Source organism: Oncorhynchus clarkii, chromosome 12, assembly GCF_045791955.1.
Source record: "Oncorhynchus clarkii lewisi isolate Uvic-CL-2024 chromosome 12, UVic_Ocla_1.0, whole genome shotgun sequence".
In the NCBI taxonomy this organism is placed as follows: domain Eukaryota; kingdom Metazoa; phylum Chordata; class Actinopteri; order Salmoniformes; family Salmonidae; genus Oncorhynchus; species Oncorhynchus clarkii.
The window spans coordinates 36,455,806-36,527,894 of NC_092158.1; the positions used below are offsets into that span (position 1 = coordinate 36,455,806).

The 72,089-nt window shown below is 43.2% G+C and overlaps 2 protein-coding genes and 2 pseudogenes across 3 annotated transcripts; 3 read left to right on the top strand and 1 right to left on the bottom strand.

Moving 5' to 3' along the window:
* The first annotated feature begins 4,261 nt into the window (after window positions 1-4,261).
* LOC139423121 (protein FAM114A2-like) lies at window positions 4,262-15,642 on the top strand. Its single transcript, XM_071174789.1, has 14 exons — window positions 4,262-4,396; window positions 4,891-5,171; window positions 5,333-5,432; window positions 5,580-5,681; window positions 6,865-6,968; window positions 7,071-7,205; window positions 7,309-7,467; window positions 7,738-7,861; window positions 8,073-8,158; window positions 8,452-8,547; window positions 8,656-8,795; window positions 13,087-13,159; window positions 14,645-14,698; window positions 14,820-15,642. The coding sequence occupies exons 2-14, from the start codon at window positions 4,908-4,910 to the stop codon at window positions 14,919-14,921; spliced, it is 1,539 nt and encodes a 512-aa protein (XP_071030890.1). The 5' UTR covers window positions 4,262-4,396; window positions 4,891-4,907; the 3' UTR covers window positions 14,922-15,642.
* A 201-nt stretch (window positions 15,643-15,843) lies between these two features.
* Window positions 15,844-19,540, top strand: LOC139423122 (CCR4-NOT transcription complex subunit 8). Of its 2 annotated transcripts, none has more exons than XM_071174790.1 (7): window positions 15,844-15,983; window positions 16,773-16,975; window positions 17,092-17,285; window positions 17,450-17,611; window positions 17,764-17,908; window positions 18,268-18,378; window positions 18,615-19,540. In XM_071174790.1, the coding sequence occupies exons 2-7, from the start codon at window positions 16,859-16,861 to the stop codon at window positions 18,741-18,743; spliced, it is 858 nt and encodes a 285-aa protein (XP_071030891.1). In that variant the 5' UTR covers window positions 15,844-15,983; window positions 16,773-16,858; the 3' UTR covers window positions 18,744-19,540. The 2 variants fall into 2 exon arrangements, with proteins under 2 accessions (XP_071030891.1, XP_071030892.1); XM_071174791.1 differs by having other exon boundaries at window positions 15,895-15,983; window positions 16,811-16,975.
* LOC139422456 (intelectin-like) lies at window positions 19,277-27,565 on the top strand (annotated as a pseudogene).
* A 15,690-nt stretch (window positions 27,566-43,255) lies between these two features.
* On the bottom strand, window positions 43,256-58,435 carry LOC139422457 (gem-associated protein 5-like; annotated as a pseudogene).
* Between the last annotated feature and the right edge of the window lie 13,654 nt (window positions 58,436-72,089).

Sequence of the window (72,089 nt, forward strand, 5' to 3'; positions counted from 1 at the left end):
AGGGAGCTGAAGACAGGAGGAGAAATTTAAGTGAATGAGGGTGAAGTATCTGAGGTGGTAGATATGGTGAAGTTTTCGGAGACTGAGGTATGCACTGTGAGAATCAGAAAGAATATGAGTTTGTGACAGTAGGAGTGAAGTTTATGGAAAAAGTGGACTCTTGCCTTTTGTCTGATCCATTTGTGGTTTCACGTGGGTGTAAAAAGAGTTGGGTAATGTGGAATCGGTGAGGGTAACCAGAAGTGGTCTAGTGATAATTGTTTGTGTTTCTGTTGGTCAGAGGCAGAATGCGCTAGGGGAAGTAAAACGAATGGGGGTCGCACTCAAGAAAAGGCCACCAATGAAAGGAGTGATTACTGGGGTAGCAGTAAATATAAAAGTTGACCAGCTGAGGTGAAAGATTTGCGGTGTATGTGATGGTCGTCGTTTGATGCGACACAGACAGGGTGGCGAGAGTGGGGAGTTTTGATGTTGAGTCTGCCAGACAAAGTGAAGTTAGAATATATAAATTGGGCCTCCCAGGTGGCGCAGTGGTCTAAGGCACTGCATTGCTGTGCCACCAGAGACTCTGGGTTCACGCCCAGGCTCTGTCGCAGCCAGCCGCGACTGGGAGGTCCATGGGGCGACGCACAATTGGCCTAGCGTCGTCCGGGTTAGGCAGGGTTTGGCCGGTAGGGATGTCCTTGTCTTATCGCGCACCAGTGACTCCTGTGGCGGGCTAACCCAGGTCGCCAGGTGCACGGTGTTTCCTCCGACACATTGAGTTCCGGGTTGGATGAGCGCTGTGTTAAGAAGCAGTGCGGCTTGGTTGGGTTGTGTTTCGGAGGACGCATGACTTTCGATCTTCGTCTCTCCGAGCCCGTACGGGAGATGTAGCGATGAGACAAAACTACTAATAATTGGGGAGAAAAAGGGGGGTCAAAATTCAAAAAAATATATAAATAAATAAATAAATAAAAAATAATATATAAGTTATCCTGTACGAGCTTATGTGCCGAATACGCCAGCTTATGGGCGTGTGGCAGCAGGAGGAAGGGTCCAAGGTGTGAGAAATGTGCAGAAGGGCAAAAGAAAAAGGAATGTGTAGTATTGGGGAAAGTAGTGGAATGTGTTAATTGTAGGGGTGCCAATGGAGCTGGGGATCAGAAATGCCCCGTGAGAGAGAGGCAGGTTGAAATTTCCAGGGTTAGAATAGTGCAGAAGTTGTCAAAAGTTGAGGCAGTGAAGAAAGTAGAGGAAGATGGGTTGAGGGGGAGGAGTAGTGAGAGTACTAGAGACTTTTTTTGAAACAGCACCTAGCAACAAATTTAGCTTCTTTTAAACATGTATTTGGAACTTTTAGCAACTTTTGAAAAGTGACTCAAACGCAAAAATGCATTTTCCCTCTATATGACACAAACCGATTTTCTCTGCCACACACTCAGTCACAACACAGGTGTCTGGCTGCAAAAGTGCATTGTGAGTGAAGTCAGCAGCAGGCGCTCAGCTCGTGCACAGGCAGCAGCAGGCCAGCAGCAATTTCAGCAAATTGCAAGTCATTGTTGGTTGACTGCAGCAGCAGTAGTATGTGTTTGAGGAGACAAACAAATGTTTGATCTTGAACAGAACTTACAACATCAATCAACATGTCTCAATCAAAATTGTAAAGCCAGAAGTACAGAAAAGAGTGTGAGTCTGTACCTGGATTTAAAGGGTGGCTGAAGCCAGTAATTGGGGATGATTGTCGTGCATACTGTGTGTACTGCAAATCAGATATGCTTGCAAAAATGTATGACATCTGTTAAGGGTTGCGTCAATTGAATCTGGTATCAGGATAAGTATGACACTGAGTCAACGATTGTATACTATGTACTTTTTATTAGCTAAGCAATAAGTGGTAAATGCGGATTTCGTATATACGGGCTCTCTGTCACACCTCGCAGGGCAAACAGAGAACTGACTTGTTCCTGACAAAGTTATTATAATATACTCTGACAGAAGTATTTCCTGCTTCCGAGCCGGCCTTTCAGAGTAGGGACTGGGCGTGGTTTAAACTCACTCTGCCTATCATTGATTGTTGGCGCCCGAGCTGGTCCCAGCCCCCTAGGTGCTTCAGCGGTCAGTCGTTGTAGTTATGTAGAATATAGTTATCACACACCTGGCTCCTGTTATCTAACAAAAGACCGTTTGTTCCCTACCCTACGTTCTGTATGTGCCCCTAACAATTCGTGATAGCTGCCTACACCCAAGGCCAAACATTGTGCTACAGCAAAGCATATAAATAAATAAAAACCGTACTACCCCACAACGCAGTCTACATTACCACAGTTGGTTAAGAAAGTTGATAACTGCAAAAGCGCAGAAGCTACTGTGGCAATGGCCATTGCAGAGCATTGTTCGCTGCTAGCATGCAACCATTTAGGTATGGCTTGCAAAGCTGCCTTTTCAGATTCTGTCGCAGCAACTCACTTCCAAGTCTGACTTACAAGTTGCAGTGAAGTCATTTGAGGGAGAGCAAACAGATCCTGTCAAGCTTTTGGACAATCTGGTACACCTCTTAATATCAATTTTCAGCAGAGTAGTCAACCCTATGGCAAAAATTGATGTCCTGAAGGATGCCATTGATGGACATCTCAGTCCATCACCATACCTTGTGTACCTTTTCGAGAGCAAGGTGTACCAACTCAGTCTTGCGCCAGAGGACAAAAAGGTCATTTGGAGATGGTGCATCAACTACATTGTTGCTTAAAGCAAGGCTCCCAGACAACCTTGAAGCCTTGCGAAACATGGCCTTGTTCAGTGTTAAGGAAACGCTAAAGAACAATAAAGGCACCAGTGAAATTATTAAAGTAGCTGAGCTACTGGTATACCAACCTCAAACAATTGATAAAATTGTTTCCCAATGGAGAAACATCCATCTGTTTTGGCTGGGACTCAACTGAAAAAACAGTTGAGTTTTGGAGTGAAGTCAATAACTACACGGACTCTTCCGGGTCAAATTCATTTGAAGAACTGTGCAAAGCTGCACTCGCTGCCCTCTCCTTGTACACTCAAATACGGAGGTTGAACGGCTGTTCAGCCAAATCAGTGTGGTCATGTCAAAGTTAAGAGATAGAATGTCACTGCACACTCTCAGCTGGCTGGTGATACCTGTTACCAGCATAAACTACCAAGTGAAGTTCTGCAGCTGTTTGGCACCACAGCAGCATACAGCTTTAAGGCCACTCCATCCTCTACTGCTGGTTCCAGCTCCGTGACAAAGCAGTTGGACAGTGAAGATGAAGAGGATTTCCTTGCCAATCTATGATTCATCATATTTACAGTACGTATACAAGGAGTGAACTTTCTGGAACTGGTGGAGACACAGCTGATGGTGGCAGTGTGCACTGCAGTGTGTGCGAGAACAGTGGCAATATCTGGAGGAAACCATTGAGCAGCTAACCAGCCAAGCAGCACAACAATCTGGAGAGAGATGGAAAGAGATGCCTAGTGCACACATCATTATTTGAGTTAAGTTGCTTGTTCAATAAGATAGCATATATACCTTGTTATTAGCTTGTACCTATAATTGTTGATCAGTTAGGTAGCATGTTAACTACCAATACACTGCTTAAAACTATAATTGTTCAGAATGTGTAGGTTTACTAGTTAAAAATAAAATAAATAAAATGTAATTGTTCAATAATGTGTAATTGTTTAATAATTCAATGTGTTGTGTTTAAAAATAAAAATATCTGATTATATAAAATGTGTAGGGTTAATATTACTTTTACAAATAAAAATATATGATAATAAATGAACAAATCTAAACTAACCATTGTCAAATCATATTTTTCGCAGAGATGGCCAGTCAATTTGAGTAACGTTATTGTGTATTCTACGTAACGATGCAGTTTTACGTTATTACGTAATGACGCCATCACGCAATGACGGCACAACGTCATTTAGCAACAAATCGACCTGCCTCTAGCAAACTTCATGTGCTTTATGTATTGATTTGTTGTTAATAAAAATAAAAAATAAAATAAAAAGACCTGCCTCTAGCAACTTCCCCAGAAAATTCGTTGGAAAAACTGCGCCTTCCCGCTTACGTTCTATATGGAACACGATCTACTAACGATATCCCTGTCAGGCCGACTTCGGCGAGATGAACGGTATGAGTGAGTAGTAGAACTACTCCCCAACAATGGTTTTGAAAAGCAACTGGGAGCTAATGCTTGTGTAATGTTCCCTCCAGGCCAGCAGTTGGCGTTGTGTACTGTTTTGAACACTATAAGTACGTGTTTATGCAGTAGAGGAAGAGATCCCTCACCATAACAAATTATCGTGTGACGTGGCTAATAGGGGGTTTTGTAGCTAGACCTTGCAAGATAACGAAGAAAATCAAGACGATCACACGAAATCTGGGATAAAATGTGTTAGTAACGTACATAGATGGCATTCTTGATCAAAACCATGTGGCTTCTTTCTTAGACATTTGTCTATCACCTAGAAGACTTGGGAGCAATGACTTTAGCATAGAAAGCTAACAGCTAGTTAAGGGAAAGTACAACAATGTCTAGCCATTGATGTGCTGTCACTGATGTTTTTTTGGACACAGTTACGTTTGGCTCAAACGTAACTGTTATCTTAGCTAAACAATAACTATAAAAGTCTGAGTATCAGTCTCTATTCTCTGTAATTTAGTTTATCTATGTAGCTAGATTTAATCTGCAAGAATAGCCTGTCACTGGACTTCTCTTGCCCCAGGTTGTGACTGGACTCAATTTGAGTAACGCCTGGGGCAATGTGAACTTCTACTGTACATCCCACTTGTTTTGACTTATTGATTGGATATAAATTATTTTAAAAACTATGGTTTCAATGAAACATTACACAAATTCTTATTGTCTTTTCATCCAATAACAACAGGTATGTGTTAAGTTAAGATGTCAGACAGCGAAGCCCCTGGTGACCCTGTTGGGTGTTCAGAGGTCGCAGAGACAGAGGCCCCACCACTGCAGACCTCCACTGTGACGCCACCAGACAGTGCTCCACAGACACTACCTGGAGAGAGCACCACACATGACTCCACAGATGTTCCCCCAACCAGGAACGGAAGGAAAACCAGGAAGAGACCAGATCCAAAACCTCCAGTTGAAGTCCACAAGACTCAGGAGGAGAAACCTAAAGTAGATGGAGAGCCAGCCAAGGTAAGACATGCATGGATACAGCAGAATGAAAGATTCAACAAGGTTAGCTTCTAACCTTGGGGCCTGGATATGGTTTAGTTTTTTTTTTTTTATAGCTGTATAGGGTACAAACGATAGCCAGGTACAAATGTTTTCTCCCTCCATCTCTCTCTCTCCTCCAGACATCCAGTGAGTCAACAGTAGTCCAGGGAGGATGGGGCTACTGGGGGAGCTGGGGAAAGTCCATCATGTCAACGGCCTCGGCCACTGTGGCCACTGTAGGTGAGGAGAACCAAAAATGGTGTTTTCTGCTTGTGGCCATTTTGTGTTCTCATTATGATGTTAAACAATATGTTTGCCCTTTCAGTGAGCATATGTAAACTTAACAATTTCTAAAAATACATTTTATTATGTTTGTTTCATTCTAAGGTCAAGGAATCACCCAGGCTATTGAGAAGGCAGAGACTTCTCTGGGAATCCCCAGCCCCACAGAGCTGTCTGCACAGATTGGAGAGGAGGACAAACAAGAGGGTAATGATGGCATACACTGGTCATCAACATGATCAACACATGAGTCATCACTCTAGATTTAACATCAGCCGTGATAAGCCTTAGTATATTTAGGATGCGTTTGTTGTGGAGATGTAAAGTGCTTCACTGTTCTAGCTATGCACGTTAGGTTGATGTCTGAGATCTACAGTGCGGTCTGAAATTATTGACACCCTTGATTTAAGATAAGCAAATATTACTATAAAATATTTTATAGCTATTATGTATGCTACATTTTTTTTGTAAATATAGATTTGTATACTAATACAATTTCTCAAAGAGATTTTGACCTCTAACAAAGTTAGAGCCTTTTTTTTTTTATGTTTCATGAATTGTAGAACGCATTGGGGGATCTTTGACCATTCCTCCATATAGAATCCTTTTAGACCCTTGATATCCTTTGACTGCGCTTAAGCTCTGCCCTCTTCAATTCAATCCACAGGGTTTCAAGTCTGGAGACTGAGATGGCCATTGCAAAATGTAGATTTTTGTGGCCAATTAACAATGTCTTTGTGGATTTTGGTATGCTTAGGGTTATTGTCTTGCTGGAAGATCCACTTGCGACCCAAGTTTCAGCCTCATTGCAGAGGCAACCAGGACATTTTAGCCAAGACAATAACCCCAAGCACACATCAAAATCCAAAAATAAATGATTATTTGGCCAGAAAATCAACATTTGCACTGTCCGTCTCTGTCTCTGGACTTGAAACCCATTGAGAACCTGTGGTTTGAACTGAAGAATGTAGTCCATAAGCACAGACAAAAGATATCAGGGATCTGGAAGGATTCTGTATGTAGGAATGATCTAAGATCCCTTCCAATGTGTTCTCCAACTCATTTTAGAAAAAGGCTCAGTGCCGTTACTCTCGAAAGATGAGGTATTGAAAACAGGAGTGTCAATAATTTTGACCCATAACTTTTTGAGAAGAAAAAAAGCATTACTTCTTAAACATAATCTCTTCCTCTGAGCAATTGTATTAGTAAATAAATATAATAATAATAAATCAAATAATATAATAATAAATAAATCAAATAATATAATTTAAGCAACAAAAAAATTGCAAAGAGTATAGCTGAGTATTTTAATTATTTACTTTATACAGATTTTTTGCTCATCTTTATTAAGGTTGTCAATTATTTTGGACCTACTGTATTTTACTTCTAGGTGAACCCAGTAATGAGACTGATAAAGGGGAAGGAGATGGCGCATTGGCTATGGGAAGTGCCATTGGAATGTTCTCATCCCTCAGCAGTGTTGTTCAAAGCACTGTAAGAAACAATGCTTCTTTGCTTTTTTTGGCGATTATCACCATATGTTGTTTATGGGCAAAAGTGACTTGGTTACTGACTAAATGTATATCTATATTTCAGGGGAAAACGGTCCTAACAGGGGGTTTAGATGCCTTGGAGTTCATAGGCAAGAAGACCATGGATGTCATAGCAGAGGGAGATCCAGGGTACAAGAAAACAAAGGGTCTGATGAACAGGACTAACACTCTTTCTCGGGTGAATATTGATGAATGGATGTCAGAGAAGCCACCCCCAGTGTTGGGCTTACACCTTATTGGTGTTGGAAAAATTTAATTCAAGGTTTTTGTTTTGGCTGAAGGTCTTACGGGAGGCCAAGGAGAGAGAGGAGCAGGAAACAGCCAAGGAGATGTCCTCCGACACAGAAAATAAGGCCCATTACGGAATGCTGTTTGATGAATTCCAGGGCCTATCCCACCTGGAAGCTCTGGAGATTCTCTCCAGGGAGAGTGAGTCAAAGGTGATAATGAGCAAGTTCCACATTTTACTTTGTACAAAGAAACAAGTAAACAGCCTCTCAAAATATGATTGATTGTACACTGTGCACAGCCTACCATTGAAATCAGTACAACCTTTTGCTAGCAATACTTTGCACACTTGTAAAGAGAGCACCTACAACCATTGCAACCTCTTGAGATATAAAAATGGATCCATGCAACTTTAAAATCCTCCTGGCTCCTTTTAGTAGATGTTATCTATGACTGAATCAGTTGTCTGTTGTGTGGTGTAGGTAAAGTCTGTTCTAACCACTCTGTCTGGAGAGGAGCTGGACCAACTTAAAGAGGACCTGGAGCTCATAAAGGAACCCTTCTCTCTGGTGGAGTTTGAGGAGGAGGAGGTGAACGAAAAGAAAGGTAGCCTATCGTCACAGAACTGCCACACAGTCTACTATCACAATGTTACATTTACATTATTTTAGTACTACTAATAAACAAAATACTTTTGGTGTATGCTTTTCTTCTGTGGGTGATAAGCCAACTTAAAAACATCCAATGTGTTATCTTGTTTCTGTGATAATACAATGAACAAAATCAATACATTTTGTTTATTCATATTTATTTTCAGATGAAGATGGCGCTGAGTTTCTGAGGGAATTAACAGGGGCCCTGGATGGACTACACATATCCACAACATCTGACAAACTTCGCAAGGTTGGCACAATACATTTCTCTCTTGATTTCATTTAAAGCCAGATATTTTTCCATCTTATGCTAGTGGTCCAATATTGTAGCAGTGTTTGTTGCTATCTTCTGAAGAGTTTTGGTAGAACTGAGTTTTAAATGGACTGAGTTCACTACTCGTCTTTGCGTATTTGTGCCTGCAGCAATTTTTAGATTCTATATGTTTCTGGATTCTCCATTCATTGCATTTCAGGCAGCACCTCTTCTCCAGTTGATAGATCACTGATCTCTAACCTATTTTCTCTCTGCATACCCCTTATCAGGTGAGTAAGAATGCATGTGACCAGATTGCCCAAATGACCAAACTCATAAAGGAAGAAGGGAATGAAGAGGAAGTGGCAAAAACCTATACTGTTGAGGTATGAAAAAAAAAAAGATCAAAGTCATTATCTGACTGTGACTATTGAAATGGAGCTTTACTCCTTTCTGTTGTAACTACTGATGTGAGAGTTGTTGATTCCTCTCAGGATGTCCACTCGTTGGCCATCAGAAACCTGGCTGAGCTCACAGCCAGATCCATAGAGCAGTTCCACAAAGTGGCCGAGACGATTCTGTTCTGTACCAGCCAGGAGCTCACCACTCTGGAGCAGGCCAAAATCCTCTCGCAGTAAGTTCCTACACACCATCAGCCATCTACAGTGTTATATTACGAGTCATAGATACAGCCTTCAAAGTATTCACACGCCTAGACTTTTTCAGACTGAATTTAAAATGGATTAAATTGAGATGTTGTCACTGGCCTACACACAGTATCCCATAATGTGAAATTATGTTTTTAGAAATGTTTACAAATTAATTAAACATTATCATCTGAAATGTCTTGTGTCAATAAGGATTCAACCATTTTTTTTATGGAAAGCCTAAATAAGTTAAAATTGTGCTTAACCAGTCACATAATAAGTTGCATGGACTCACTCGGTGTACAATAATAGTGTTTAACATGATTTTTAAATGACTACCTTATCTCTTTACCCCACACATACAATTATCTGTCAGGTCACTCAGTTGAGCAGTGAATTTCAAACAGATTCAACCACAAAGACAGAGCGGTTTCCATTGCCTCGCAAAGAAGGGAACCTATTGGTAGATGGGTAAAAATAAAACAAAGCAGACATTGAATATCCCTTTGAGTATCAATTACATTTTGGATGGTGTGTCAATACACCCAGTCACTACAAAGATAAAGTCATCCTTCCTAACTCAGTTGCCGGAGAGGAAGGAAACCGCTCAGGGATTTCACCATGAGGCCAATGGTAACTTTAAAACAGTTAAGGAAATAATTGCTATGATGGGAGAAAGTTACTCCACAATACTGACCTAAATGACCGAGTGAAAAGAAGGAAGCCTGTACAGAATAAAAATATTACAATAAAAGCATCTCGTTTGCAATGAGGCACTAAAGTAATACTGGGAAACAAACGTGGCAAAGAAAGTAACTTTGTCCTGAATACACCGCCTTATGTTTGGGGCAAATCCAACGCATCACTGAGAACCACTCTAAATATATTCAAACATGGTGGTGGCTGCATCATGTTATGGGTATGCTTGTCATTGGCAAGGACTAGGGAGTTTATTTATTTTTGAATGAAAGAATAGAACTCAACACAGGCAAAATCCTAATGGAAAACCTTGTTCAGTCTGCTTTCCAATAGACACTGGAAGACAAATTCACCCTTCAACAGGACAATGGCCAAAAATACACTTTAGTTGCTTATCAAGATGACATTGAATGTTCCAGTTGCCTAGTTTTGACTTAAATCTGCTTAAATCTATGGCAAGACTTGCTGTCTAGCAATGTTCAACAACCAACTTGACAGAAATGAATAATATAATACAGTGGGGCAAAAAAGTATTTCGTCAGCCACCAATTGTGCAAGTTCTCCCACTTAAAAAGATGAGGCCTGTAATTTTCATCATAGGTACACTTCAACTATGACAGACAAAATGAGAAAAAAAATCCAGAAAATCACATTGTAGGATTTTTAATGAATTTATTTGCAAATTATGGTGGAAAATAAGTATTTGGTCACCTACAATTGGTGGCTGACTAAGTACTTTTTTGCCCCACTGTGTGTGTGTGTGTGTGTGTGTGTGTGTGTGTGTGTGTGTGTGTGTGTGTGTGTGTGTGTGTGTGTGTGTGTGTGTGTGTGTGTGTGTGTGTGTGTGTGTGTGTGTGTGTGTGTGTGTGTGTGTGTGTGTGTGTGTGTGTGTGTGTGTGTGTGTGTATGTGTATATATATATATATATATATATATATATATATATATATTTTTTTAAGAATAATGTGCAAATGTTGTACAATCCATGTGTGCAAGGCTCTTAGTCTTACCCAGAAAGATTTACAGCTGTAATCACTGCCAAAGGGGATTCTAACATGATTCTAACATAGATTTCTGTATTTCATTTTCAATACATTTTTCAAAATTTTCTAAAAACATGTTTTCACTTTGTCATTATGAGGTATTGTAAGGAGATGGGTGAGGGAAAAAAAAACTAGTATCCCGGAGTCGCCTCTTCACCGTTGACGTTGAGACTGGTGTTTTGCGGGTACTATTTACTGAAGCTTCCAGTTGAGGACTTCTGAGGCATCTGTTTCTCAAACTAGACACTCTAATGTACTTGTCCTCTTGTTTAGTTGTGCATCGGGGCCTCCCACTTCTCTTTCTATTCTGGTTACAGCCCGTTTGCGCTGTTCTGTGAAGGGAGTTGTACACAGCGTTGTACGAGATCTTGAATTTCTTGGCAATTTCTCGCATGGAATAGCCTTCATTTCTCAGAACAAGAATGGACTGACGAGTTTCAGAAGACAGTACTTTGTTTTCTAATGATCAATTAGCCTTTTTAAAATGATAAACTTGGATTAGCTAACACAACGTGCCATTGAAACACATGAGTGATGATTGCTGATAATGGGCCTATGTAGATATTCCATAAATAATCAGCCGTTTCCAGCTACGATAGTCATTTACAGGATTAACAATGTCTACACTGTATTTCTGATCAATTTTGTTATTTTAATGGAAATCATTTTGCTTTTCTTTCAAACACAAGGACATTTCTAAGTGACCCCAAACTTTTGAAAGGTTGTGTGTGTGTGTGTGTTATATAACACAGTTGAAGTCGGAAGTTTACATACACTAAGGTTGGAGTCATTAAAACAACTCGTTTTTCAACCACTCCACAAATGTTTTGTTAACAAACTATAGTTTTGGCAAGTCTGTTAGGACATCTACTTTGCATGACACAAGTCATTTTTCCAACAATTGTTTACAGACAGATTATTTCACTTATAATTCACTGTATCACAATTCCAGTGGGTCAGAAGTTTACATGCACTAAGTTGACTGTGCCTTTTAAACAGCTTGGAAAATTCCAGAAAATTATGTCATGGCTTTAGAAGCTTCTGATAGGCTAATTGACTTCATTTGGGTCAATTGGAGGTGTGGCCGTATTTCAAGGCTTACCTTCAAACTCAGTTCCTCAAAAGAAATCAGCCAAGACCTCAGAAAATAATTGTAGACCTCCACAATCTCGTTCATCCTTGGGAGCAATTTCCAAACGCTTGCAGGTACCATGTTCATCTATACAAACAATAGTATGCAAGTATAAACACCATGGTACCACGCACCCTGCCGTTATACCGCTCAGGAAGGAGACGCGTTCTGTCTTCTAGAGATGAACGTACTTTGGTGCGAAAAGTGCAAATCAATCCCAGAACAACAGCAAAATGACCTTGTGAAGATGCTGGAGGAAATGGGTACAAAAGTATCTATATCCACAGTAAAACAAGTCCTATCTCGACATAACTTGAAAGGTCGCTCAGCAAGGAAGAAGCCACTGCTCCAAAACCGCCATAAAAAAGCCAGACTACGGTTTGCAACTGCACACGGGGACAAAGATCATACTTTTTGGAGAAATGTCCTCTGGTCTGATGAATCAAAAATATAACTGTTTGGCCATAATGACCATCGTTATGTTTGGAGGAGAAAAGGGGAAGCTTGCAAGCCGAAGAAAACCATCCCAACCGTGAAGCACGGGGTTGGCAGCATGTTGTGGGGGTGCTTTGCTGCAGGAGGGACTGGTGCACTTCACAAAATAGATGGCGTCACGAGGAAGGAAAATTATGTGGACATATTGAAGCAACATCTAAAGACATCAGTCAGGAAGTTAAAGCTTGGTCGCAAATGGGTCTTCCAAATGGACAATGCCCCAAGCATACTTCCAAAGTTGTGGCAAAATGGCTTAAGGACAACAAAGTTAAGGTATTGGAGTGGCCATCACAAAGCCCTGACCTCCAATCCTATGGAAAATTTGTGGGCAGAACTGAAAGTGTGTGTGAGCAAGGAGGCCTAGAAACCTGACTCAGTTACACCAGCTCTATCAGGAGGAATGGGCCAAAATTCACCCAACTTATTGTGGGAAGCTTGTGGAAGGCTACCTGAAACGTTTGACCCAAGTTAAACCATTTAAAGGCAATGCTACCAAATACTAATTGAGTGTAAACTTCTGGCCCACTGGGAGTGTGTTGAAAGAAATAAAAGCTGAAATAAATAATTATCTCTCTTATTCTGACATTTCACATTCTTAAAATAAAGTGGTTATCCTAACTAACCTAAGACTGGGAATCTTTACTAGGATTTAATGTCAGGAATTGTGGAAAAACTGAGTTCAAATGTATTTGGTTAAGGTGTATGTAAACAATATATATATATATATATGTGTGTATATATGTTGTTTTATCCCAAGCTCCCGTCCCCGCAGGAGGCCTTTTGGTAGGCTGTTATTGTAAATAAGAATTTGTTCTTAACTGACTTGCCTAGTTAAATAAAGATTTTCAAAATATAAATATCATAGTATGTGATTGTTCTCTAACTCAACATTTTGTTCTCCCCTTACAGAATAACAATTGTTTTGTGTAAAGAGATATCATTACTTTCCAAGAAGTTCACCTCCTGTTTAACTACAATAGGGGTAAGATGGTAATTCTTTACGAACCTATATCACAAAGTATATTTAGCCTAGCTTACACTCTTCGAAGCTACATTCACAGAACTCTGCTTCAGATGTTTATATTCAAGGTCTTGCACAGCAACTTTTCATCATGGAACTTGTGTACTTCATCACTATGACAACTAATAAATGGTATTTTGTGTTTCACAAAGTAATCATCCTTACTTTAAAGCAGTGGTATTCAAAGTCGTGGTCATGACCCCTATTGCGTCGCGGGGGAATTGGAGTGTGGTCCCCAAAACAAAAATAAATTAAGAGAAAAGATTTGTATCGGACAATATACAAATGTGTTTGGGAAAGAAGTTGATTAATGAGATAAATGTAATTATTTAAAGGTTGCTGGTTGATTAAAAAATATATATAACTGTTTTTAAGGTTGTCCTCGGATTTGGGGAGGGGTGTATGTGTCTTTCGGAGGGGTTGGGTAAAACGTGGAAATTTCAGCTGAACCTTGTGAGCAATTGGCCAATAGAGTGATCTTAAACAAATAATATGGTGGTGGATCTTGATTTTATGGGGCTATTTTGCTTCCACTGGTCTTGGGGCCCTTAAGGTCAATGGCATCATGAACTTGACCCAGTACCAGGACATTTTATCCAAGACAATAACGCCAAGCACACATCAAAATCCACAAAGAAATGGTTAATTGCCAACAAAAATCAACATTTTGCAATGGCCATCTCATTCTCTGGATTTGAAACTCATTGAAAACTTGTTGGTTAAATTGAAGAGGGCAGAGCATAAGCACAGACTAAGGATATCAAGGATCTGGAAGAATTATGTATGGAGAAATGGTCTAAGATCCCTCCCAATGTGTTCTCCAAATCATAAAACATTTTAGAAAAAGGCTCAGTGCTGTTATCCTCGCAAGGTGCGGTATTGAAAACGAGTGTCAATTTTGACCATTACCTTTTTTTTTTCTTCACTGTGCCTGTGGAAATGTTTATCTGACTTCCGACAGCAGCAAGTAAGACAACTTGTAAAACAAAATCTCTTTCTCGGAGCAATTGTATTAGTATAAAATAATGTAAAGTAAGAGTACAGATTGTTGTACTTTTTTGAGAAAGATAAGTTAAGAGATGAGAATTTGATTAATTGAAGGTTAATTGAAGGTCAAGTAAAATATACCGATTTTTAAGGTTGTAATCAGATTTGGGTAGGGGTGAGGTCCCTGAAATTATGGCATAAGAAATTGGGTCCCTGCTGAAAAAGTTTAAAAACCACTGCTTTAAAGAGCTTCAATTCATTAAAAAAAAATGTTGCAGGGTGGTCGGTAACAAGTTGATGCAATCTTTCCATGCTGTAATGCTGACATTAATAATTCTAATGGAGATTACTTTAGTTAATTAGACCCATATAGTAGTGTAAATCAGTATGAATATGTGTATAAGATTCCTGCTTCACTGAGTCCAGAGACTAACGAGAGCAAAACATTTTGTTTTGCAGTCAAATAAAAAGGGAGATGTCCTCAATCCACTCATAACAGGAGTATTTTTGGAGGTTTGTATTATTGTGCATCACTGCATATCACATAATTCTGTCTGAAACCTGAATATTGTGTGTGATTTACAAATGTGGTGCATGAAGTATCTACAGTATGTATGTATCTCCTCTTCTTTAGGCTTCCAACAGTGCATCGTACATCCAGGATGCCTTCCAGCTCCTCATGCCTGTATTGGAGGTGTCCCACATTCAAAGGAGTGCTGACTCTACCCAACAGTGACCGTATCACTCTCTCTGCTGTGCTAGCAAGGGACTGACAAACAAAAGCATTGACATGTCATTGCGGTTTTAAAAACATTTACTTCCTCAGCTGTCATTCATATTTAGTTTGAAGCCTAAACTAAATTGTCATGCCTCATAACAAATGCACCGTTTGATAGTGTTTACTCGTTGTGGGGAATTGTAATGCTTTTGCTGTTGTGTAGCACAGTAGATAGACCAATGCACACTATTTGAGGAGTCGAGCTGATGTGTTTGAATGACACTGACGTCTGCATTTCTCACGTCTCCATGTCTCTATTTAACAATTACTATGATTCAATTCATTATTCATAACACCAGGATTCAGGATAACCTCAAGTTCTTAACCAAGTATACAGGTATTACGGATGAGTGTGATATCGCTTTGCCATACCTCCCTATTTATCTGCAAATGTAATGTATGAACAGAATATTAGTAATTGAATGAATGAACAACTATTTTAATTGTTTTAATGTGAAAAGTGGTAACTTGTGTCTTGGAACTATATCAGGTTTTCATTAGACAGTTGGAGCTACATAACCGTCAGGTATTTTATGCTTTCCAAATCAAAGTAATTTCTTAAACAAAATCCTATTACAGCTTTGTATTGATTATTGTGGAATACCAAAGCCCAAATGAAGATTTGCGTAAATGTGATACTTTGTAAAGCATTTCGTTTGTAAAAACCTTTGCAAGCCAATGATCTCCTGGATAATTGGGTCTTTATTGTGCTGAAAACTTACTGTACATGGGGGGTCATGACAACAAACCACATTGGCAACTATAAAGTTCAAAACTATAGATATGTAGCTTGCTATAATATTATACGGCTGTATATGCTCCGTGCTCTTCAGCAACTACAATCAGACTATTTGGGTCAGAGCTTCGAGAGAGTGAAGGTGCGCTTTTTTTTTTTTCTTCACTGCGCCTGCGTAAATGTTTATCTGACTTCCGACAGCAGCAAGTAAGCCAACGTTAACCAGTAACGTTAGCTATCAAGTACTAGCCCCAGCAGAAGTACAAGATCATACGACGGATCAGGTAAACATTGTTATTTGTGGTTTATACGGTTCATAGTAGCTAGCCAATACCATAATATGTGAGTCCAGCAAATTACCTAAGTGAGTTGGCTAGCTATCATGCCGTTTTCCAGCTAACGTTAGCTCTTCATACTAACCAAACGAACCAACGCTAGCAAACTGAGAACGTTAGTTAGCCATTTCGCTAGCTAGTCTAAACTGATTCGGCCAGCGACTGATGAATGTTATGGAAGATTGCAGTGATGTGACAAGTTCGTAATTTGAATATCACCAAATTGGGAGAAGGGGGGGGGGGGGGGTTAAATACCAAAAATAAAAACAATGTGTTACGGAAGATTGACGAGGTAGTTAACATTTATGTTCGCTAGCCACACTGGAGGTTAATGTTATCTACCGTGAACATACTATGTTTCCCCCTGTAACCGAGTTAGCTATTATCATTGTGTTAGCTACATAGCTTGTTCGTCATTCCATTGTTGCTAGCTAGTTAACTAAGTGTTTGTACAAGAAACGTTCATAATTTGCAGAAAACAAAGTGGAGTCGTTTATCCAGCCAAGCTCGCTTGCTATTGAACTACCAGCTAACGTTAGTTAGCATCCCTCATACCGCAGTGATGATATCCAGGCCAGTCAGGTTTTGATTTAAGCGCCCAGCCATGTAGTTAGCTACATGTGTTTGATGTTGAATCCAGCTACTGCACACAGTTTTTAACTAGCTATCATTTTGCATTTAAAATGTAATGGTTGATTAGCTTAATGGCCTATATGAATTTAAACCTCTTGTTCCCAGAAAGTTTTTTTTCTTCTTCGCCACACTGCTCCCTGAAGGTGCTGCAGAATTATCGGTGTTTTCAGTCCTTTCCTCAACCTGCAAAAATGCCAGCCGCACTTGCAGATACCAGTCAGATTATCTGTGAGGTCTGGGCAAGCAATGTGGAGGAGGAAATGAGGAAAATCCGACAGATAATTCAAAGCTACAACTCCATTGCCATGGTAATCTATCGTGTCAAATATGCATATATTTATGCTTAGTGGGTCTGGGAAGGTTTTGATATTGCATTAAAACATTTTTTATTTGTCAATTAATGATGTCCTCCTTGTTCCACCAGGACACAGAATTCCCTGGAGTAGTAGTTCGACCAATTGGCGAGTTTCGCAGCACAGTAGATTACCAGTACCAGCTCTTGAGGTGCAACGTGGACCTTCTGAAAATCATCCAATTGGGACTGTCGTTTATGAACGAGGACGGAGACTATCCTCCTGGAACAACAACATGGCAGTTCAATTTCAAATTTAATTTAACGTGGGTGTTATTCCTTACATCCTTTTTACAATACAGCATAGCCAGTGATGGAATTAAAACTAGCATGCTTATTTGGGTAGGATTTGTTGCCTCATTAGAATACTTGAGTAATAGTTTGTTTTGTTCCTTTCTGGAAAAAAAGACTGATGTTCTTTTGTAAACAGAGAGGATATGTACTCCCAGGACTCAATAGACCTACTCCAGAACTCCGGCCTCCAATTCAAAAAGCACGAGGAAGAGGGGATTGACACACTTTACTTTGCTGAGCTCCTGATGACATCTGGTTTAGTGCTGTGTGAAAATGTCAAGTGGCTCTCCTTTCACAGGTAGGGATGTGTGGAGAAATGTCAGTGGGCCTAGGCCCTAGTTTTTCCTGGTGACCAGGTTCAGCTCTGGGCCCAAGTCATTAACTCACAACAGTGCCTCAATTGTCATTTGAGAAATGTTATAATGATCTACCTGCTGTTCTCATTTGCAGCGGGTATGATTTTGGCTACCTGGTGAAGCTCTTAACGGACACTCGCCTACCTGAGGAGGAACATGAGTTCTTCCAGATCCTCAATCTCTTCTTCCCTGCAATCTATGATGTGAAATATCTGATGAAAAGCTGTAAGAACTTAAAGGTAAAGACACATTCCTTGTAACCTGCTTATTCATTTATGTTATGGTATTAGCAAAGCCAATGAAAGCACTGTTGGCTGTAAAGCATGTCTGACAGTTTGAATCTGAGTCTCATGCATGCCTCAACTTTGTTGGCATGCTTAGCTTGATTAGCTAATGCAAGTCTTCAGGTCTCAGACAAGGTTACTCATCACACAAGGCTCATTGAACTGCCCCAGCTACACAAGCAATGGTGGTCTATTGGTAAAGAAATGTGACTGACAAGAAATGTGACTGACATGAAATGTCCTTTGACTTCCCCAAAGGCTGAGGTAGAGCATATGGCTGCAGTTGGCTGACTGTTACCTGTGTGTTTGTTCAGGGAGGACTCCAGGAGGTGGCTGACCAGCTGGAACTGAAAAGGATTGGGAGACAGCACCAGGCCGGTTCCGATTCACTGCTCACAGGGATGGCGTTCTTTAGGATGAAAGAGGTACCTACTATTCTATTCCTCATGTCTCCTATCTTCCATGACATTTTCAACATTGTGCTTACACCTGTCATGTCCTTTCAAATCAGTGGTCAGGAAGGAAAATAACCTTTAAGGTTGACAGTCCCAGTTTAAGATGTAGAAACTAGCCTTGATGATGGGGACGTGCATCTTGGGAGAAACTGAGTCTGACAATGTTTCTGTTACTTGAAACGTCTGAAGTAATTTGTCTTTTGCAGCTTTTCTTTGAAGACAACATTGATGATGCAAAGTATTGTGGGCGATTGTATGGATTGGGCTCTGGGTCCACTCAAAATCAGAACGGCATCTCAAGCTCTTCCCAAGAGGAAACTAACAACAAGCACTGACTGACCACGAGGCCATCAAGTGGAAGACTCACTTGTTTTATCCCATCCGGTAGATGTTTCTCTTCTCCTCTCACTCCCAGAAGAAAACATGAGATTCATTTCTGTATTGAACTTCACCAGCTGCAAAAAGGGCATTGGTTACCACAGACTCTCCCCTTGAAACCATTTTGTTCTGTCATAGTTGATTTTACTGCATATTGCCACCATTCAAATTCCCTATTGTACCACCATTGAGCCTTTATAGCACCCATCTCACAGGTCCAGTATTCGAAAACCTTTTATCTGTGTGTTACAGCATTGCAGTAACTACCATTCTTTTAAAAGCATGGGACCAGCTCGTGTATTGTACTGCAAATGATAAGTGTAGCATTTAAGTGCTCGACAGCAATTCCCTGCACTCCTGCTTTTCATAACAAACTTTATTTAGACCCAACTGTAACTCAAGCATCAGTAGGTATCGTTCCCAAATCATTTCCGTGTTGGATACATGCTTGTAGGGATTGTACACTTTAAAAAAAAACAAAAAAAGAATTATGCTGGACAGGTATGTAAACTATAATGTACATTTTCACTGCAGCCAACCTGTTTTAGCATTTTTCCTTTCAGGAAGGAGATTTTTAGGTGGGTACCAGGTTGGTCTGAGTATGAACTTGTTTACAGGGGCACCCTGCAGTTCTGTGTAACATTTGCTTTTAATTTGTTCACCGCTCAGTTTAAACAGATGTTTTTGGTTGCTATTGTTTTTACAACATACATTGTTTGAAACAGTTGTATATTAAAACATTTTCTATTTTCAATGTGACATTTTTAGTATTTTGTCATGTCTTGTTTTAAGGCATGCCCAAAAATGTATTTCCTATATTTAGGCATGCCTTACTGAACCAATTGTGTCGCTGTTTTAAGGTTGAATTGGGTTACGTAGTTGGGCTGCATTCTGTCACGTAACATAGCTACTTGACTTTTCATCCATATTGTATCCTCTTCATTATTGTGCCTAGGCTAGCATACATGTATCCTTCCCAGACCAAGCTTGAGCTGTTAACTGACAGAGCAAGACCTGCATCTGATTTAAAAAGGGTAAAGGTTCTAAGTATTCTTGGACAGGTTCATTTCCACCCTGAGGTAGTTGGATCCTCTGCATAATTAAGGCTTTTCCACGTATTCCTCCTTAACATGAGGGATACTTGGAGTGAGGTAATGTACACAGAATTGGGTGCCATTGTTTTGTAAATATAGGGTTCTAGTCCATTGCACATAAGTGCAATAAGTATCAAACCGCATTACTTCAATAATTTCATTCCAGACTAAAATGCTACACCTGATGAATCAGTACATCAATTTATTTCATATTTTTAGGCTGGTGTTCATATACCCAAATCTCATGTAAGTCAGATGTATTTTAGTGAAAAGGTTTACTGATATACAGTGCCTTCGGAAAGTATTCGGACCCCTTCACTTTTTCAACATTTCGTTAAGTTACAACCCTTACTCTAATTTTTTTTTTTTTTAATCCTCAGCAATCAACACACACTAACCAATAATGTCAAAGTGAAAACAGAATTTTAGAAATGTTAGCCAATTTAGAAAAAAATAAGTATTCAGACCTTTTGCTGTGAGACTTGCAATTGAGCACCGTTGCACCCTGTTTCCATTGATCATCCTTGATGTTTCTACAACTTGATTGGATTTCACCTGTGGTAAATTCAATTGATTGGACATGATTTGGAAAGGCACACACCTGTCTATATAAGGTCCCATAGTTGACAGTGCATGTCAGAGCAAAAACCAAACCATGAGCTTGATGGAACTGTCCAACCACAGATCTGGGGAAGGTTACCAAAACATTTCTGCACCATAGATGGTCCCAAGACCACAGTGGCCTCCATCAATCTTAAATAGAAGACGTTTGGAACCACCAAAACTTCCTAGAGCTGGCCACCCAGCCAAACTGAGCAATTGGGAGAAGGGCCTTGGTCACTAGTCAGGATCGAGGCAAAGATGAACAGAGCAAAGTACAACGAAAACCTGCTCAGGACCACAGACTAAGGCGAAGGTTCACCTTCCAACAGGACAATGACCCTAAGCACACAGCCAAGACAATGCAGGAGTGGCTTTGGGAAAAGTCTGAACTCCTTGAGCCTGGACTTGAACCCGATCGAACATCTTTGGAGAGACCTAAAAATAGCTGAGCAGCAACCCTCCCCATTCAACCTGACAGAGTTTGAGAGGATCTGCAGACAAGAATGGGAGACACTCCCCAAATCATCCAGAAGGCGAGGTCAGTACAGGTGCTTTAAAGCAGGGACCGAGAGACTGAAAAACAGCTTCTATCTCAAGGCCATCAGACTGTTAAACAGCCACCACTAACATTGAGTGGCTGCTGCCAACACACTGACTCCAGCCACTTTAATAATGGGAATTGATGGAAATTGATGTAAAATATATCACTAGCCACTTTAAACAATGCTACTTAATATAATGTTTACATACCCTACATTACTCATCTCATATGTATTTGTATATACTGTACTCTATATAATCTACTGCATCTTTATGTAATACATGTATCACTAGCCACTTTAAACTATGCCACTTTTGTTTACATACCCTACATTACTCATCTCATATGTATATCTACTGATATCTACTGCATCTTGCCTATGCCGTTCTGTACCATCACTCATTCATATATCTTTATGTACACATTCTTTATCCCTTTACACTTGGGTGTATAAGGTAGTAGTTTTGGGATTGTTAGGTTAGATTACTCGTTGGTTATTACTGCATTGTCGGAACTAGAAGCACAAGCATTTCGCTACACTCACATTAACATCTGCTAACCATGTGTATGTGACAAATACATTTGATTTGATTTGAAATGCAGGTGTGCCAAGCTTATACTGTAGCATCATACCCAAGAAGACTCAAGGCTGTAATCGCTGCCAAAGGTGCTTCCATAAAGTACAGAGTAACGGGTCTGAATACTTATGTAGATTTGACAATCAATGTTTTTATTTTGAATAAATTAGTGAAAGTGTAAACCTATTTTTGCTTTGTCATTATGGAGTATTGTGTGTAGATAGGACAATTATTTTTAAATCAATTTTAGAATAAGGCTTTTCGTGGTAATTATTCTAATCAAAGGAGAGACTTGAGAACCTGAGTAGAACGAAGCCACAGCATTTTATAGCAAAGTCCATCCTCCTGGATGTTCATGACAAACAGATGTGTGGAATGGGTCAAAAGATTAGGATTTGTATGAAATAAATTAATAATTCACAGTATCTGCTGTGTTGACTGTTCTCATTGTAAGGAAACCAGGGCTTGGCCCCCAAGATGAGGGTCCTCTCATTATCCATACCCGAGCCATCTCCTCCCTGGTACCTCATAGTACACAAACACCAACTATTCTATGGAATATTGTCTTATCACCAAGCCATCGTAAATCAACTGTCAGCATTACGCCTCAGAGGCTTTTCTCAGTTTACACAGACACATGAGCGTTCTAAGAACCCTACTGTTGCCTCTCAGAAAAACAGTGTGAATGTACTAATACAGGAATACATTCTAATATGAAAGTATTGTGACTAACATGTAATTCTACCACATTCCCCCATTTTGAGACTCAGTCTCAACTTTAAAGATTACAACTTAAAAAAAAAATAATAATAAAAATAAAACATCAAAGAACTGACGCAAACATATAGGATATTTTTTGGCTCCCTTGCACTAGTATATTACCATCCGTTGGGTCACTGAGCTTATAACCTTAACCTAGTGCATAAATTCTTCATAGAACAAGAAACATTAAAGCAATAATGAATTGCATGGGTCCCTGCATGTGACCGGCTGCTATAGCACGGGCTCAGCTTCCTCTGAAGAAACTGAGCACTGTCTCCCAACTTCACCTCCAACATATTCTGAGCGTTCTACCAATTTGTTTGGTGAGGTCATGATACACAGTCACCTGCAAGAACCCATGAAGAAAAACAAAAGATACATACAGTTTATATAATTCAAGGCTATATCTTCATAGACGGTGAAAAGAAAATATTTAATCCATAATGCAGTGCATGCAACAATGGAGTTTAATAAAAATATGCTTTAGTTATCTAGCACACTCCAATGGATCAGCATGGTGGAAACAATTTGTTGTTGACAACAATGTTGTTGACAAGCATATAGTCAATTCGTATTAATATTAAATTTAATGAATGAAATTACGACCCTATTTTCAGTAGTTTCCACCAGCAAACCATTGGGCAACACAAAAAATGATTAACTCGACTGAGAAAATCCATCGGTTAGGGTAAGTTAACCAAAAGTGGACATACGCCAATCAGTTTCTGAGACTATTGCCCAGACTTTGTAGACAGTCATAATGCTTAAACCTTAGGAAAAAAATAAAAAATTCACCCCTCATATGTCTACTTTTGTACACACATGCAATTTGTCATATATTCACAGAATCCATATATAAAATCTTAGGTACTCATTAATTAACTCCATTTGCATTTCCAACGACTCCATCACCCAACTCCCAGCAGAACCCAAAAAACTTTGGTTTCCGGGACACTGCCCGGTGGGTCATGGGAATGATGCTCCACACGTGTTCTCAATGGTCCTCTAACCTCCCAGAAACCACAGACGTGCCGCTACTGTCTAAAATAACATCCCACACTTAATAATACAAAATTATATTTACTATGATAGGCAGTAGTGGACTGAATCCAAAGATAACGTTATATATCAAAACTTATTATCCAAATCTAAATCAGATTATTATACACACTATTCAATACCTTATTATCCAAACCACAGATTAAGACTTATTTCCACATTCACACAACTCTCATATCACATTCACACAATGCTATTCCCAAACACACTTAATATGTGTATAACCTGCAGGAATATTTTATAACAGGGCCCAAATGTCAAATCTTTTGCATTTTACCATAACCAATAATGTGATTAACATAGTGTTGTAATTTTACCAGTCTGTACCTAACAAAATGTGGAAAAAGTCAAGGGGTCTGAATACTTTCCGAATGCATTTTTACATTAACAAAGTCATAGACTGAATAAAATAAACATCTACATCTAAACCATTAAGATTGGAATTGCTGCGAGGCTTTGCGGAGAGAGGCTGTAGTTCCATAACTGCGGAAGAAAGCCACTGCTTCTTGCTGGAGGAAATCAGGAACTGTAGCAGAATTGGAAATACAGAAGAACTAAGCAGTACTCCAGAACATTTGGGTATGGATATTTCTGAAATGGGAGAGCAAGAATATTAACAAAAAATACGCATTCAGTGAACAGTTTTTAAAGATGCACTATTGTCACGTGAATTTTCTATCCCAATGATAATAACTGACAATCAATAGCACTGACCAATCCCTGAGGTTTGTAAGACCATGGGTATAATAATAATTTGTCAAAGACTCAGCTTATGCAAAAGGTTAGTACAGTTTATTCAGAGAACATTCTAAAGTCAAGAATACAAAGACATCCATTTTGTAGCTGTGCACATACTTCCACACAAACAGTAGATATCCTACGCACATACATACACACAAACAGAAGATATCCTATGCACATACTGTCTCACTACCCAGCCGACAGAGATCAGGGAGACCTTGACCTTGAGACGTACTCCCTGTTCTCTCCCAAATCTCTAGTCAGGTCGGCGCCAAATTTTGATCAGACTGTCTGTGTTTAAAATACCATAAAGACCCTAATTCTGACTAGAACTACACATTTATTGATTATAATTTTATACATTCTAATCAATTCCATACAATTTTATGGTTTCAGGGTGGAATATTCTAATTGTTCAATTAACAGATAAATCCCATGAACAACTATGCAGAAATCGCTCCGCCATTTCCTGGTTGCAAAAATTCTATTAGTTTGCCTATTTTCAGTTTGTGACAAAACAAGCCAGTGTAGTGCAGTGAATCACTGTACCATCTAAACCACTGTGAAATATCTTTTGCATAACCAGTTGGCAATTCTCCAACCGGGATTTTGGGAAAACCAGGGAATTTATTGAATGTTCCCGGAATTTTGCAACCCTAGTTTTAAGTATGAGACTGTATTACTTTGACATAGTCTGGAATTTCAGCCAGCTCTTTGTGTTGCCCAGAAACCATGGCGATTAAGGGATTAAGGACTCAGTGTCAGGTCTGAAAAACAAAATCGTACATGAACTCAAGCTTTCACTTACACCAACTACAGTGAGCTACAAAAGTATTTGGACAGTGGCACATGTTTTGTTGTTTTGCCTCTACTCCAGCACTTCGGATTTGAAATGATACTTGAATAATGAAGAGTGAAAAAGTTACACGCACAAATACAGTGCCTTGCGAAAGTATTCGGCCCCCTTGAACTTTGCGACCTTTTGCCACATTTCAGGCTTCAAACATAAAGATATAACAAGTGGGACACAATCATGAAGTATAACGACATTTATTGGATATTTCAAACTTTTTTAACAAATCAAAAACTGAAAAATTGCATACAGTTTTATATCTTTATGTTTGAAGCCTGAAATGTGCCAAAAGGTCGCAAAGTTCAAGGGGGCCGAATACTTTCGCAAGGCACTGTATCATACCCCCCCAAAATGCTAACCTCCACTTTAATTGTAATGGTCTTGGGGGTATGATATTTGTGTGTCTAACTTTCTCACTCAGTCCTAAATTAATTGTAATAGTATATGCAATCATGGTAGGGTCCAGATTCATGTAGATGTGTTTAAAAACATATTATATTCTTATTTACAACAAAAGTGACTCCAAAATGACACAATACATTATTTACCATTCATTTCTATTGGGCACAAAATTATCTGAAAAAATCGCAACCAAAACAAACCGCAAATGCATCCAACAAGTTTGTAGTCACAAGCCTGATGTAATCATTGTGTGCTAGAAATATGGGACCAAATACTGAACTTTTGACTACTTTAATACACATAAGTGAATTTGTACCAATACTTTTAGTCCCCAGAAAGGGGGGGGGGGGGGGGGGGGGGGGGGGGAAGACGATGTACAAAAGTGCTGTAATTTCTAAAAGGTTCACCCCAATATGGATGAAAATACCCTCAAATTAAAGCTGACAGTTTGCACTTTAATTTCAAATCCAAAGTGCTGGAGTACAGACACAAAACAACAAAAATTGTGTCACTGTCCCAATACTTTTGTAGCTCACTGTATTTCTCTGAAAACACATTTACAGTATCAGACTGTCAAGTAACAAATTATTGCAGTTCTACTTTTAGGCTGAACATCTAACCCTAAAAATCCAAAGATATATGATAACCCTTTGGATGGCCTGGTGGCCGTGGGGCTCAGACAGCAGGACCTGGTGCGCCTTCACACACACTCTCCTCTTCACGTCCCAATTCTGAGCACTCACACACACGTCCCATCTTCATTTGGAGTGTCAGTAACGGGGCTGTCTGACCCGTTTGGTTTTCGCTGGCTGAGTACAGTCCATTAGTCATGTTGCTCTGAGCCTCCAGGCTCTGAGCTGCAGCCAAGGCCTTTTCCTCTGAGGGGTCCACCATATTTTTGTGTTGTTAGATAGAGTCGATACCTAACAGAGAAAGAGTGGAATTAATGAGTTCATTTCACATTGGGTTCAAAGGATGCATATCCATACTTCCATTGAAATTAATTCTGTATGCACAGATCGCCCAGTTGTCACCTGTCTGTGCACATGTGGATAAGACAGATCAATCAGAGCTGCTATGGGTATAAATAGAAGTTTTGCCAAGACTTGAACACAAACAGAATCTCCTGAAGTCAGACAGACACTTTACTGAGACCTCACCACATCTACTGAAGACATGATCTCCTGTGGAGGATCCCTCTACTGATGGTGCAACATATATCAAGAAGACCTACAAGTAAATCAACTTCACTGCCTCAATTTGAACAAGCAGTGACAGCAGTACAAGCGGGCAAGCATGCAAGGGCCAGAAGTTACTTTAATATTCGAAGAGCCTGAAAAACAGAACCCTTTACGTTGCCAGAAGCTGTAAAGAAATAAGGGACAGATATAACCAAAATGAAGATGAGCTATACTACCTGACCACAGCCAGTGGGGTGGTCAATCAGACCTTCTGTGACATGACCACTGGTGGCTAGCGTGCACACAAACAACATTTACGAGAAGTGCAAAGTGGGCGAGCGCTGGTCCAGCCAGAAGGGAAGTAACCCCAACTGGCCAGATAGACAGGGGAACTGGGCCAACAGGGCCACTTTTGGAACAGCAGAGGGCACAACCACCACCAACTACAAGAATCCTGGGTATTATGACATCATGGTAGAGGACATGTCAGTGTGGCACATTTCCAACAACTTCCCTCTGGAACCTGGCCTCCACCACACTTTAAGGGGGAAACCTCTACCAACTCTTCAAGCACTACCCAGTGGGATACAATCTGGGTTTTACATTCGAGTTATTTTGCAGATGCTCTTATGCAGAGCGACTTACAGTAATGAATGCATACATTTTCAGATTTGTTCATACTGGTCCCCCGTGGAAATCAAACCCACAACCCTGGCATTGCAATTGCCATGCTCTACCAACTGAGACACATTCCTATTGTCTATGACCATGGAGACCCACAAACCACCAGACTTATGGACCAAACCCAAGAAATGAGTTTTAGCCTGGCTTCATCACATTCAGAGTGATCAATAATGAAAAGGCAACCATGGCCATCAGCTCTGGGGTTAAACCAATTGACTGCAACTCTGAAACCTACTGTAATGTGAGTTTTTGGACACTTCCCTGAGAGAGCTCCTATATAGTGTGGGGACTTCCCGGCATTTGACTGGGATATCTATGGACACGGCAGAGGCTGGAGTGCATATAAGGCAGGAGCCGTCAACTTGTCCCACAGGAGCTGCACCACCTGGGGATGTAGGCTCCAGTCCCAAGGTGTTGGACCCTCCCTTGAGAGCATATCCACTGCCACACTCAGGATGTTAGGTTCAGTGGGGCAAAAAAGTATTTAGTCAGCCACCAAATGTGCAAGTTCTCCCACTTAAAAAGATGAGAGAGGCCTGTAATTCATCATAGGTACACTTCAACTATGACAGACAAAATGAGAAGAAAACAAATCCAGAAAATCACATTGTAGGATTTTTAATGAATTTATTTGCAAATTATGGTGGAAAATAAATATTTGGTCAATAACAAAAGTTTCTCAATACTTTGTAAAATACCCTTTGTTGGCAATGACAGAGGTCAAACGTTTTCTTTAAGTCTTCACAAGGTTTTCACACACTGTTGCTGGTATTTTGGCCCATTCCTCCATGCAGATCTCCTCTAGAGCAGTGATGTTTTGGGGCTGTTGCTGGGCAACACAGACTTTCAACTCCCTCCAAAGATTTTCTATGGGGTTGAGATCTGGAGACTGGCTAGGCCACTCCAGGACCTTGAAATGCTTCTTACGAAGCCACTCCTTCGTTGCCCGGGCGGTGTGTTTGGGATCATTGTCATGCTGACAATGATCCCAAACACAAAGACCCAGCCACGTTTCATCTTCAATGCCCTTGCTGATGGAAGGAGGTTTCCACTCAAAATCTCACGATACATGGCCCCAATCACCATTTCCTTTACACGGATCAGTCGTCCTGGTCCCTTTGCAGAAAAACAGCCCCAAAGCATGATGTTTCCACCTCCATGCTTCACAGTAGGTATGGTGTTCTTTGGATGCAACTCAGCATTCTTTGTCCTCCAAACAAGAGTTGAGTTTTTACCAAAAAGTTATATTTTGGTTTCATCTGACCATATGACATTCTCCCAATCTTCTTCTGGATCATCCAAATGCTCTCTAGCAAACTTCAGACGGGCCTGGACATGTACTGGCTTAAGCAGGGGGACACGTCTGGCACTGCAGGATTTGAGTCCCTGGCGGCGTAGTGTGTTACTGATGGTAGGCTTTGTTACTTTGGTCCCAGCTCTCTGCAGGTCATTCACTAGGTCCCCCCGTGTGGTTCTGGGATTTTTGCTCACCGTTCTTGTGATCATTTTGACCCCACGGGGTGAGATCTTGCGTGGAGCCCGAGATCAAGGGAGATTATCAGTGGTATTTTATGTCTTCCATTTCCTAATAATTGCTACCATAGTTGATTTCTTCAAACCAAGCTGCTAACCTATTGCACATTCAGTCTTCCCAGCCTGGTGCAGGTCTACAATTTTGTTTCTGGTGTCCTTTGACAGCTCTTTGGTCTTGGCCATAGTGGAGTTTGGAGTGTGACTGTTTGAGGTTGTGGACAGGTGTCTTTTATACTGATAAGTTCAAACAGGAGACATTAATACAGGTAACGAGTGGAGGACAGAGGAGCCTCTTAAAGAAGAAGTTACAGGTCTGTGAGAGCCAGAGATCTTGCTTGTTTGTAGGTGACCAAATATTTATTTTTCACCATAATTTGCAATTGAATTCATTAAAAATTCTACAATGTGATTTTCTGGATTGTTTTCTTCTCATTTTGCCTGTCATAGTTGAAGTGTACCTATGATGAAAATTACAGGACTCTCATATTTTTAAGTGGGAGAACTTGCACAATTGGTGGCTGACTAAATACACTGCTCAAAAAAATAAAGGGAACACTAATAGTTGTTCACACACATTCACACATAGTTGAATGTGCTGACAACAAAATCACACAAAAATTATCAATGGAAATCAAATTTATCAACCCATGGAGGTCTGGATTTGGAGTCACACTCAAAATTAAAGTGGAAACCACACCACAGGCTGATCCAACTTTGATGTAATGTCATTAAAACAAGTCAAAATGAGGCTCAGTAGTGTGTGTGGCCTCCACTTGCCTGTATGACCTCCCTACAACGCCTGGGCATGCTCCTGATGAGGTGGCGGATGGTCTTCTGAGGGATCTCCTCACAGACCTGGACTAAAGCATCCGCCAACTCCTGGACAGTCTGTGGTGCAACGTGGCGTTGGTGGATGGAGCGAGACATGATGTCCCAGATGTGCTCAATTGGATTCAGTTCTGGGGAACGGGCGGGCCAGTCCATAGCATCAATGCCTTCCTCTTGCAGGAACTGCTGACACACTCCAGCCACATGGGGTCTAGCATTGTCTTGCATTAGGAGGAACTCAGGGCCAACCACACCAGCATATGGTCTCACAAGGGGTTGGAGGATCTCATCTCGGTACCTAATGGCAGTCAGGCTACCTCTGGCGAGCACATGGAGGGCTGTGCGGCACCCCAAAGAAATGCCACCCCACACCATGACTGACCCACCGCCAAACCGGTCATGCTGGAGGATGTTGCAGGCAGCAGAACGTTCTCCACGGCGTCTCCAGACTGTCACGTCTGTCTGCCACATGTGCTCAGTATGAACCTGCTTTCATCTGTGAAAGCCAGTGGCGAATTTGCCAATCTTGGTGTTCTCTGGCAAATGCCAAACGTCCTGCACAGTGTTGGGCTGTAAGCACAACCCCCACCTGTGGACGTCGGGCCCTCATACCACCCTCGTGGAGTCTGTTTCTGACCGTTTGAGAAGACACATGCACATTTGTGGCCTGCTGGAGGTCATTTTGCAGGGCTCTGGCAGTGCTCCTCCTGCTCCTATTTGCACAAAGGCGGAGGTAGAGGTCCTGCTGCTGGGTTGTTGCCCTCCTACGGCCTACTCCACGTCTCCTGATGTACTGGCCTGTCTCCTGGTAGCGCCTCCATGCTCTGGACACTACGCTGACAGATACAGCAAAACTTCTTGCCACATTTCGCATTGATGTGCCATCCTGGATGAGCTGCACTACCTGAGCCACTTGTGTGGGTTGTAGACTCCGTCTCATGCTACCACTAGAGTGAAAGCACCGCCAGCATTCAAAAGTGACCAAAACATCAGCCAGGAAGCATAGGAACTGAGAAGTGGTCTGTGATCCCCACCTGCAGAACCACTCCTTTATTGGGGGTGTCTTGCTAAATGCCTATAATTTCCACCTGTTGTCTATTCCATTTGCACAACAGCATGTGAAATTTATTGTCAATCAGTGTTGATTCCTAAGTGGACAGTTTGATTTCACAGAAGTGTGATTGATTTGGAGTTACATTGTGTGTTTTAAGTGTTCCCTTTATTTTTTTGAGCAGTATACTTTTTTGCCCCACTGTATGTGCGCTGCGTGGCGAGACGCTAGACAGCCCTGAGCCCAGAAAAGGAGCTCCCGTGCTATAAGATTGAGGTGGTGGGACCTCAGTCCACCTTGATGGTTGATGTAAGCCACCACTGTGGTGTTGTCCATTCTCACCAGCCCATGTCTTCCTTTTGGATGTGGAAGGTAAGACCTCAAGGCCAGCAGTACAGCTCAGAGCTCTAGTGTATTGATGTGCCTGCCGCTCCAAGGGTGTAGTCAACAGCCGCTGGCCGACCTGCCCTTGGTCACACCCCCCAGCCGATCTGGGAGGCGTCTGTGCTGATCAGCTCCTGGCGGCACATCCTCAAATCTCCACCCCACCTGTGAGAAAGGAGCGACAGCGCCACCTCAACAATGCCCTGAGGCCCTGTGCGGTCACCGCAGCTGGCGTTTCGGGTGCAGACGGTGGGAGTTGATCCACCATTGATGAGGCATGAGATGGAGCATTTCCAGGGGAATCAGCAACGAGGCCGCCGTCAGCAAGCCCTACAGTTTTTGGCAGGTCAGGGCGGATACCACCCGCCCCTGCCGAAAGTGGTCGAGGCAAGATGGATCACCTGAACCCTTCTGGTGGGCAGGCGTGCTCTCATGGGGACTGAGTCCAATTCAATGCCAATGAAGGCCATCCTCTGGGTGGGCATCAGATGACTCTTCTTGTCATTTACAGTAATGACCAGCCCGCCGATATGGGTCAGGAGCATGTCTGACAGGACCTGGGTCCTGGTTGGGGCACAAATCAGCCAATCGTCCAGGTAATTGAGGATCAACAATCCTCGGGACATGAGAGGTGTCAGGACAGCATCCATGCACTTTGTGAAAGTGTGGTGTGCCAAGGGGAGGCCGATTGGAAAAACCATGAATTCGTAAGGGAGAGCTTATGTCGTGACCCCCTTGGATTAATAGGAACCTGGTGAGGGATAAATTACCCAGTACCTCTGCAAAAACCGGGGAAGACCCTTGTGGGAAAAACAGGCTGTTGCTTCACTGCACGCTGTGCCCCTCCCCGTTGTCGTCCCTTAGCACGAGGTGATGGGGCAGGAGAGGGAGCCCACCGTTGTTCGGGTGCAGGTGGGTGGCGACGGTCCATCTGCCTTGGACCCGGGGCCTGAGGAGGCGGCATGAACCGTCTCAGGGTCTCCCGGTCCCTACGAACATTATCGGTCTGCTCTAGAATGCCATCAACCCCTCTGCCAAACGTCAGCCTTGGGGTGATGGGGTGAATGCCAAATGTGCTCTGGAGAGCAGGTGGCAGACAGGATTGGGCCAGCCAGAGATGGCACCCAGAAGGTAACCACATGCACCATGGCCTGGAGCAGGGAAAGCAGGCGAGAATCCTCCATCACTTCTCTGGGGGAGTTCCTATGTGCCCTCCTGCAGCCAGGAAAACAGTCTGCAGGTAGGCCTCCAGCATCATGGTAAGGCCGAGAGAGCAGAGGGACCCAAATGTGGCTTTCAAGTCCTCATCAAATACTCTGGGGGGGGGTCCCGCCTTCAGTCATGGGTTCCGCCCTGGCAGAGGCCCAGCTCACCTGCAAGGCTCAGCAGAACTCAGCAGAGATGGGGACAGATGGAGAGTCATCACTGTCCCCCAGTTGATGTCCAGTGCAGTGGCTACCCAAGTGAGTAAGCTCCTCATAGCCTCTTGAGCCGCTGGGGATGATGAAGCCCCGCTGGCGGCTACTGATGGCCTGTCAGCCCTGCTCACGGTGGTGAACAGTGCCAGCATCACCCAGGAACCGCATATCACTGGCCAACAGGGAACAACTGTTGTCGCCATCGAAGCTATCAACCTCTTGATACAGGGCATGCACCCTCCGTTCACGGTGGTCCCAGCTCTGCCTGCGGTGGCTCTGGCCATGCTTCCTGGGAGGTGTACTGGGCCAAGTAGAGGGACTAACAGCTCGCTACCGCACAACTCCTGAGGGAGGGAGCTCGTCCCCAGCCTGAGCCAGAGCCTGGCTGACCCACTGTCACGCCCTGACCATAGAGAGCCTTTTATTCTCTATGTTGGTTAGGTCGGGTGTGACTAGGGTGGGTTATCTAGGTTATTATATGTCTATGTTGGCCTGGTATGGTTCCCAATCAGAGGCAGCTGTTTATTGTTGTCTCTGATTGGGTGATCATATTTAGGCAGCCTTTTCCCACTGGGTTTTTGTGGGATCTTGTTTTTGTGTAGTGCCTGTGAGCACAGCATTGACTTCACGTTTCGTTTGTTCTGTATTGTTTTGGTGAGTTTCATTTATTAAACATGTGGAACTCTACGCACGCTGCGCCTTGGTCCGATTCTTACATCAACGGCCGCGACACCCACTTGCGCATGGCCTCCAATCACGCCAGGTGTAGGCGTTCTATGAACACCACACAAAACAGGCATCCAGTAGGGCGCTCCACCGCCATCTCTGCGTTGCTCAAACCCAGACAGCGCATACGGATCCCTAGGGGGATGCCACCATCACACCTGTCACAAAAGGAAGTCATAAACTCAGCCAAGCCAACATGGCCACAGAGCATGGTTCCGACGCCCTGGGAGAGCTATGTCGTGACCCGCTTGGAGGAATAGGAACCCGGGGAGGGATAAATTACCCAGTACCTCTGCAAACACAGGGGCAGACGCTTGTGGGAAAAACAGGCAGACAAAAAACAGCAACCAGGTAATGGATTTGATTTATTTGTTTTGCACCAACTGCTATATTATCTACCGGTTTAATATCCAAGCAGTAAAAACAGAACCATATGGAGTAACGCCCATTAATTTTAAGGAGAAAAAAAAAAAAGTTAAAAGTTAAAAGTTAAAGTCTCAAAGTAGTTTTACACAATACTCACACTCTGCAGGGTGAAGTCGAAGTGAGTATACTTCCACAAGATATTACACTTACCAGTGACTTACCAAGCGAACTTCAGAAAGTTTGTACCTCAAACCATACGGACGTCCACAGAGAAAATGAAAGAGAACTTGTCGCGGCCATGGGGTCTATATATAGGGGCGGACCCCAGCTGTGACACAGGTGTATACGGGAGTAAATCTCACGGAGTGATACCAATATATTGGAGTGATCCAATATAGTGAAACATAACGATTTTCCCCAACCGCCTCTCACGGCCCCTGCTCTCTCCTTCCTTTCCTCCGGTGAGACTGACCAGAGAGAGTGGACCTGATGACGAAACTCGAGTCGCACCGCATCTGCCTCATGCACAAATTCATGTTGTTCCTATGACCAGAGAAAGTGAAATATTCCTTCAAATTAAAATTGACACGAAAGGCTGCTAATAATAATAAAACGTAGTGCTATTGATACTTGACTACTCATTCATTGCGGCTGCAGCCCGAGCGGAAGTACGGAGAAGCACGTTTTGTAATATCGTTGAATAAAAACTTAAACATGAACTCACTCATAAAAACAGCAGCTCTTTGCTGTATTCATTGACAATCTTTCTGTTGTCATGGTTTTACAAGTTATTATGTAACCTATTAAACTTGGCTGTGGCCAGGGTCATGGAAGCTCTGTAGCGACAGTGATTTGAGATATCCTGATTGGTCACAGATTTTCTGGTCCGCCGAGTAGGCGGAGTTTGTGTCATGGGAACATTTTGCTTACCCGGTGCGCAGGAGTTTTGAATCAAGTGCACCTGCCGGCAACAGCTCAACACGATTTGAAAAGGAGTGCAAGCCTTTATCGTTCGTTGGCTTTTTTACAGAAAAATTTGGTGATCGACTAGAAATGTCTTGAAGATCGACCGGTTGGCGACCACTGATCTAAGGAGATCTCTGAAGCTGCCACGCTACTCTTCTACCGTTAAAATACATTTGTGCATGACACAAGTAATTTTTCCAACAATTGTTTACAGACAGATTATTTCACTTATAATTCACGATATCACAATTTCAGTGGGTCAGAAGTTTACATACACTAAGTTGACTGTGCCTTTAAACATCTTGGAACATTCCAGAAAATGATGTCATGGCTTTAGAAGCTTCTGATAGGCTAATTGACATCATTTGAATCAATTGGAGGTGTACCTGTGGATGTATTTCAAGTTCTACCTTCAAACTCAGTGTGTAGTAGGATGTCCCTTGGGGGCATCCGTACCTATGTAGGACATGCAAGGGTTAGGTTAATAAACAGGCTGGATGGTACTTGTGTCTTTACTCTCCAGTTTGATCACCAAGTGCCCTACCACTGGTCAAATGTTATTACTGGGCCCGTACAGTTTTTTGTTTGTAGAGAGCAAAGGGCCATCTCTGCTATAGCTATACAGCCTATTTGGGATAGCTGTCACTGCTGCCCCAGTGTCTAGTTTAAATGACACAACCTCCCCATTGAGTTTAATGTCAATGCCAGCCAGTATTGTTTCCCTTTACTTCTCCCAGCAAAATGCTGTCCTGCTGTACCTCCTCTGAAACCTCATGCATTTGCTTTAATCAACAGACAGCTGAAAAGTGTCCTCTCCTGTGACATTTCCTGCATTCAGCATCCTTTGCTGGGCAATCTTTCCATCTGTGGAAAGGGGATTTCCCACATTTGCGACAAACATTTGAACTAGCTACTGGTGCTGTCTGTGATTGTTTTCTCCACATCTGTCTCTGTTTTGTGTTCCCCTCCGTTTTTTTTTATAGCTCTGTATGAAAATGCATGTATTTCCTCACTCTCTTCGTTCTGCAAGGAGCTGCTGTCGCGCAGTATCGTCTGCTGTCTTTTTACTGTCTCACTCTGCCTAACCTGGTTTACAGCTTTGGACAAGGTAAGCTGGGAATCCAACTGTAACTTTTCAGAAAGTTATATATTCCTTATTCCGACCACAATCCGATCTCGGATCAGCTCTTCCCTGAGCAAGCCAAACTGACAATGTTCTGCTGGTTTGTGAACAGCTGTGATAAAACTGTCGGTGGTTTCACCCTGCTCCTGTTTGCGCATATTAAACCTAGCTCTCTAAAAAATAATGTTGTGTCTCCCTACAAAATGCGTTTCCAAACAGTCTTTAACGGCACTGTAGTTAAGTTTCTCTTCCTCGGTCAACGTTGAAGCATTTAATATATCCTCGGCTTCATCACCCATAGAGTAGATCAGTGTATTAACTTGAAATGCCCCATTTTTCACGTTTAAGCCTGATGCTACCCTGTACCTTTCAAAGCGCCTGATCCATTTCGGCCAGTACAAACAAAATTCTCTGGGGGACTAACGCGAAATCCTTCAGCACTAGCCACTGGCCTGTCCGTGTTTGCGCCAGAGCCCGTTGAACTTGGAGTCGCAAACCCTGAAATCCCGCCAGCTTCTTCCTCTTGCAACATGTTGCTTAGCAGTAGCTTAGTCCTTGCTCGTTAGCTAGCAAAATAATGATATGCGCTGTTTTATTTCCAACACTGTGCCCTCCCTGCTTTGAAACAGCCTGAATGTATGATTTACTTGGTACCTCCTTCACGTTTATGTGAATTTTAAAACCACTTCTGACACCATGTAGTATGATCTAAAATAAAGATGCGCGACCACGAGGTTCTAGCTCTAGCCTTTTTATTAAACTAACCCTTGCATGTCCTACATAGGTATGGATGCCCCCAAGGGACATCCTACTACAAGTGCCTCTTTGCTTGACATCATGGGAAAATCAAAATAAATCTGCCAAGACCTCAGTAAAAAAAATGGTAGACCTCCACAAGTCTGGTTCATCCTTGGGAGCAATTCCAAACGCCTGAAGGTACCATGTTCATCTGTAAAAACAAAAGCATGCAAGTATAAACACCATGGGACCACGCAGCCGTTACCGCTCAGGATGGAGACGCATTCTGTCTCCCAAAGGTGAATGTACTTTGGTGTGAAAAGTGCAAATCAAACCCAGAATAACAGCAAAGGACCCTGTGAAGATGCTGGAGGAAACAGGTACAAAAGTATCTATATCTACAGTAAAACGAGTCCTACGAGTCCATAACCTGAAAGGCCGCTCAGCAAGGAAGAAGCCACTGCTCCAAAACCACCATAAAAAAGCCAGACTACGGTTTGCATCTGCACATAGGGACAAAGATCATACTTTTTGGATAAATGTCCTCTGGTCTGATGAAACAAAAATAGAACTTTTTGGCCATAATGACCATCGTTATGTTTTGAGGAAAAGGCGGGAGGTTTGCAAGCCAAAGAACACCATCCCAACCGTGAAGCACGGGGGTGGCAGCATCATGTTGTGGGGGTACTTTGCTGCAGGAGGGACTAATAGATGGCATCAAGAGGCAGGAAAATTATGTGGATATATTGAAGCAACATCTCAAGACATCAGTCAGGAAGTTAAAGCTTGGTCGCAAATGGGTCTTCCAAATGGACAATGACCTCAAGCATACTTCCAAAGTTGTGGCAAAATGGCTTAAGGACAGCAAAGTCAAGGTATTGGAGTGGCCATCACAATCCCTGACCTCCATCCCATAGAAAAATTGTGGGCAGAACTGAAAAAGCGTGTGCGAGCAAGAAGGCCTACAAACCTGACTCAGTTACACCAACTCTGTCAGGAGGAATGGGCCAAAATTCACCCAATTTATTGTGGGAAACTTGTGGAAGGCTACCCGCAATGTTTGCCCCAAGTTAAACAATTTAATGGCAATGCTACCAAATCCAAAATAAGTGTATGTAAACTTCTGACCCACTGGGAATGTGATGAAAGAAATAAAAGCTGAATGATTATTATAAATGATTCTCTCTACTATTATTCTTACATTTCACATTCTTAAAATAAAGTGGTGATCCTAATTGACCTAAGACAGGGAATTTTTACTAGGATTAAAATAAACTGAGTTTAAATGTATTTGCCTAAGGTATATGTAAACTCCCGACTTCAACTGTATATTTAAAATAGAGGACAAAACACACATCACAACACTACACAAAGAGAGACCTAAAGACAACAACATTGGCAACAGATAACACAGTATGGTAGCAACACAACATGACAACAACGTGGTAAAAACACAACATGGCAGCAGCACAGCATGGTAGCAGGACAAAACATGGTACAAACATTATTGGGCACAGACAACAGCACAAAGGGCAAGAAGGTAGAGACAATAATACCTTACACAAAGCAGCCACAACTGTCAGTAAGAGAGTGTCCATGACTGAGTCTTTGAATGAAGAGATTGAGATAACTGTCCAGTTTGAGTGTTTGTTGCAGCTCCTTCCAGTCGCTAGTTGCAGCGAACTGAAAAAAGGAGCTACCCAGGGATGTGTGGGCTTTTGGGGAACTTTAACAGAATGTGACTGGCAGAATGGGTGTTGTGTGTGGAGGATGAGGGCTGCAGTAGGTATCTTAGATAGGGGGGAGTGAGGCCTAAGAGTGTTTTATAAATAAGCATTAACCAGTGGGTCTTGCGAGGGGTAAACAGAGAGGACCAGTTTACAGAGGAGTATAGAGTGCATATCTGATGGCCGAATGTAAAGAATATCGAGCTGCTCGAGAGCACCCTTACCTGACAATCTATAAATTACATCTCCCTAATCTAGCATCAGTAGGATGGTCATCTGAATCAGGGTTAGTTTGGCTGCTGGGGTAAAAGAGGAGCGATTACGATAGAGGAAACCAATTCTAGATTTAGCCTTAGCCTGCAGCTTTGATATGTGCTGAGAGATGAACAGTGTACCATCGAGCCATACTCCCAATTACTTGTATAAGGTGATTATCAGGTATGAAGTTAACACCCAGATGCAGACAACTTCAAATAAATAATGGTTTAATAATCCAACAGGGGCAGGCAATAGATAGTTCAAGGCAGGCAGGGGTCGGTAAACCAGAGGTGGGTCAATGGTACCGGACGGCAGGCAGGCTCAGGGTCAGGGTGGGCAGAGGTTAATAATCCAGAGGTGGGGCAAAGGTACATGTCGGTAGGCAGGGTCAGGGGCAGGCGGAGACTAGACAGCGAAGAGTCATCTCAAAGTCCTGGTTGGCTCGCCTCGACTGGCCGGTGGACTGGGGGTGGAATCCGGAGGACAGGCTGGCCAACGACCCAATGAGTGTGCAGAATGCCTTCCAGAACCATGACAAGAACTTTGGACCCCGGTTGGAGACCATGTCCACCGGGAATCCATGGATCCGGAAGATGTGCTGCACCATAAGCTGGGCCGTCTCCTTGCCCGACGGTAGTTTGGGGAGAGGAATGAATTGGGTGGCTTTGGAAAACCGGGCGACCACAGTCAGGATGGCAGTGTTGCCCTCAGACGGGGGAGACACGTGACAAAATCCGGGGATATATGAGACCAGGGATAGTGAGGGACAGGAAGTGGTTGGAGAAGACCAGCCGGAGTTTGCAGAGGAGTCTTGTTCTGTGCTCAGACCGTGGAGGCAGCGATAAACATGGCAACATCCGGAACCATAGCAGGCCACCAAAACCGTTGTGGCACGAAGGCCAGTGTCCGAGGAGAGCCCGGGTGACAGGCAAGCCTGGAGGAATGGGCCCACTCCAGGACTGCGGAGCGGACAGCGTCAGGCACAAACATCCAGATATCTGAGCCCTTCCCAGGGTTCAGCTGGGACTGCTGCGCCTCCCGGACCTGTTTCCCTATACCCAAGCTGAGTGCCGTCACCAGACACGAGGTGGGAAGGATTGTCTCGGGCTCCGAGGTGGTAACCGTGGGGTTATAGCGGCGAGACAGGGCATCCGGCTTGACATTCTTGTACCCCGGCCGGTAGGAGAGGGAAAAGTTTAACTGGGTAAACAGCAGGGCCCATCTCGCTTGCCTGGAGTTGAGGCGTTTGGCTGTGTGGAGATACTCAAAGTTTTTGTGGTCGGTCCACACAATGAATGGATGTTCCGCCCCTTCTAGCCAGTGCCTCCATTCCTCCAACGCCATCTTCACCGCGAGAAGCTCCTGATTCCCCACATCGTAGTTCCTCTCTGTGTCATTGAGGTGGTGGGAGAAGAAGGCGCAGGGATGCAACTTAAGGGCCAGGGAAAAATGTTGGGACAGGACAGCCCCCACTCCGACATCTGATGCTGATGATCATCTGATGCTGAGGCTTTGGATGTCGGAGTGGGGGCTGTCCTGTCCCAACATTCTGCCCCTTAAGCTGCATCCCTGTGCCTTCTTCCTTCACTGGAATCAGGAGCTTCTCGTGGTGAAGATGGCGTTGGAGGAATGGAGGCACTGGCTAGAAGGGGCGGAACATCCATCACGAACTGACTCCACCACGAACTGACTAGAAGGGTCAGGATGAACCAGGATAGGAGCAGTGGTGAAGCAGTGTTTAAGATCCTGGAACGCCTTGTCAGCATGCAGAGGACCACATGAATGGAACCTTGTAAGAGGTGAGTGCAGACAGGGAGGAGGCCAGGGTGCTTTAACCCCGGATAAAGCGGCGATAAAAGTTGACGAACCCCAGGAAGCGTTGCAGCTGCACCCTGGACATAGACTGAGGCCAATCCACCATCGCTCTCACCTTCTCGGGATCCATCTGGACACTCCCAGCAGAGATGATGTAGCCCAGAAAGGGAATGGTGGAGCGATGGAACTCACATTTTTCCAGTGTGGCAACCAAAAAGCTCTCATCGGCCCCAGAGTCCATGAGGACCCGAAAAGATTTGGACTGGCTTCCCCACAACAGAATGACATGAAAGGGGTGCGAGTAAGGGAAGCAGAAAAGTTATCCATGAGACCCACCAGAGTAGTCGCTCCTACCGGTGAGCCTGGTCTTTTACCGGGCAAGAGGACACAAAATGACCAAAAGTATCGCAGTACAGACTGCTCCTTGTGTTGATCCTGTGTTGCTGTTCCGCTGGCGATAAACTAGCTCTGACTAGTTGCGTAGGTTCGGGAAACAGTGCCTCGGCCATATTCAGTGACTCTCGAGGAAGGTCGGAAAACTTTGGGTGCTCTCGGCAACGTTGGGGACTTCCGGAATGACTCGGAGGTGAGGTGGAATCCCTGGACGTGCGAGCAAAATTGAATTTCCTCTCCATCCGTCGTTCCCGCAATCGGCCATCGAGGCGGATGCTCAAAGCAATGAGGGAGTCAAGATCCGTGGGTAACTCCTGAGCAGCAAGTCCGTCCTTAACCTCCTCCGAGATGTCATGCAGGAACATGTTGAACAGTGCTTCCTGGTTCCACACACTCTCTGCTGCCAACGTGCGGAAATCCACCTCATAGTCGGCCATTCTGCGGGCGTCCTGCCGGAGCTGGATTAGCTTCCAGGAAGTTTCTCTCCTGGAGAACAGGGCATCAAAAACCTTCCTCACCTCTCCCACGAATCCCTCCAGACTCACGCACATGGCCAGCTGTTGTTCCCATACGGCGGTAGCCCAGGTGAGAGCCCTCCCAGACATCAGCGGGATGAGGTAGGCTATCTTGGAGCGATTCGAGGGGAAGGAGGAGGGCTGAAGCTCGAAAATTAGGGCACACTGAGATAGGAAAGCCCGACAGGTGCTCGGCTCTCCATTAAAGCATTCCGGGGAGGTAGGGGGTTACCACCGTGGCAGGCTTCCCCCCAGACAACCAGCGGAATTGCTCCAGCAGCATGTCCAACGCCCGGTCATGGTGCTAAGCCAATGTTTGGACCCCCTCCGTAAGACCACGAAGCAATTCCTTGTGCCTACCAATGGAGGCTCCTTGGGAGGAGATGGCGTTGCACAGCTGGCCAGGGTCTGCTGGGTCAGTCATGGCTAGTTCGTACTATCAGGTATGAAGGTAAGACCCAGATGCAGACAACGCCGAATAAACAATGGTTTAATAATCCAACAGGGGCAGGCAATAGACAGGTCAAGGCAGGCAGGGGTCAGTATACCAGAGGTGGGGCAACGGTACCAGACGGCAGGCAGGCACAGTGTAAATACACTGGGGATAATGGGGAAGATGGCCGACACCAGGAGGAGGGTGGAGACAATCACAAAGACAGGTGAAACAGATCAGGGTGTGAATCCATACAATTGACTTGTTATCAATGCATTAAATTACAGTAAAGAAAATAAGTAAATAACTAACCATTCTGTAACATCAATTGTATATTAAGATTTGTTGTTGTCTGTTGAAATTATATGTAGGGCCTCCCGGGTGGCACAGTGGTTAAGGGCGCTGTACTGCAGTGCCAGCTGTGCAGTTGTGGCACAGTGGTTAAGGGCGCTGTACTGCAGTGCCAGCTGTGCCACCAGAGACTCTGGGTTCGCGCCCAGGCTCTGTCGTAACCGGCCGCGACTGGGAGGTCCGTGGGGCGATGCACAATTGGCCTAGCGTCGTCCGGGTTAGGGAGGGTTTGGCCGGTAGGGAAATCCTTGTCTCATCCCGCACCAGAGACTCCTGTGGCGGGCCGGGCGCAGTGCGCGCTAACCAAGGTTGCCAGATGCACAGTGTTTCCTCCGACGCATTGGTGCTGCTGGCTTCCGGGTTGGATTGCACTGTGTTAAGAAGCAGTGCGGCTTGGTTGGGTTGTGTATCAGAGGACACATGACTTTCAACCTTCGTCTCTCCTGAGCCCGTACAGGAGTTGTACCGATGAGACAAGATAGTAGCTACTAAACAATTGGATACCACGAAATTGGGGAGAAAAAGGGGTCAAATTAAAAGAAAAGAAAAAAAAGGTATGTAATGGATACTGTGGCAGGTATCCTAGTGGTTAAGATAGTTTGAATCCCAAAGCAGGCAAGGTGGAAAAATCTGCTGTTCTGCCCTTGAGCAAAGCAGTTAAAACCCCAACAACACCAGTTCGCTGACGACATGGACGTTGATTAAGGCAGCCCCCGTGCACCTCTCTGATATCATAAAAGTCAAATTTCTAAATTGAAGGTACACTACAAATACAATTACAAATATAAGCAGAGTATACCACACATTAGGAACACCTTCCTAATATTGAGTTACACCCCCCACTTTTGCTGTCAGAACAGCCTCAATTTGTCAGGGCATGAACTCTACAAGGTGTCGAAAGCGTTCTACAGGGATGCTGGCCAGTGTTGACTCCAATGCTTCCCACAGTTGTGTCAAGTTTGCTGGATGTCCTTTGGGTGGTGGACCATTCTTGATACACACGGGAAACTGTTCTTGACACAAACAGATGTGCCTGGCACCTACTACAGTACCATACCCAGTTCAAAGGCACTTTAAATCTATTGTCTTGCTCATTCACCATCTGAATGGCATACATACACAATCCGTGTCTCAATTATCTCAAGGCTTAAAAATTCTTTATTTATTTAATTCATTCTTTTACCTGTTTCCTCCCCTTCATCTACACTGATTGAAGTGGATTTAACAAGTGACAATAAGGGATCATAGCTTTCACCTGGTCAGTCTATGAAATGCGAAAGTGATCTTGACTCAGAAAAGGTTGATGACCACTGACCTAGAGGAAATAGCAGGCTGCCCGTCTCACTTCATCTGGCCACGCCCTGCAACAGCTCTTCTAGTGCCACCCCCCAGTCACCTAACAACCAGCGCACTGTGCCCAGGGTCACGTACAGGGACAGTTGTGTCAGAAGCTGGAAGAGGACAAGAGCCATTACAGTTGGTTCAGATGAGACACAAGAGGCACCACTGTCTTCAACAGAGTAGATATTTCCCAAAAAGTCTACAAAAGTACATTTGCTGACTATATGGTCAGTATCAGTCAATATCACTCTCCATCCCATCAACAGAATATTTATGCAAATCAAATCAAAGTTTATTTGTCACGTGCACCGAATACAACAGGTGTAGAACTTGAAACAGTGAAATGCTTACTTACAGGCTCTAACCAATAGTGCAAAAAAGGTATTAGGTGAACAATAGGTAAGTAAAGAAATAAAACAACAGTAAAAAGACAGGCTATATACAGTAGCGAGGCTATAAAAGTAGCGAGGCTACTTACAGACACAGGTTAGTCAGGCTGATTTAGGTAGTATGTACATGTAGATATGGTTAAAGTGACTATGCATATATGATGAACAGAGAGTAGCAGTAGCGTAAAAGAAGGGTTGGCGGGTGGTGGGTGGAGGGACAGAATGCAGATAGTCCTGTTAGCCAATGTGAGGGAGCACTGGTTGGTCGGCCCAATTGAGGTAGTATATACATAAATGACTATGCATATATGATAAACAGAGAGTAGCAGCAGAGTAAAAAGAGGGGTTGGGGGGGCACACAATCCAAATAGTACGGGTAGCCATTTCTAAGGTAGAGGTCTTTGGCACCTCTAAGGTAGAGTGAATGGGACAGGTCACTTTCACCAGAGATCTTCGCCAGACTGGCGGGCGTCTTTCAGTAAAACTGGGTCGTTTTTCTTTGCGATTACCTTGCCAGCGTCGAAGCTGCAGTCCACGGCGAGATAACAGGGTGATACATTTGATTTGATAAATACACAGCGTGTTCCATTAGCATCAAGTCAGCTGTTCAGAGGAACCGTCTTTTTCTCTACCTGCGTTACACAGTGCAATTTTACACCGACATGCAGTTTTATTAATGAAGATGGGTAAATGTTAGTCTGTTATTTACCATTTAACAGCAGTAGTCAAGTGGCTGTCTTTCTCCAGCACGGTTTCCCAGGTGGTGTTGAGCACAGGGTCACCTGGCTGCAGCCTAGCTACGGCCCCCATGAGACAGCACACAATCATGTCACTCACAGCTCAGAGATTCCAATGATCACTCCCACTGATAGGTCAGTCATAGATAACAATCTAAAATCCTACCACTAAGTAGAAGGGAATTACTCAATTGGATCTTCATGCAACACTCACTTTTATATTCTTTATATAATAATTTATGTGTAAAATAACCTGTAGAGCTAAATGACCTGTAGAGCTGGTGGGACATGAGGAGGTCTATGGCCTCGTAGACCTTGTTGATGGACAGGAGATGCGAGGCAGCCTTGAGGAACTGTTTCTGAAGACACAGCTGCTTCACATAGGCATCCACTGTACTCAGCCACACCTGGTAGCAAGCTGAGGGTTTCACAAATACTATTACACCAGCATGCATACATACTGTACAGCACTGTACCACAGAGAAACACATTACTTTGTCAAGGAGCAAGATAACAACAAATTATACTAATTGCCTAGTTGGTTGCTGAATCAGAAGAGCTTAATATTGTAAATATGCATTCTAAACTGGAAAAAATAGGAAAACATTTAAACTTTAAATTAGTGCTCTTTACCCATACATTCAACAGAGAGCAGGTGATCACTCAGCTCTCCTTTCCCAGGGGCCTCCTGCAGAGCACCTGCGATGTCACCTTTCTACAGTCTTGGGTACACCACAGACTCATAGTGACCTGCCTCCACACACCTATAGAGTACCTACTCATTCAAGGGTTTTTCTTTATTTTTACTATTTTCTACATTGTAGAATAATGGTGAAGACATAAAAACTAGGAAATAACACATATAGAATCATATAGTAACCAAAAAAGTGTTGAACAAATCAAAATATATGTTATATTTGAGATTCTTCAAAGTAGCCACCCTTTGCCTTGATGACAGCTTTGCCCCCGGTGATGCGTTGTGCAGACCGCACTATCCTCTGGAAAGCCTTGCGGTTGAGGGCGGTGCAATTGCCGTACCAGGTGGTGATACAGCCCGACAGGATGCTCTCGATTGTGCATCTGTAAAAGTTTGTAAATGTTTTAGATGACAAGGCAAATTTCTTCAGCCTGCTGAATTTATATGTACATATTGTATTCATCCCTTTACATTTGCATGTATTTGTGTGTCTTAGGTAGTTTGTGAATTTGTTAGATTACTTATATTACTGCATAGTCGGAACTAGAAGCACAAGCATTTCGCTACACTCGCATTAACATCTGCTAACCATGTGTATCTGACAAATACAATTTGATTTGATTTGCTGCACAGAAACCACTACTAAAGGACACCAATAATAAGAAGAGACTTGTTTGGGCCAAGAAACCCGGACAATGGACATTAGACCAGTGGAAATCTGTCCTTTGGTCTGATGAGTCCAAATTAGAGATTTTCTGTTCCTACCGTCATTCATAGTTTTGATGTCTTCACTATTGTTCTGCAATGTAGAAAATAGTACAAATAAAGAAAAACCCTTGAATGAGTATGTGTGTATGTGTTTCTGACTGTGGCCAGGTTGAGACAGTCTTGCTGGAGGTCTTCCCTGGGCCGGTGGTCCATGGACATACTGAGGGGCAGCATGGAGTGAGGCTTCCTCTTCTTTAGAGACACCTCAAGAAGAAAAGACAGCAAACACTAAAGGGGGTTGCAGTGGATGGAGACTGATCATGCAGACTTATACTTGTCATGATAAGTAAAGGAATAGGACTTGTAACTGTGTGTTAGTTGACATAGGGTGCTGTGGTTTTCCTGGTCAGGTCAGTGGTCAAGAAAAACTCAGGGCTCTATGAACAATAATGTTCTTGTTGGTTTCTCCACTTTTTTTCATTTCTTTCTTTACAGTTAATAAGGATTTCCCTCCATTTGTGTACTTTCTCCACCACTGGTATGTCCATTTAATTATTGGATGAAGAAACTGAAAGGAAATGAGTAGTAAGTGTGACATGATAATTCTTAACTTGTACGGCAGCAATTAAAGATGCAATTGAAGATGACTGGATTGAGACAGCCTGAATGTAATGATGGACTGGACATGGCTACAGTGCTACCTGTCACAGATGAGATACTAGTGGTCAACTCCACAGTGATGCTCTGTGTTTGTTACCTTTGGGGGGCTTGGAAACTCCTGCTTGGACACGGCCCACTCCTGCACAGTGAAGTAATTTGCTCCCGTCCAGACCTGGTCTGGGTCCACAGGAGACCACTGGACACACTGCTGCCGGCCCCTGTGAGCCCTGTAGTTACAAATCCCCTCCTCCTTCTGCACATCCCACAACTGAGGATCACATATAGAACAGTAGTTTTAATAGAATAATAATATAATACATTGCAATTCAATAGCGGCTGATTGGAATTTGTAGCAGCAAAACCATATTCCCATCTACAGTATATACAGTAATGTTTATGCATTGGGACTGACTTGTGCTGTACCATCACGACAGAGGTGACCAGTCACCTGTCGTGATGGGGCCTCCAGCCAGGCCGGTCATCTTGGCAGTGTGAACCGCCAGGCTCCAATACACCTCGGTCAACACAACGGGATTCTCTAGGGGAGTCTCTGAACACAGACAAGAAAAAAAAGAGCATTTTAGAAATTAAAATACTGTGAAATTAACCAGAAATGGTTAACTCGTACCAAAAACGTAAAACAGCATATACAGTGAGGGGGAAAAAGTATTTGATCCCCTGCTGATTTTGTACGTTTGCCCACTGACAAAGAAATGATCAGTCTATAATTTTAATGGTAGGTCTATTTGAACAGTGAGAGACAGAATAACAACAAAAAAAAACAGAAAAAAGCATGTCAAAAATTGTATAAATTGATTTGCATTTTAATGAGGGAAGTAAGTATTTGACCCCCTCTCAATCAGAAAGATTTCTGGCTCCCAGTTGTCTTTTATACAGGTAACGAGCTGAGATTAGGAGCACACTCTTAAAGGGACACCTGTCCACAGAAGCAATCAATCAATCAGATTCCAAACTCTCCACCATGGCCAAGACCAAAGAGCTCTTGAAGGATGTCAGGGACAAGATTGTAGACCTACACAAGGCTGGAATGGGCTACAAGACCATCGCCAAGCAGCTTGGCGAGAAGGTGACAACAGTTGGTGCGATTATTCGCAAATGGAAGAAACACAAAAGAACTGTCAATCTCCCTCTGCCTGGGGCTCCATGCAAGATCTCACCTTGTGGAGTTGCAATGATCATGAGAACGGTGAGGAATCAGCCCAGAACTACACGGGAGGATCTTGTCAATGATCTCAGTGCAGCTGGAACTATAGTCACCAAGAAACAATTGGTAACACACTACGCCGTGAAGGACTGAAATTCTGCAGCGCCCACAAGCTCCCCCTGCTCAAGAAAGCACATATACATGCCCGGTCGAAGTTTGCCAATGAACATCTGAATTGTTCAGAGGACAACTGGGTGAAAGTGTTGTGGTCAGATGAGAGCTCTTTGGCATCAACTCAATTCGCCGTGTTTGGAGGAGGAGGAATGCTGCCTATGACCCCAAGAACACCATCCCCACCATCAAACACGGAGGTGGAAACATTATGCTTTGGCGGTGTTTTTCTGCTAAGGGGACAGGACAACTTCAAAATCCCTCCTGAGATGTGTGCAAATCTGGTGGCCAACTACAAGAAACGTCTGACCTCTGTGATTGCCAACAAGGGTTTTGTCACCAAGTACTAAGTCATGTTTTGCAGAGGGGTCAAATACTTATTTCCCTCATTAAAATGCAAATCAATTTATAACATTTTTGACATGTTTTTCTGGATTTTGTTGTTGTTATTCTGTCTCTCACTGTTCAAATAAACCTACCATTAAAATGATAGAATGATAATTTCTTTGTCAGTGGGCAAATGTACAAAATCAGCAGGGGATCAAATACTTTTTTCCCTCACTGTATATCATATACAAACAGGACAGTAATGGTATATACAGTGCATTCAGAAAGTATTCAGACCTCTTGACTTTTCCCACATTTTGTTATGTTACAGCCTTCTACAGTATATACAGCCTTATTACAGCCTTGTTCTAAAATTGATCAAATAAAAACATGTCATCATCAATCTATACACAATACCCATAAGGACAAAGCGAAAACAGTTTTTTTTTGTGCAGATGTATTAAAACTTAAACAGATACCTTATTTACATAAGTATTCAGACCCTTTGCTTAGCAACTCAAAATTGAGTGCATCCTGTTTCCATTGATCATCCTTGAGATGTTTTTTGAGATGTTTCTACAACTTAATGTGGTAAATTCAATTGATTGGACATGATTTGGAAAGGCACACACCTGTCCATATAAGGTCCCACGGTTGACAAGGAATGCCAGAGCAGAAACCAAGCCATGAGGTTGAAAGGATTTGTCCGTAGAGTCCAGAGACAGGATTGTGTCGAGGCACAGATCTGGGGAAGCGTACTAAAACATTTATGGGGCATTGAAGGTCCCCAAGAACACAGTGGCCTACATCATTCTTAAATGGGAGAAGTTTGGAACCACCAAGACTCTTTCTAGAGCTGGCCGCCTGGACAAACTTTAGCAATAGGGGGAGAAGGGCCTTGGTCAGGGAGTTGACCAAGAGCCCGATGATCACTTTGACAGAGCTCTAGAGTTCCTCTGTGGAGATGGTAGAAAGTTCCAGAAGGACAACCATTTCTGCAGCACTCCACCAATATGGCCTTTGTGGTAGAGTGGCCAGACAGAAGCCGCTCCTCAGTAAAAGGCAGATCAAATCCCGCTCGGAGTTTGACAAACGGCACCTAAAGAGCCTCAGACCATAAGAAACCAGATCCTCTGGTTTGATGAAACCAAGATTGAACCCTTTGGCCTGAATGCCAAGCGTCACGTCTGGAGGAAACCTGGCACCATCCCTATGGTGAAGCATGGGGTTGGCAGCATCATGCTGTGGGGACATTTTTCAGCGGTAAGGACTGGAAGACTAGTCAGGATCTAGGTAAAGATTAATGAAGCAAAGTACAGAGAGATCCTTGATGAAAACCTGTACCAGAGCGCTCAGGACTTCAGACTGGGGTGAAGGTTCACCTTCCAACAGAACAACGACCCTAAGCACACAGCCAAGAGGACGCAGGAGGGGCTTCGGGATAGGTCTCTGAATGTCCTTGAGTGGCCCAGCCAGAGCCTGGACTTAAACCCGATCGAACGTCTCTGGAGAGACCTGAAAATAGCTGTGCAGCAACACTCCCCATCGAACCTGACAGAGCTTGAGAGGATCTGCAGAGAAGAATGGAAGGAACTCCCCAAATACAGGTGTGCCAAGCTTTAAGCGTCATACCTGTCACGGATTCCTCCGGTACTGTTGCTCATTCCAAACAACAGCTCCGAGGTCTACGTCACCGGCATCTAGGTGTCACTGAACTGTTTCATTAAGGACACATGGTCCCGTTCCCCTTGATTAGTAATTCTATGTATATGTGCCCTCTGTTCACCATTGTTTGGTCGGTTATTGTTCCCATGTCCGTTGGTCTTGTGAGTACCTGTGCTTTGTTGTTTCGGCTTTCATGCTGCTTGTATTGTGTACTCGCTATTACGGATCTCGTCCCGTGCATTGTTTACAGGTCTCGTCCTGTGCATTATTACTATGGGTATTTATTAGAGGTTTAACCTCGCTCTTTTGTTTGGGTTTACATCCCTGTGTTTTGTATACGTGTTTGTCTTGGGCTTCGTCCTCGTGCTTTTCATGGCATGTTGTGTTTTTGGGTAGAGTATTAAAACCCCCTATTACGTATTCCTGTGCCTGTCTCCAATCATTTATACAATGTGACAGTACCCCAAAAACTCAAGACTGTAATCGTTGCCAAAGGCACTTCAACAAAGTACTGAGTAAAGGGTCTGAATACATATGTAAATGTGATATTTCAGGTTTGTATTTTTAGACATTTGCAAAAATGTCTAAAAACCTGTTTTTGCTTCGTCATTATGGGGTATTGTGTGTAGATTTATGGGTGGGAAAACAATTGAATCTATATTAGAATATGGCAGTAACATAACAAAATGTGGAAAAAGTCCAAATCAAATCAAATCAAATTTTATTTGTCACATACACATGGTTAGCAGATGTTAATGCGAGTGTAGCGAAATGCTTGTGCTTCTAGTTCCGACAATGCAGTAATAACCAACAAGTAATCTAGCTAACAATTCCCAAACTACTAACTTATAGACACAAGTGTAAGGGGATAAAGAACATGTACATAAAGATATATGAATTAGTGATGGTACAGAGCGGCATAGGCAAGATACAGTAGATGGTATTGAGTGCAGTATATACATATGAGATGAGTATGTAAACAAAGTGGCATAGTTAGAGTGGCTAGTGATACATGTATTACATAAAGATGCAGTAGATGATATAGAGTACAGTATATACATATACATATGAGATGAATAATGTAGGGTATGTAAACATTATATTAGGTAGCATTGTTTAAAGTGGCTAGTGATATATTTTACATAATTTCCCATCAATTCCCATTATTAAAGTGGCTGGAGTTGAGTCAGTGTGTTGGCAGCAGCCACTCAATGTTAGTGGTGGCTGTTTAACAGTCTGATTGCCTTGAGATAGAAGCTGTTTTTCAGTCTCTCGGTCCCAGCTTTGATGCACCTGTACTGACCTCGCCTTCTGGATGATAGCGGGGTGAACAGGCAATGGCTCGGGTGGTTGATGTCCTTGATGATCTTTATGGCCTTCCTGTGACATCGGGTGGTGTAGGTGTCCTGGAGGGCAGGTAGTTTGCCCCCGGTGATGCGTTGTGCAGACCTCACTACCCTCTGGAGAGCCTTACGGTTGTGGGTCTGAATAATTTCTGAATGCACTGTATATGGTAGATATACGGTAGATATACATGGTAGATATGTAAAACTAAAGGTCTAAGAACAACAACATTGACGTATACGCTGATTCTGTGAGCTAGTTTATTTGCAAGTGGTGATGTTGTACCCACTGTGACTATTAAAACATTCCCGAACCAGAAACCATGGATTGATGGCAGCATTCGAGCAAAACTGAAAGAGCGAACCACCGCTTCTAATCATGGCAAGGTGACTGGAAACATGAACGAATACAAACAGTGTAGCTATTCCCTCCGCAAGACAATCAAACGAGAAAAGATTCAGTATAGAGACAAAGTAGAGTCGCATATTCAACGGCTCAAACACGAGACGTATGTGGCAGGGGCTACAGTCAATCACGGATTACAAAAAGAAAACCAGCCCTGTTGCGGACATCAACTTCTTGCTCCCAGACAAATTAAACAACTGCTTTGCTCGCTTTGAGGACAATACAGTGCCACTGATATGTCCCGCTACCAAAGCCTGTGGGCTCTCCCTCACCGTGGTCAACGTGAGTAAAACATTTAAACGTGTTAACCATCGCAAGACTGCCGGCCCAGATCGCGTCCTCAGAGCATGCGCAGACCAGCTGGCTGGTGTGTTTACGGACATATTCAATCAATCCCTATCCTAGTCTGCCGTGCCCACATGCTTCAAGATGGCCACCAATGTTCCTGTTCCCAAGAAAGCTAAGGTAACTGAACTAAATGACTATTAGCACTCCTGTCATCATGAAGTCCTTTGAGAGACTAGCCAAGGATCATATCACCTCCACCCTACCTGATAACCTAGACCCACTCCAATTTGCTTACCGCCCCAATATGTCCACAGACAATGCAATCACCATCCCACTGCACACTGCTCTGATTGTAGAATAATAGTGAAGACATCAAAACAATGAATTAACAAATATGGAGTCATGTAGTAACTAAAAAGTGTTAAACAAATCAAAATATATTTGATATTTGAGATTCTTCAAAGTAGCCACCTTTTGCCTTGATGACAGCATTAGACACTCTTCCAGCTTCACCTGGAATGCTTTTCCAACAATCTTGAAGGAGTTTCAACATATACTGAGAACTTGTTTGCTGCTTTTCCTTCACTCTGCAGTCTATCTCATTCCAAATAATCTCAAATGGGTTGAGGTAGTGTGATTCTGGGGGCCTGGTAATCTGATGCAGCACTCCATCACTCTCCTTCTTGGTCAAATATTCCTTACACAGCCTGGAGGTGTGTTGGGTCACTGTCCTATTGAAAAATAAACGATTGTCCCACTAAGGGAAAACCAGATGGGATGGCGTATTGCTGCAGAGTGCTGTGATAGCCATGCTGGTTAAGTGTGCCTTGAATTCTAAATAAATCACAGACAGTGTCAGCAGCAAAGCACATGCGGAGATCCTCCGTTCACCTACTCTGAGTCTTACAAATTCTTACAAAGACACAACATTTGGAACCAAAAATCGCAAATTTGGACTCATCAGAACATAGGATAGATTTTCACCGGTCTAATGTCCATTGCTCTTGTTTCTTGGCCCAAGCAGGTCTGTTCTTATTGTTGATGTCCTTTAGTTGTGGTTACTTTTCAGTAATTTGACCATGGCCTGATTCACGTCTCCTCTGAAGAGTTGATGTTGAGATGTGTCTGTTACTTGAACTCTGTGAAGCATTGATTTGAGCTGAAATTTCTGCTGTTGGTAACTCTAATGAACTTATCCTCTGCAGCAGAGGTAATTCTGGGTCTTCCTTTCCTGTGGTGGTCCTCATGAGAGCAAGTTTCATCATAGCACTTCATGGTTTTTGCGACTGCAACTGAAGACACTTGTTGAAATTGCCCTCATTGACCACATTGACTGACCTTCATGTTTTAATGTAATGATGGACTGTCGTTTCTTTTTGCTTATTTGAGCTGTTCTTGAGATAATATGGACTTGGTCTTTTACCAAATAGGGCAGTCTCCTGTTTACCACCCCTACCTTGTCACGACACAGCTGATTGGCTCAAACACATTAGGAAGAAAATAAATTCCACAAATTAATGTGACTACCTCATGAAGCTGGTTGAGAGAATGACAAGATTGTTCAAAGCTGTCATCAAGGCCAAGGGTGGCTACTTTGAAGAATCTCAAATAAAATATATTTTGATTTGTTTAACAGTTTTTTGGTTACTACATGATTGCATATGTGTTGTTTCATATTTTGATGTCTTCACTATTATTCTACAATGTAGAATAATAAAAAATAAAGAAAAACCCTTGAATGAGTAGGTGTCCCCCATTTTTGCCCTAAGAACAGACTCAATTTGTCAGGGTATTAACCCTACAAGGTGTTGAAAAAAACATTACACATGCTGACTCCAATGCTTCCCACAGTTGTGTCAAGTTGGGTGGATGTCCTTTGGGTTGTGGACCATTTTTGATACACAGGGGAAACTGTTGAACGTGAAAAACCCAGCAGTGTTGTAGTTCTTGACACAAACTGGTGTGCCTGGCACCTACTACCATACCCTGTTCAAAAGCACTTAAATCTTTTGTCTTGTCCATTCACCCTCTGAATGGCACACATACACAATCAATGTCTCAAACGTCTCAAGGCTTAAAAATCCTTCTTTAAAATCTCTTCCCCGTCATCTACACTGATTGACGTGGATTTAACAAGTGACATCAATAAGGGATCATAGCTTTCACCTGAATTCACCTGATCAGTCTATGTCATGGAAAGAGCAGGTGTTTGTAATGTTTCATACACTCAACGTATATCTTCCAAAACCATTAGTTTTACATTGCTACCATTCCAAATAGAGCCCTCTGCCGGCTCACTGCTGCCTCTGCACCCCATTTACCCTCTGCATCATACCTTGAGATGTGCACTCTTGTCTTTAACACAGATCATACAACATATCAACAGGAGATTTAAACACTCAGATCTCAAAATATGATTTGGCACCAGCATACACACCCGGGGAACTCACCTCACCTATGACGGCGGTCGTGGACCTAGACCACGGCGTTGCTGGATCCAGAGGCCAGGAGATTCTACAGCTTGGGCAGGGAGCTGTGGTCATGGTGTCAGCGCAGCACGTTGATGATCTTATGGTGCTGCTGGATGGTACACAGCAGCTTGAGAGTCGGACCTGGTACACCTCTATGGACCTGAGAGAGACAAAACCAGGAATTATAGTTGCCCCAATACAATTTTAAGCACTTTGAGACCTAGTTAAAATAGATACATAAATAAAATGACCACATTCAAATCACTTTTTCCCAAAGTGCATTTAAACTTCGTAATACATTTTACAGTAAAACCGTCAGTACAGCTAGTCTCCTTTTAGACAGGCACTCATCAATCATTTTAGATGACAGTTGCCTCCAGTTAATTCTCCAGGCCTATACACAGTTTAAGGGAAGACGACTCTCCCGTCCTCATTGCCAATGGCCACAACTTTACCATCTGGTTTCCAGCTGAGATCTGTGTGGGGTGGCAGCTTGTGCTGCAGAAAATAGAACATGACCTTCAAAATGTATTCAAATTAACACCATTATATTCAATTGCACATCGCCACATGCAGTGACTGGGTAAAATACTTAGGGAGTTATGTAGAAGGTCCTGCTGAAAAGTAATAGATAAATACATAAATGTAGAGAGCCTCTCCATCTCACCATGATGCTGTTGGTGTACGTGATGACCCTGTCAATGTCTGTGGCCTCTCCTGTCAGTTTCCAGGGGTTATGCTGTAGGAAGAGGCCCTCTCCAGCACAGCTATACAGGCTGTAGGACAGCCAGTCTCCTGCTCCACCAGGAGATTACACACTGACTGTTACACACTGTTTTAGCACCCTGTTGTCTCTCTTATTCATGCACACACACACACACACACACACACACACACACACACACACACACACACACACACACACACACACACACACACACACACACGCAAAGGCATACAGACCATCATACTCATCCAGCGTATATTATGGTAAAGTCTGACACAACACTAATCAGTCAACGATAACCCTCAAGAGGTCACATCTCAGTCTCAATGTTCACATGCCACTCTAGGCCACCAGCAGGAGGAGGAGCCACGCCAGCAAAAAGTATCTAAACAAATTAACATGGTCTTTGTTGGTTTAGAAACCATCAGCAGATCCTTCACACAGCAGCAATTATGTTTACTGTTTCAAAAGGCTGAATGACGGATATGGTAATCAAAATGTCATCTGCCGGAAGCTGGTAAAATTAACTTTCCACCATCTTGATTTCCCAATGAACGGCTCAGGGAGAGAGGTAAGCGTTTTCTCAACTCAATTATGGAGTATATTACAAAAGCGTCAAGAGATGTTTTCTGCTGACTCATGGCTTTGGCACAACGCCCACTCGCAGAAGTTGCTGGGTCAGAGAGTGCTCAGCATACAGTACACACACTTAGATAGACTTAAGAGCTTACCAATTGACAGAGGGGTGACTGGGGGTTCCCAGGCTAATGTGCACACAGCCTTTTTGTGATAAGTGCTGGATACCTGAGGAGGCCTGGGAACAACACAATAAAGACCATTCATTAATGTCATAACAGGTATGAAATGTAATTATCTTGGTGAGAAATTACGATAATCACTAACAGTTTGAATTTGATTAAACCGCCACTATACAGTATCTCAGATATAAATAGATGTATAAATATAGCAGCCTGGTCTCATAGACTAGACGTACGATAATAAACGTAAAGTAAATTAAAATCCGGACCTCTCAAATTTGTATGATTGGTTACGTTTGGTATGGTTACATAAGCCAGAAGGTTTCTTAAGGAAAAAAAGGCTAAAACTAAAGTTGGGTGGTTGGTTGGGAAGGATGAATGGATGGTTGGGCCTATAACGCATAACGCAAACAACCCAAAGGTTGTGTGTTCAAAAATCATTACAAACAGCATTTTTACAGATTTTGCAACTACTTACTACATTTTAGCCACTTAGCTGACCCTTCACCTTTAACATAATTCCTAACCCTAACCTTAACCCCTAACCCCTAGTAGGCTTGGGTGGTATCCAGATTGTAATACTTTCATACCAACCTTGTAACATCCCGGGATATTCGTTAATACCGGCACTGAGCACAAGGGGTGCAATTTTCAAACCCCACTGAGCCTCTGAGATTCGAAGGTTACCAATGCTAACACGTACATGTAAAATTCCATATTGAATGCTAAGTAAATGCTAACGAGCGTTGCAAGCATTTTATACAGTCTCTGACCTAAACTATTTGCAGGACAGAAATGCCAGCTCATAAACTTATGCAAGTAACTAAAAAATGCTACTCACAGTTTGCTGCACGCACAAAACAAATATTAAACAGCAAAGCAGCTCTGCTGATACCAAGCAAAGCTTGATTTTGCAAGAAGCTAAGCACTTGGCTAGATAGTTAACTAGCTACTAAATTAGCAAACCAAATGCACAACTGCAGAGCATTTAGCACATTTTAGACAGTTAACTTAATAGTTATAAAATATCTAGCTGGTAAACATTTTGTTGTGAATTCCATACCATAACTAGATCACGTGGCGCGTGCTGCACAACAATGAGTGACTCACAAGGTTCTGGTCTCTCATCGTTGTGTACTTGTAAACAAACACCATGTCATAATAAAACGTGACAGGTGAAATGAAGAAGACAATCTTCTTTATCTCCTAACGTATTGCGCAAGTTTATGACAGGTATTTACTTAAAAAGTAGCTACAAGTATTAAAATGTATAAACATTTTTTGAATAAATAGTTTCAACGGTATTGAAGAACCATCCCTGAAGCAATTTCTAAATACCCCGGTATACGGTATATAGGGTTTACACCTCAAGCTTAACCCATAGCCTAGCTAACGTAAGCCACCTAGCTAACGTTAGCATTAGCCACCTAGCTAAAGTTAGCGTTAGCCAGCTCACTAACATTAGCCACAACAAATTGGAATTTGTAACATATTTAGATTTTTTTTTAGAAAATTCATAAGATATTGTACGAATTGCAATTCTTAACATATTGTACAGATGATTGACATCTACAAATGAATACATACCATACGAAATGTAACATATACTAATTTCATTGTCCCGGATTTACATTTACTATTTTACACAGATGCGCTAGCCATCTTCACGTTTACCATAAACCAGTAGACAATAACTGATATCAATATGCCCTAAGAGTCTCTTACCGCTGTGACTTTGGACTTGAAGCCCTGCCAGAGGGTCTTGGTGTCGTACTTGTTCTGGATGGAGAGGCTGCTCCACACTCAGATCATGCAGTCTCCCACCCCCAGGGCCAGGCAGCCCCACAGGAGAGAAGATCAGGGTGGAGGTCCCACATGATCAGCTCACCCCTACACACACAGGGGGAAGTTAGTACAAAATGACTGCTCAAAATACTAAGTATTGGCAAGTTGCCGACTTAATCATATTTATAATGAATAATGGTACTATCCTCAATTATGTTTTCATAGTTCATACCCAAAGCAGCTTGACACGACTTGAGATGGCTTCCCCTTGGGCTAGTGCACAGTGAGCCAGATTCTCTCCTTGACCCCCGGGTTCCCCTCTGTCCCTCTTCTCTTCAGGAACGGCAGCTTCATGGTCATCACACCTGACAGAGGAGGGGGACATAATCATCTTTAACTCCAAGAGATGGGACCCTCTTAAAGAGCAGACTGCACCAACTCTCAATAGTTGTATGATAACCATAAAAAGCTATGGAGCATGCAGGTTGATAACTCAGTTAGGTTGTTGTCTTACCTTTGCCCTTCAGCGTGCTCCAGATTCTCCTTGTCTTGTCCTTGCTCCAGGATGCAAGATAACACCCCTTCTCTGTGCCCTCTGTTACCCCATTGGTTGTTTCTGAAATATAATGTTGTCAATCAAAGGGGTAAAATGTCTTCTGTTAACCAGATCTGATGACTACAAATACTGTAGATAGTCTTCTCAGCATGCCATTTGTCACTGACTGAATACATTCTGTACATTCTAACCTCGGTGTTGTTGTTGGGCATGCTGTAAAGCATCTCTTTATTGGGCAGTGGGGCCCAGGCCAGGGTGTGAATCTCATCGTCATGGCCACGGAGATGATGCACTGCCTCACCCTTCTTACTGATGTCAATCAGCACAATCATGCATTTTTTGTATCTAAGAGAGAGAGATTGAGATACATAGCCGTCTGGAATGCATTCCTGGGAAGTAATTTGTCCTGGTATTTGCAGTGCGTGATGTATGCATTTGAATGGGTTCTGTAAAGTACACTTCTCAGCATGAGCAGTTATTGTAGCTCAGTTGGTAGAGCATGGTGCTTGTAATGCCAAGGTAGTGGGTTTGATTCCCCAGACCAACCATTTGTAAATTGTATGCACACCTAACCAAGTCCCTTAGATAAAAACGTCTGCTAAATTGCATATATTACTATACATGCATGCACCACTTTTGTGGAAGTATGAAAGTGGTCAACATTCAGAATCTTGATGAAGATACAATAAATCAAATGCTATTCACATTCACGTCTATCTAATTCAAGTGCAGTTTTCCTTCAGCATAATAAACAGTACGAACAGTTCCTGTTCCCAAGAAAGCTAAGGTAACTGAGCTAAACGACTACCGCCCCGTAGAACTCACTTCCGTCATCATGAAGTGCTTTGAGAGACTAGTCAAGGACCATATCACCTCCACCCTACCTGACACCATAGACCCACTCAAATTTGCTTACCGCCCAAATAGGTCCACAGACGATGCAATCTCAACCACACTGCACACTGCCCTAGCCCATCTGGACAAGAGGAATACCTATGTGAGAATGCTGTTCATCGACTACAGCTCGGCATTTAACACCATAGTGCCCTCCAAGCTCGTCATCAAGCTCGAGACCCTGGGTCTCGACCCCGCCCTGTGCAACTGGGTACTGGACTTCCTGACGGGCCGCCCCCAGGTGGTGAGGGTAGGCAACAACATCTCCACCCCGCTGATCCTCAACACTGGGGCCCCACAAGGGTGCGTTCTGAGCCCTCTCCTGTGCTCCCTGTTCACCCACGACTGTGTGGCCATGCACTCCTCCAACTCAATCATCAAGTTTGCGGACGACACAACAGTGGTAGGCTTGATTACCAACAACGACGAGACGGCCTACAGGGAGGAGGTGAGGGCCCTCGGAGTGTGGTGTCAGGAAAATAACCTCACACTCAACGTCAACAAAACTAAGGAGATGATTGTGGACTTCAGGAAACAGCAGAGGGAACACCCCCCTATCCACATCGATGGAACAGTAGTGGAGAGGGTAGTAAGTTTTAAGTTCCTCGGCGTACACATCACAGACAAACTGAATTGGTCCACCCACACAGACAGCATCGTGAAGAAGGCGCAGCAGCGCCTCTTCAACCTCAGGAGCCTGAAGAAATTCGGCTTGTCTCCAAAAGCACTCACAAACTTCTACAGATGCACAATCGAGAGCATCCTGTCGGGCTGTATCACCGCCTGGTACGGCAACTGCTCCGCCCACAACCGTAAGGCTCTCCAGAGGGTAGTGAGGTCTGCACAACGCATCACCGGGGGCAAACTACCTGCCCTCCAGGACACCTACACCACCCGATGTCACAGGAAGGCCATAAAGATCATCAAGGACAACAACCACCCGAGCCACTGCCTGTTCACCCCGCTATCATCCAGAAGGCGAGGTCAGTACAGGTGTATCAAAGCTGGGACCGAGAGACTGAAAAACAGCTTCTATCTCAAGGCCATCAGACTGTTAAACAGCCACCACTAACATTGAGTGGCTGCTGCCAACACACTGACTCAACTCCAGCCACTTTAATAATGGGAATTGATGGGAAATTATGTAAAATATATCACTAGCCACTTTAAACAATGCTACCTAATATAATGTTTACATACCCTACATTATTCATCTCATATGTATACGTATATACTCTACTCTATATCATCTACTGCATCTTTATGTAATACATGTATCACTAGCCACTTTAACTATGCCACTTTGTTTACATACTCATCTCATATGTATATACTGTACTCAATACCATCTACTGTATCTTGCCTATGCCGCTCTGTACCATCACTCATTCATATATCTTTATGTACATATTCTTTATCCCCTTACACTTGTGTCTATAAGGTAGTAGTTTTGGAATTGTTAGCTAGATTACTTGTTGGTTATTACTGCATTGTCGGAACTAGAAGCACAAGCATTTCGCTACACTCGCATTAACATCTGCTGACCATGTGTATGTGACAAATAAAATTTGATTTGATTTGATTTGTGTGATTGACCAAACCTGAGAAGGGTTAAACTATATCAGTTTGCTTGTATAACAAACAATTTTTATTAATTTGATTAATAATTATTTTTTGTTCATATGGTTAGCCAATTCTATATGTCCTATCAGATAATATTTGTATATAAATATGATCAGGGGTATAACTTTCACTGGGGACAGGGGAGACATGTCCATTCTGAAATTGGATTTTTGTTCACCCCCGTTTTATCATTGGAATGTGATACAAAACGATGCAACAGTGTGCTTTAGGACCATGCAGACACATCTGAGCGGTCGGGTAGGTTGTTTGGAGTTTTTATCTGACTGGATAAAAACGGTATTTCTAAAACCAAAGTTGTGTCCCTGAATATTATGCATTTTAACAATAAAACGAGAAGAGACCACAGATAGAAGAAGGATAAAGGAAAACATTACCAAAGAGAGGAACATGGAGGAGGAAGACCAGAGGTTGTGGATGATGTACAGTATATACTTCAGGGATGTGTCTCTTTTTGTTATCTGAAATGATGAAGCTGAATCAATATCCTGATAATGTTAGTCTACTGATACACCAAAAACACAACATTTCTAGTGAGGTTTTAGGATGGTTAGATTAAGCTGAATAGTTGCATTTATTTTCTCATACAGCCACAACTCAACAGCTCTCACTCACCACTAGGGTCCATGTGCTTTTTGTTCAATTAATATTTCCTATTACACGACAAGATAAAAAAAGAGTAAAGGGTCATTCCTCGTTTAATTGATTTGACTCTAGAATCAAACAACACATAAACAGTTTTTGTTCGTTGTTTTAATTGTCTAAAGGAAATATTAAATAAAGAGAAACGGAATAATGATTTGATTAATCAAATGTTGTGTTTTTAATTATCGGTTCTGGTTCAACCCGTGTAACATACATTTTGGCCAATTAATAGTCGTGGCTTCCTGACAACATAGAAAATGATAAATGGGTCTTTCTTCATGTTTTAGATCTACAAATGTAATAGAATAAACGTTTTAAAAAAAGTTTCTCATTCCAATGGTTTGATGATTAACAGTGGGTCATATTTTCCCTTCTACCATCAGGCAGGCGGTACAGGTCTCTACGTTCCTGCACTAGCAGGCTCAAGAACCGTTTCTTTCCAGCTACTGTAACTCTGCTGAACTCTGTGACAAGGCACTAGCCATATCCACCCGCCCACTGCTTAGTACGGCCTCTCAGGGACCTTGTTGCACTACTGTCTTTGCACTCTTCACGGTACTACTGGACTCTGACATTGCTTTGCAAAGTCTGATTAAGGACATTATTCAGTTGTACATGAACCCGTCTACCTCAGTAACCTCATTGCTGCTATCCCTGCATTTTAGTTGCATGCTTCCTTGCACTTTGAATTTGCCTTCTTGCACATTTAGACTTGCCATTTGCTTTCATTGCACATTTATACATCATACTTAATAACATACTTTGTACTTAATTGTTTCACTTGTAAATTTGTTGTACTCTTTTATTTGCTCTTCTGGTCAGATGCCAACTGCATTTTGTTGTACTGTACTTGCTCAATGACAATAAAGTTGAATCTAATCTAATCTAATCTAATCATGTGATCAGTACTGAGTCCAAATTGGCGTAGATCAGTGAGACAGTCACTTCCACAACGTTTACTACATTAACAACTAACCAGTAGCCTACATAATAGTGGACAGGCTCTATAATATGCCACTGATCACAATAAGCTTCAGTGCCTAAGAGCTTAGATAACATTACCACATAGGCAGTCAGCCGCGGTCTGGTGAAATTCACGTGTCATGACCAATGATCTATACAGTGGTCATGACACATGGATAACAGTTTTTAGTTTTGCCTATGTCAGGATCTGGCCATGTGTGATGAGCCTATATGCTACATCAATAATAAGGTATAATATTTAAAAAATAGCTCTTATTTTATTTTACCTTTATTTAACTAGGCAAGTCAGTTAAGAACAAATTCTTATTTTCAACGTCAGGAAATGCGGACGTTGCGCATCGCAGAGTTTCAATTAACGTATCATATGCTATAGGTCACGGGGAGTTTCAAATAAAGTGTCATATGCTATAGGTTTGATACGCACAATGCTTAAAGACCAGGGCCCGGTTTCCCAAAATCATCTTGGTTCATCTTTATGGTTCTAACAACAAACTTAGCCTTAAGATGCTTTTGGTAAACTGGGCCTTGGGCCACGTTTCCCATAGCCTTCCTTTAGTGTTAAAATCATAGTTTGAACCATCTTACGATGTATCTTTAGCAGCAGAGGAATTTCCCAGAGCCTTCCTTAGTAACTTGGCTCTTGAAACCGATGCACATCTACGAGTAATCCAACCCACTCTTAGAGCGCTAAAGTGCACCGTCAGGCTTATTTTCTGCCTTTACCTCACAATATATAATTCTAAAACAATGTATAAATGCTTTGTGCAAATGGAAATGATCATACAATGATAAATGTTTAATTTGGGTAATGTATAGGATCTAAATTACACTGAACAAATATATAAATGCAACATGCAACAATTTCAAAGATTTTACTGAATTAAAGTTACAGTTCATATAAGGAAATCAGTCAATTTAAATAAATTAATTAGGCCCTAATCTATGGATTTCACATAACTCAGAATACAGATATGCATCTGTTGGTCACAGATGCCTTAAAGAAAAGTTAAGGGCATGGATCAGAAAACCAGTCAGAATATGGTGTGACCACCATTTGCCTCATGCAGTGCAACACATCTCCTTCATTGTTGATTGTGGCCTGTGGAATGTTGTCCCACTCTTCTTCAATGGCTGTGCAAAGTTGCTGGATATTGGCGGGAACTGGAACATTCTGTCATGCACGGCAATCCAGAGCATCCCAAACATGCTCAATGGGCGACATGTCTGGTGAGTATGCATGCCATGGTAGAACTGGGACATTTTCAGCTTCCAGGAATTGTGATCCTTGCGACATGGGGCCGCGCATTATCATGCTGAAACATGAGGTGGTGGTGGCGGATGAATGGCACGACAGTGTGCCTTAGGATCTCGTCACGGTATCTCTGTGCATTCAAATTGCTATCGATAAAATGCAATTGTGTTCCTTTTCTGTAGCGTATGGCACCACATACCATAACCCCACCGCCACCATGGGGCACTCTGTTCACAACGTTGACATCAGCAAACCACTCGCCCACACGATGCCAAACACGCTGTCCTCCATCTGTCCGGTAAAGTTGAAACCGGGATTAATCTGTGAAGAGCACACTTCTCCAGCATGCCAGTGGCCATCGAAGGTCAGCATTTGCCCACTGAAGTTGGTTCCAACTCTGAACTGCAGTCAGGTCAAGGTCCTGGTGAGGATGACTAGCATGCAGATGAGCTTCCCTGAGACGGTTTCTGACAGTTTGTGCAGAAACTTTTTGTTTGTGCAAAACACAGTTTCACCAGCTGTCCGGGTGGCTGGCTAGCCTCCCTACACTGGCTTCCTGTCAAGGCAAGGGCTGATTTCAAGGTTTTACTGCTAACCTACAAAGCATTACATGGGCTTGCTCCTACCTATCTCTCTGATTTGGTCCTGCCGTACATACCTACACGTACGCTACGGTCACAAGACGCAGGCCTCCTAATTGTCCCTAGAATTTCTAAGCAAACAGCTGGAGGCAGGGCTTTCTCATATAGAGTTCCATTTTTATGGAATGGTCTACCTACCCATGTGAGAGACGCAAACTCGGTCTCAACCTTTAAGTCTTTACTGAAGACTCATCTCTTCAGTGGGTCATATGATTGAGTGTAGTCTGGCCCAGGAGTGTGAAGGTGAACGGAAAGGCTCTGGAGCAATGAACTGCCCTTGCTGTCTCTGCCTGGCCGGTTCCCCTCTTTCCACTGGGATGCCTCTAACCCAAATACAGGGGCTGAATCACTGGCTTACTAGGGCTCTTTCATACTGTCCCTAGGAGGGGTGCGTCACCTGAGTGGGTTGAGTCACTGATGTGGTCATCCTTGTCTCAGGATGGTAAGTTGGTGGTTGAAGATATCCCTCTAGTGGTGTGGGGGCTGTGCTTTGGCAAAGTGGGTGGGGTTATATCCTTCCTGTTTGGCCCTGTCCGGGGGTGTCCTCGGATGGGGCCACAGTGTCTCCTGACCCCTCCTGTCTCAGCCTCCAGTATTTATGCTGCAGTAGTTTATGTGTCGGGGGGCTAGGGTCAGTTTGTTATATCTGGAGTACTTCTCCTGTCCTATTCGGTGTCCTGTGTGAATCTAAGTGTGCGTTCTCTAATTCTCTCCTTCTCTCTTTCTTTCTCTCTCTCGGAGGACCTGAGCCCTAGGACCATGCCCTAGGACTACCTGACATGATGACTCCTTGCTGTCCCCAGTCCACCTGACTGTGCTGCTGCTCCAGTTTCAACTGTTCTGCCTTATTATTATTCGACCATGCTGGTCATTTATGAACATTTGAACATCTTGGCCATGTTCTGTTATAATCTCCACCCGGCACAGCCAGAAGAGGACTGGCCACCCCACATAGCCTGGTTCCTCTCTAGGTTTCTTCCTAGGTTTTGGCCTTTCTAGGGAGTTTTTCCTAGCCACCGTGCTTCTACACCTGCATTGCTTGCTGTTTGGGGTTTTAGGCTGGGTTTCTGTACAGCACTTTGAGATATCAGCTGATGTACGAAGGGCTATATAAATCAATTTGATTTGATTTGATTTGGAGGTGCTGTCCATTCAGCGGTGCTGAATTACAGGCGCGCCCTTAATGTGTGATTTGGTCAAGTTTTTTGAGTAGTACATTGTACACGCCATTAAAAAGACCTTTAAACCTAATGTAAACCTAATATTGTGGTGATAATGTCTGAAGGACATTTGTTTGCTTTTGCTGTTCTCCAAATAGCATTTTAGAGTTTAAAAATTGTGTCGAAGTACAGTAAATGAGCACCCCAAATAGCCATACCCTAGGTTTAGCTGAACCGATGGCTCATAGTTTAACACCATCTGCTCTAATTCGCTCAGGGAACAGTAATTGAAGAATATCTAAATGCATATTCCTATGCAACTGATTGAGATCAAATGGTTGGCATGCAGACCAGTGCTTGACTTGGACTGAAATAGGTTCCGGTGTGGTGAGATAACGCGATCGGTTGGAATAAGGCGATATGAGCGCTTATTTCAAAGAGCGCTCTGTATGCCATGTCCCAGTGAGCCGAGTTTGTTAACAAAACAGACCATGGGATGCCTTTTCACACAGAGATGCATTTGTCAAAAGATGGCGCTTGTTCTGTGTAAACTGTGCGATTATATTGGAGACAGGTTTAAAGCAGTGAATGTCATCTATTAGTTTGCTGTTATAGTATTTCTAAATAGCTGCCATATCAGCCAGGGAAACGAATTGTTCTCACTTTATGATAGAACACTCAGAGTTTTCTGCCTGACTGTGGCGCTATTTCAAATCAGGTGTAGACCTTACAGTGAAATGCTTACTTGCAAGCCCTTAACCAACAATGCAGGTTTAAGAAAAATACGTTTTAAGGAAGTATTTACTAAAATAAACTGAAGTAAAAAATAATAATACATTTTTTAAATATATATAATAAAATTAAAATAATAAGAAAAAAGCTGATAATTAAAGAGCAACAATAAAATAACAGTAGCAAGGCTATATGCAGGGGGTACCGGTACAGATTTAATGTGCGGGGGCACAGGTTAGTCAAGTTAATTGAGGTAAAATGTACATGTAGGTAGAGGTAAAGTGACTATGCATAGATAAAAAAGAGTAACAACAGGGGGTGGGTGGGTCAATGTAAATAGTCTGGGTAGCGGTTTAATTAGCTGTTCAGGAGTCTTATGGCTTGGGGGTAGAAGCGCTCTGGTACCGCTTGCCATGGGGTAGCAGAGAGAACAGTCTATGACTAGGTTGGCTGGAGTCTTTGGCAAGTTTTAGGGGCCTTCCTCTGACACCACCTTATAAAGAGGTCCTGTATGGCAGGAAGCTTGGCCCCAATGATGTACTGGGCCGCACGCACTATCCTCTATAGTGCCTTGCGGTCGGAGGCTGAGCAGTTGCCATACCAGGCGGTATGGCAACAACCAGTCAGAATGCTCTCGATGGTTCAGCTGTTTAACTTTTTGAGGATCTGCCAACAATTTTCAGTCTCCTGAGGGGGAATAGGCATTGGCATTTTTGGTGTGTTTGGACCATGGTAGTTCGTTGGTGATGTGGACACCAAAGACCTTGAAGCTCTCAGGCCTATCAGTGTTGTGTTGTCGGCAAACTTAATGATGGTGTTGGAGTTGTGCTTGGCCATGCAGTCATGGGTGAATTGTTATGATTTCTTGTGATCAGAAAAAAACAACTTATTTTGTTCAAATAGAGATATAATTCAATTGTGTGTGTTTAAAAAAATATGGGCCTGGCTGAGAATAGAACATTCAGTTTTCTGCCTGAGTGTGGCGCTGTTATTCTTGAGTATCTTGGGACCAGAACAAAACTACATATTATATTCAACTAGACATTGAAAAAGATGGTGTTTCTCATCTTATTCTTGTTGTGGTTATCCATGGTTGTTTTTTTGTTTTTTTTACCAGGTAACAAGAACTGAAAACAAAGAAAACATGAGTTGAACCAATAGAGTCCTTATTTTACTCAACTATAGATTGAATTAAATGTTGTTTCTTTGAAAAGATGGGCCTGGCTGACATGAAGAATACATTAAGTGGAAAGGATACACAGACATAGAGGTTGATTATCTTTCTGCACATCTCTTTATTTACAGAGCTGGCTGCCATGTTTAACACAAACACAGTACATTGAATGCTACCTGAATTGATCCAGAAAAGTAACATAAGTAGGACTACTGTATCACAGGAAGGTGAAACAGTTGTGTGTGTGTGTGGGGGTGTTTGTCAGATTATCCCGTGTCCACAGAAACACTTTTGATTATTCTCTACCCCCAGTGCATGTGGTTTACTATGGTCTTAGCCATGTTCTCACTAAGCCTCATCTTTTCTCATCTTTTCTCTTTCTCTGTCTCCCCTTCCTGAGGGCCTGAGGCTCTTGGACCACGACTGAGGACACCCTGGCCTTACACCTGGAGGTGCCTGGCCCAATTCCACCTGGTCCCCCTCTACCTGCCTGTTACTTTAAAGTGTGTGAGAAAGGGGTATTTAGCCCCCTCAAGCCAATGTCTCCACGCCTTCAGAGCCTTGACAACAGCCAAGAGCTCCCGGTCCCCCACATCATAATTTCGCTCCGCCTGAGCTTCTTCGAAAATAAAGCACAGGGGCGGAGCTTTGGTGGCGTGCCCGAGCACTGAGAGAGCACGGCTCCTATCCCAGCCTCGGACGTGTCCACCTCCATTATGAACGCCAAAGAGGGATCCAGATGAGCCAGCACGGGAGCCAAGGTAACCAGAGCCTTCAGGTGACCAGAAGCCCTAGAAACCAATGCACTTCCTTTACCGTGGTGGATGTAGGCCAATTACGCACGGCTGAAATGTGGTCACTCTCCATCTCCATGCCTGAAGTGGAAATTCTGTACCCTAGGAAGGAGACGGACTGTTGGAAGAACAGACATTTCTCAGCCTTGACATACTGTTCATGCTCAAACAATCGACCAAGCACCTAGCGCACCGGGGACACATACTCGGTGCGTGTAGTGGAGTATATCAGAATGTCGTTGATATACACCACTACACCCTCCCCGTGCAGGTCCCGAGAGGATAATCTCCTCAACATAGGCCTGGAAGACTGATGGAGCATTCATCAACCCATACGGCATGACGAGGTACTCATAGTGCCCTGAGGTGGTACTAAATGCCATCTTCCACTCGTCCCCCTCCCGGATACACACCAGGGTGTAAGCGCTCCTGAGATCCAATTTTGTGAAGAAGCGTGCCCCGTGCATTGACTTCTTACAGAAGGCGAGAGCCAAATTGGCATATTCTGAGGGGATGCGCACGGTGGAGACCTGGTCTGGACTTTCCACCGTAGTCGCACCGATGAAAACCCCAACACACCTCCCTGAGCACGCTCGTGACCACCCCTTGAGAGCAATCTGTTGCCACGAAATAGTGGGGTCATGACAGACCAACGAGGGTAGGCCCAACCCCATGGAAAACGAGGAGAATCAATAAGGAAGAGACTGATTCTCTCCTTGTGACCCTCCTGCGTAACCATGCTTAGTGGAGCGGTGGCCTCCCTAATCAGCCCTGACCCTAATGGTCGACTATCTAGGGCGTGCACAGGGAAGGGCATATCCACAGGAACAAGGGGAATCCCTAAACTATGGGCAAATGAACGGTCAATAAAATTCCCAGCTGCGCCTGAATCTACTAGTGCCTTATGCTGGGAATGCGGGGAAAACTCAGGAAATGTAATAAACACATACATGTGAGCAACTGGGGGCTCTGGGTGAGCCTGGTGCCGACTCACCTGGCTCACCCCCCCCCCCCCCCCCCCCAGCACCGACCAGCAGTGTGCCCTCTGTGGCCACAGTTGGTGCAGGGAATGGCCTCTCCTCCGGTCGCCCTAAGTGCAGCACCTCCCAGCTCCATGAGCGTAGGAGCAGAGGTGCTGGGGGATGGAACTGACAGGCCCCGATCCGGACATCCTCGTGCAGACTGTACCGGTAGTGATCGATCAGGGCCCTGTCGTTCTATTTCACGCTGGCGGCCAGGAAGTCCAAAGTGAAATCCTGCGCGCTCCTCGTCCCCTGCCTCAGGTGGAACAGACGTTCACCCACCGCTCGACCCTCAGGCGGGTGGTCGAAAACTGCCCAAAAGCGGCAGGTGAACTCTGCGTAAACTCCAGGGCTTTGCCTGAGGGGCAGGAGACAAGGGCTCTCACGTGCCGAAGGACCCGGGTGTACGGTCGCCAGGTAGAGCTCCAGCTGGAGTAGCAACCCCTGGCATCCGACAGCAGTCCCATCATACTCCCTCGGGAGCGCGAGCCGAATCCCGCTGGGACCAGGTGAAGGATGGGTGGACAGTGGGGCCTGCTGTAGTGGGGCTGGTGGAGGCGCTGGACGACCTCCTCCTCTCTCCCAACGATCTATTGTCTGCAGCACGTGATCCATGGCGGTGCCCAGACGTTGCAATATGGTCGCGTGCTGCTGGACGCGCTCCTCTATCGCCATAGGGAGGGCGTCTGCTCCTGCTGACTCCATTCTCAGGTGAGTAATTCTGTAATGAGGTCTGTGTGTTGCTTGTGTAGAGGAGTCAGGCGCAGGACAGCAGACATGAGTAAATAAATGTAATTTACTCAAAAATAGATCAAATACAATAAAGCGAGCCCACATAATGGGCCGTATTACACACAAACAATTACTCACAAACAAACATGGGGGAACAGAGGGTTAAATAATGAACAAGTAAATGGGGGATTGAAACCAGGTGTGTAAGACAAAGACAAAATAAATGGAAAATGAAAAATGGATCGGCGATGGCTAGAAGGCCAGTGACGTCGACCGCCTTTTCATAGCTCTTTGTAATGAAAAATTCTTCATTATCAATTCTTTATTTTGTTATTTCTTCAAACAATCAATCTTTATTATCGATAAAAATTGCAATAATGAAGCTGGTCAACGACCACCCATCGGTAATCTTTGAGAGCCCAACGTTACAGAGGAATCATGGGTCTTATATTGCAAACACTAAAATGCTTAGTTGTGGCTGGTTCCACCCTTCCCCGGCAGATCTGGGCATCATATTGGGTTCATCTTGTGAGTTATGTGAACTGGGTGTTGTTTTACCCACAGGCTTAGTTTCTAAGATTTTAAGATGATTAAAGACAAAGAGGGGTTTGTTCTACTCCTCCAGGCTATCTCTATCTCGGGTCACACACAGGCCAACTCATTCTATGGAATGCAGGCTGTAGGTTTTATCACCAAGCCATCACAAATCAGTTGCTAGCTCCAAGTCTCGAGGCCCAACTCAGTCACACTCACACAGATGAGAAAGTACTCATCAAAGCTATTCGATGCATAAACAGTATTTTAACAGAATCTTGTAATTTTTGTACCATATCTGTCACACACGTCTAAAACAATTATCTGATTACAAAAAATTCTAGAATGGTTATTTTTTTAAATGACAGGCTAAATTCTAATGTAAAGTCCCATACCGGACGCTTCCGATTAGATAGTATATATGAAATCTGGATTCAGTATGACAATCACTTTTCAAACATATTCACTTCATCTGTGGCCTGCAGAATTCTGGCCCATTGCATTTTCCATGTCTTGTCGGGTTGTTCAGTTTTTTACTTTTTTGGGATCGCTAATGAAGAGGTTACAGTGTATTTCAATTATAACCCAATAAACAATATAAACTATATATACAAAAGTATAACGACACCCCTTCAAATGAGTGAATTCGAAATGAGTGAACAAAATTTAGCAAACATCCATGCAATCTCCGTAGACAAACAACGGCAGTAGAATGGCCTTACTGAAGAGTTCAGTGACTTTCAACGTGGCACCGTCATAGGATGCCACCTTTCCAACAAGTCAGCTCGTCAAATGTCTGTCTTGCTAGAGCTGCCCCGGTCAACTATAAGTGCTGTTATTGTCAAAGTGGTAGGCCACACAAGCTCACAGAACAGGATCGCTGTGTGCTGAATGAAACACTAGCTATGAGTTCCAAACTGCCTCTGGAAGCAATGTCAGCACAAGAACTGTTCATCTGGAGCTTAATGAAATAAGTTTCCGTGGCTAAGCAGCTGCACTCAAGTGTAAGATCACCATGCACAATGCCAAGGTTCGGTTGGAGAGGTTTTAGAGCTACCATTGGACTCTGGAGGAGTGGAAATGCGTACTCTGGAGTGATGAATCACGCTTCACCATCGTGGAGTCCAACAGACAAATCTGGGTTTGGTGGACGCCAGGAGAACGCTACCTGCCCCAAATCACAGTGCCAACTGTAAAGTTTGGTGGAGAAGGAATAATGGTCTGGGGCTGTTTTTCATGGTTTGGGCTAGGCCCTTTAGTTCCATTGAAGGAACATCTTAATGGTACAGCCTACAATGACATTGTAGACATTTCTGTGCTTCCAAGTTTGTGGCAACAGTTTGGGGAAGGCCGTTTCCTATTTCAGCATGACAATGACCCCGTGCACAAAGCGAGGTCCATACAGAAATGGCTTGTCGAGATCGGTGTGGACGAACATGACTGGCCTGCACAGAGCCCTGACCTCAATCCCATTTAACACCTTTGGGATGAATTGGAACACCGACTGCGTGCCAGGCCTAATCGCCCAACATCAGTGCCTGACCTCACTAATGCTCATATGGCTGAATGGAAGCAAGTCTCCGCAGCAATGTTCCAACATTTAGTGGAAAGCCTTCCCAGTAAAAGGGGAACCAACTTGGCATAGGCAATGTGCAATAGATGGTATAAAACACAGTATATACAGTTGAAGTCGGAGGTTTACATATACCTTAGCAAAATACATTTATTTATCACAATTCCTGACATTTAATCCTAGTAAACATTCCTTGTCTTAGGTCAGT

What these genes read in the sequence shown, in the direction of transcription:
- LOC139423122 (XM_071174790.1), top strand. Translation starts at nt 16,859, where the DNA reads ATGCCAGCCGCACTTGCAGATACCAGTCAGATTATCTGTGAGGTCTGG. An exon ending in GCTACAACTCCATTGCCATG is followed by an intron (nt 16,976 to 17,091) that starts GTAATCTATCGT and finishes TTGTTCCACCAG; the next exon opens with GACACAGAATTCCCTGGAGT. An exon ending in AATTTCAAATTTAATTTAAC is followed by an intron (nt 17,286 to 17,449) that starts GTGGGTGTTATT and finishes TTTTGTAAACAG; the next exon opens with AGAGGATATGTACTCCCAGG.
- LOC139423121 (XM_071174789.1), top strand. Translation starts at nt 4,908, where the DNA reads ATGTCAGACAGCGAAGCCCCTGGTGACCCTGTTGGGTGTTCAGAGGTC. An exon ending in GGCCACTGTGGCCACTGTAG is followed by an intron (nt 5,433 to 5,579) that starts GTGAGGAGAACC and finishes TTTCATTCTAAG; the next exon opens with GTCAAGGAATCACCCAGGCT. An exon ending in CATCTGACAAACTTCGCAAG is followed by an intron (nt 8,159 to 8,451) that starts GTTGGCACAATA and finishes ACCCCTTATCAG; the next exon opens with GTGAGTAAGAATGCATGTGA.